This window comes from Diadema antillarum, unplaced genomic scaffold (genome assembly GCF_040938485.1).
Source record: "Diadema antillarum isolate AM-2024a unplaced genomic scaffold, OU_Dant_1.0 seq00001441_RagTag, whole genome shotgun sequence".
NCBI classification, from domain to species: Eukaryota; Metazoa; Echinodermata; class Echinoidea; order Diadematoida; family Diadematidae; genus Diadema; species Diadema antillarum.
In genome coordinates this window covers 462360-534448 of record NW_027272190.1, presented here as the reverse complement: position 1 = coordinate 534448, position 72089 = coordinate 462360, and the positions used below count along the sequence as shown (strand labels likewise).

Genomic DNA, 72089 nt, shown 5'->3' with positions numbered 1-72089 from the left:
AGTAAACTTAAATCTATATGCAATCTCCAAGATATTCAACTTTGTACATTATACCTAGCTCTGTTACACTTGGTTCTACTTGTGTGTGTGTGTGTGTGTGTGTGTGTGTGTGTGTGTGTGTGAGGGTGTGTGTGTGTGACGGGAGTTTTTTTTTTTTATAATAGATTCCTTAATTTCGGGGTTCTGGGACCTTTCGGAATATGGTGTCTATTTGAACACCTTGAAAGTCTATCATCCTTGGAATGACATTTGCCTAGTTTGTTGAAAATCTGTCAGTACATGGGTTTTTTTAAAGAGAACCCGGAAATGGTTTTTGAAAATGTATGCATGACCGACGACCGGAAAGTAGAATATAAATGATGGCTATTTGCAATATTAGCTTGAATCTTTTTTGCTGTCTTGAACCTTTGGCTAAGATGAGTTTAAAATCTAATGGATCAAAGTCACTTGATTTCAAGAAAACTTTCGTTTCCTGTACATCATTTTCATTTTCTAGCTTGTGATAATACAGATACTAAGGTATGTAATGTGATCTCTCAAAATAGAGATCAGTGATAAAAGTGAAACACGAGTATACAAAACTATAGCTTACACTCACAGTGTTTTATGTGTTTACCACAAATTCTGGACTAGGATGGTGTGAAATTGCAGTTGATTAATTTAAAGCAAGCAGGATCTCGGCTCCATTTCATACTGAAGCGTGGTAAGTCTCACGTTTGTTGTAAACTGTGTCGATGTCTTTCGAGAATGCTTCTTATTCCTAGTCACCAATTAGAACAGCATAATCTCACTCCTCACATATTTTAGAAATACAACATTACAAGTGTCTGATATATAATGGCCCGCATCTGACACTGGTATGGGTTGTGTGCAGTCAAATCTGCTTGCCCTGCAACTATACACTGCCAGTTGCTAACATCCTGTCTTGCAGTTGCATCAGACTTTCTTCAGGAGTTCCTTAATAGCTGCACTTTGTCTGTAGTGATCAGAACATATTTTTGATTAAACATCTTCCTCAAATCGTCCCAATTCCAATGATTGTATGTCATTTCCCTTCCACTGTTTAACTTGAAGAAAAGCTGGAGGGAAGGGACCTTTTGGAAGGGTTAGGAACAGAAAATGATGTTATGTATTTTGTTTTTTATCTGACTTAAGACTGCTTTTTCGCCAGCAAAATTGAATTCAGCCTTCATGCTGCTCGCATTTCTAAAAAACAACAACTGTGTGTTGGTGAAAATGTTATTAGTGCGAAGCCTCAATGCTATAGGAAACATTTCTTTCAATAAAGCTGCAGATACAATACGAAAAATGGTGAAAGTAAGACTTATAGGAATTTATATGTGTTGTATGAGCTTGAAGCCAATGAGAAGGATGCTGTTTGTATTGATCGACTGATGAATCCAGAGTACTAGTAATAGAAATGTTAAGGCATTTCCTTTTTTTTTTCTTTGTATCTGGCTGTAAATCACAATGTTTTACATTTTCAGTGAGTCACTGGGTGAAACCGTGCAAAAATATGACAAAATCCACTTCCATACAAATCATCACGGTCATATGTTGCTCATTGATAAACATGCCTTTACCAAAAGTTTTGCAACAAAGGACACAAGTATCAACTAAACATGGATGTAAATCATCGCAGGTAAGAAAAAGATGTTTGAAAAAAAAAAACCTGCTGAATGATTTAAGACCAATTTTTGTGTACCGTAAGGACACTTTGAAAGCTATATGAGATATGTCCAAACTCATTAAACTTTTGTAGAGTAGCTTATGGATAATCATGAACTTGATGACATGCCCCCCCCCCCCCTTTGGCAAAAAAAAAGAGAGAAGAAATAAAGAATTGCAACATAGACACAAGTAATAAGCAGTAAACATGAGGGCAAATTACAAAACATAATACATTAGATAATCATGCAATCATTAAATATTTTAACGATTCCTACTACCTAATTTTAGACTTTAATATTTATGTACCTATTGAGCACACTTTGGAAGATACGTTGAATTTATAGTTAATAAAGATATGTTCTATTCGATGCTACTTACAGTTGTTTTCTGTTTTGAGGCTGTATCTCAAGAAAATGTGAGTACAATGTAATACAATACTTTTAATAAATGCAAGAATATACACACTACGTGTAGGATAATCATCAATGTTTTAAATGGTATTATAACAATTTTCCCCTGATATCTTGGATGAGACATTACAGTACAATTAACGTTCTGCAGCTTGTATTCGTATATCTGAAATCATATTCACGGTAGTAATTTGAATAGATTTATGTATAAATATATGCAAATTTTTAGTGAAATATAGGTAACTATTGCTGAGTGGAACGTGTTCTACATCAGTGATTCTCAGTAGTAAAATTAAGACCACAGACACCATCACTAGGTACCTTTTACAGATAGAAATATAAGCCTGTAGTGGCACTACGGCGGTCATTTTGCATTTAATTGAATGCAAATACACGTATATGCAAAAACATGTATAAAGGGAAGTTTGAAAGTTACTGCTTATATCATAATTGTATTCCCTGACCTAAAAAACATCTATAGGTTTAGACACCAGAATCTATTTTCTGCGGTTTTATGTCCAGATATATAGCGACTTATTCCTGAGTGTACTACATTAATGATATACGAAGATACGGGCTTGCGCAGGCAATATGGCGGCCATTTTGCATGCAATTATATGCAAATATATGCAAAAACTATATAAAAGGATGTTTGAAAGTTGTTATACATAACATAATTGTATTCCTTGACCTAAAAAACATAGGATTAGACACCGGAATTTACTTTCTGTGGGTTACATATCCCCAGATATAGGCATAAATAGGTTGTATGGCGGCCATTTTGAATTTATGCAAATTAGACACTGATCCACCACTCGAATTTTAGGGAACTTTTAATATGTTATTTTGATAGCTCTTCCGGGTCAAATGCAAGTGGAATCGTTTCTGTTGCAATTAGTTGTGGGTCATTTCATATTTTGACTGGACTAAAAAGGACATTTGGTCTTGGGTAACACGGATGAACTCCTAAATTAATTTGGGTTTATCCTCCAACTTCATGATGATTCAGAAAGGCGTAGTATAGGCTCCTTTTTAGTTCAGGTTCATGTATATCGAGGTATATGATTATATATTCTCATGCAATAACATCCATGATGAAGATGGGGGAGCGAAGAGAAACTGCGGGAGGGGAGAGCTATAGTAATCATCGATTTTGATCGATGAAATCTCTCTATAAATATTTTAATTTAATCAGCTTTAAAAAGGCATTTTGGATCGGCATTAAAAATCAAAAGATGTGCTATTTCCATCAAAATCAATTCATTTTCCCAGTCCATACATGTACAAAATTGCTCTAGTATCACGGTTTGAATTGCTCTATCAATAATTTTTTTGGTGTTCACTTTATCATTGCCAACTCTATAGTCCTTCTCATCACTTACCATCGTCACCTCTGCCACCACGACCATCACTGAAGGAAACCAAAAACCCAAAAGGAAATGCAACATTAGTAGAACACATCAGTGAAAGTTAGGAAAATCGGGCAATCGATGCAAAAGTTATGAATTTTTAACGTTTGGATGTTGGAACCAATGGATGCATGACATCATGTGTGGGCAACAACATAAAGAAAATATAAAGAAAACAAACATGCTTTCACTTTTCTTGAGTAATGGAAGAGCATTTGATTAACCACTTTCAGAGAGTATAGGGGGAATGATACCCTTAACATAATTCAGTATCAATTAAGTTGATGGAATGTATAATTTTATTGATTTTTTGTGTGGAATTCTCTCCATATTTTCTTTACATTAAAAATTGTTGCCCATCATGGTCTCTAGTAGTCTCTTTATTCAGTGATTACAACACAAAAAATATAAAAATGAAACACTTTTCATCGATTGTCCGATTTTTCCTCAAACTTTCACTGATGTATAATGCTAATGTTGCTGCGTTCACTCAATCCATATTGGTCTTTGGGTTGTGGTTTCCTTTATTATCAACCAATCATTACTACCATCATTGCTTTTATTAGATTACCATGCACGACCATAAACATCATTACTATCATTTCACAACTGGATATTATCATCTTATCATCATCACTACGATTATCACTCGTATTACCATCGTATACATATCACCACAAGCAATATATCTTCCACCACTATCAATACTTTTTCCATGTCATCAATCCATCAACAACAACTTCACGATATCTCTTTCAAAGTTTTCAGCATCATCATCATTATCATAAGTCTAAATAAGCATTGCGACTGGCAATATATTCATACTCGATCCCTCCCTCCAATGCTCACATGGCCTAGCACCCGTAATTGAAATGATGAAGAGAAACGATTGAATATTAAAACACTGATTTGTTGGTTTGTTTGTTTGTTTGTTTGTAATAACACTATAGCCGCATTCACACGTACAAAATAGCTGGTTACCGAGCGCGCTCCAAAACTCGAGAGTTCTTGTTATACTCGCAACTTTTTATAAACTTCATGATCGATATATACAAACAAACACCAGGCTTTAACTGGTATCAGATTCCCAGGTGGGTTCATTACTTTAAATGTGTATAAACCATTTGTTGTCGACTGACACCCAAAAAGGGAAGCCATGCGTGATTTGTTGTCTCGAAGTCGTGCAGTATCGTACACATAAAAAGTGATGAGATATTAGAGCTGTGTAGAAGTTTACCAGTATATGAAGTTTATCAATATCAGCATAGCCATATGTTTACTATGTGAGAGAGAGAGAAAAAAAAAATCAAACCCACAGCTCCGATTCTCAAGTAAAACACATTTGTATAAGAGATTTGAAATGATCGTTTTATAATGTGTTATTTGGCACAAAATAATTTCACTTATTTTTGATAATATTAATCGATAACCAAATGAAAATTAATTTGCCCGATATTAGACAAATCTAAGATCTTTTCATTAAGTTGGAGCAACGAGCATTAGTTCAGAGTCACAGAGGCTACTTTCGAGTTTTTATGAAATACATTCATAGGAAACTGATAACTATAAGTTTGAACGATGATAGCACCCAAAATATAATTGTTACAGTTCGTTATTGAGAAGGTTCGTTATTCAGAAGGTTCTTTATTCCGAAGGTTCGTTATTCCAAGGATTCGTTATTCCGAAGGTTCGTTATTCCGAAGTTTCGTTTTCCAAAGGTTCGTTAATCCTAGAATGAAACAAAGCTCGTTATTCCGAAGGTTCGTTGCAGACCCTATTTCATTGTCGGAGCAATGAAACTTCGGAATAACGAACCCTATTTTATTTTCGGATTAGCGAACCTTCGGAATAACGAACCTTATTTCAGTTTCGAATAAACGAGCCTTCAGAAAGCGAACCCTATTTTTTTCGGATAAATGAACCTTCAGAATAACTAACCTGCGAAATAACGTCACAAATGTTCGGAATAACATACCCTACTTGATTTTCGGATTAACAAACCTTCGGAATAACGAATATCCGAAACACACAAATTCCCTATATACTAAGAGGTTTGTTAACCCTAAATTCAAGAAAGGTTCGTTAATCCGAACATTTGTGACGTTATTCCGAAGGTTCTTTAGTCCGAAAATAAAATAGGGTTCGCTATTCCAAAAGATCGTTTATTCGAAAATGAAATAGGGTTCGTAATTCCGAGATTCGTTAATCCAAAAATCAAACAGGGTTCTGAAACGGGTCATAAGACTTTTTTCGAACGTTCTTAAAACTGCAAGTAGCACCTGCAAGTAGCACCTGCGTTTGACGCATGTTAAACGGGTTGCTATTAACACCCTGATTTCCATTCAGTATTTGTACTGTTTTTTTTTTCTCTCTGATACGTGTGTTAATGGGTGCATGGTTAAAGGTCCCACATTCAATAGCCAATACAGATGTTGCAAGAAATGTACCTTTACTGTTTACTCCCCTTTACTCCCCTCCCCCCCCCCCCCCCCCCTGTATACGGGAAAGTCTCCCTGAACTTTAACTGGGCAAGTGTCACGGTCCTTGAATTCTCTGTCTGTACGTGTTTTAAAACACAACACCTTTATACTGAGTGGTCCGGCTATCCCCTGGTGATCTGTTGTAATTGCGTACTAGTAATTATTGTAACTGTGACCAAGATGGGTCTAATTGTAACAAATTTTGTATTGTATATTGAAACCCCACACACATTTGCACTTTGTACACACACCTGCACAGTAGTATGCACTTACAAAATGCACATTAGCACCTATGCAGTTGTTGTCTCTCAAATCTCCAGTAATTTACATTTCTGTATTACAGAATGGCGTCACATGTGAATACCCCCGATATTCCTGCTGACGTTATGCCTATGCGCGACAGTAAATATTACACACCCCTTGAATTCAATGATATTGTATCGTATATAGTTCAGATAATATTTCACTTCTTCATATAAACTCTAGGAGTTTGAATAAAAATTTTGAATATTTGGAAAATCTTTTGCACTCTTTAAACAATTTTGAATTTTCTGTTATTGGAATAAGTGAAACTTGGTTACATCAAAACTCCCCAGATATCTTTAATTTACCCAATCATAAATTAGTTAGGGCTGATCGTCAAGGAAAAAGGGGTGGCGGTGTTGCGTTTTATATTGCGAAAAATTTACAGTTCAAAATCCGTTCTGAAATCACGTTAAGATATGCAGAAACGTTATTTATTGAAATTGAGAACCCAATCTCTAAAAACGTTATTATAGGTTTAATTTATCGACCCCCTGATCTGAATTGTGAATTATTTTGTGATGAATTGGATTTATATCTCCATAAGATAGGTAATGAAAGTAAACATGTTTTTATTTTTGGTGATTTCAACATTAACTTTTCCCCCACATCCGATAACAATAATTCCCTTAATTTTATGCATTTAATGTATTCATATGGTTTTATGTCGATTATCAATAAACCCACCAGGATAAATCCACACTCATCAACTCAGATTGATAATATATTTTCGAATGTATATAATAATACAATTATGGGGGGTATATTATGTTCTGAAGTTTCTGATCATTTACCAGTATTTTCAATTTGTGAATGTAAAGTGGGTCGTAATAAATTACATGATAAAATATGGTATTATAAAGAGTCAAAACGTAATGTGGAATTATTGAAACAGAATGTATTTTTAGAGGAATGGACAGATATTTATAGTATTAACAATGTTAATTTGGCATATAAATGTTTTAATGATAAATTATTGTATTATTATGAAAATAATATTCCTTTATGCAGACTAAAAAGTAACCGAAATAAACCAAGAAATCCTTGGATTACAAAAGGTATTTTGAAATCCATAAACACTCGTAATTTTTTGTATAAGTTACATATTCGTAACCCAACTGAACTTAATTTGAATATGTATAAAGTTTATCGAAATAAATTGACAAAATTGATTCGTTTATCCCGCAGATTATATTTTTTTGATAGAATGAAAAAGGTTTCTTCGAATATCAATGCAACATGGAAAATTATTAAAGAGGTCCTAGGTAAAAAAGCCTGATTCTCCGCCAACGGATGATATCACATTAAACGGTATTAAAATAAATAATCCCAATATGTATGCTAATTCATTTAACTCATTTTTCGTTAATATCGGTCCGGAACTTGCTACTAAAATTAGCAATACTTCTGCTCATTTTACAGATTATCTTTTTGACCAAAATCAAGAGTCTATTTTAATCCAACAAGTCCCAATGAAATCATTAGTATCACTAAATCTTTAAATAGTTCTAAATCTTGTGGTTCTGATAAAATAAGTATGATGTTATTGAAAGAAATAGTTTATCCACTCGCAGAACCGTTAAGTGATATATTTAATCTTTCTTTATCACAAGGTATTTTCCCTGATCTGCCGAAAATAGCGAAAGTTAATCCTGTACATAAAAAAGATGATCCTCATGAAATTAGCAATTATCGTCCTATTTCTTTATTGCCTAGTATATCCAAAACCTTAGAAAAAATTGTTTATAATAGACTTCTTAAATTTATTAATAAGTATGGTTTACTTATTCCCAATCAATATGGTTTCAGAAAAAAAAATTATTCAACTGATTTAGCACTAATACAAATTTATGACAAAATTACGAGTGCTTTTGCAAACAAAGAACATGTTGCAGGTATATTTTGTGATTTGAGTAAAGCATTCGATACTCTTGATCATTCTATTTTACTCACCAAACTTAGTCATTATGGTATTCGAGGACAAGCACTTTTATGGCTTAAAGAATATCTAACTAATAGAAGACAATATGTTATTTTTAATGGTTGTGAATCTGACCCCCTTTTAATTAAATGTGGTGTTCCTCAAGGCTCAATTCTAGGCCCATTATTATTCCTTCTTTATGTTAATGATATCATAAATACATCCTCTCTTCTCTCTTTTGTTCTATTTGCTGATGATACGAATATATTTTATTCTCATAGAGATCTTAAGATTTTAAATGACACTTTAAATATTGAAATTAGTAAAGTATCAAATTGGTTTAAGTCTAATAAACTTTCTTTGAATATAAAAAAGACTCATTTTATTCATTTCAAACTTCATTCTCATAATGAAGATACGTTGATACATATTAACATTGATGATATCCCATTAGAAAAGAAAATTAATTCAAAATTTCTAGGAGTATATATAGATGAAAGTTTGACTTGGAATGAGCATTTACATCATGTTACAACGTGTATTTCTAGAAATATAGGGATAATTTCCAAGCTGAAGTTCTTTCTTCCTCGTTCAACTTTATTTCTATTATATAATTCCATACAATGTTGTATGGGGTACTTGCGGCTCTACCACAATAAATTCTATATTTAAATTACAAAAGAAAGTTATACGTATTTGTACAGGATCGCATTTTCTGGCTCATACTGATTCTTTATTTCATGAGCTTAAAACATTGAAGGTTTTTGATTTGAATATTATTCAAGTAGCAGTAATTATGTTCAAATATATACATCATCAACTTCCATCATCGTTTGATAACATGTTAAGGGTCAATACTTCTGTCCATTCATAACCTACTCGTATATGTAGAAATTTCCACCTTTTGAATCCCAAATTATTAGTGACACATAAATCTATAAGACATTCGGGTCCGGATATTTGGAATAATCTCCCGGATAATATAAAGTCTTGTTCAAGTATTTATTCTTTGAAAGCTTCACTTAAACGATATTTGATAGAATTATATTCTCCAAACCAATTGAGCTAACAAATATTTATAGTATAGATTGTCATCTTATTGTCAATCTCTATTTTCTTCCTTCAACTGCATCCTGCACTCTCACCTGCAACTGCACTGCACTCACCTGATCACCATCCTCCAAGAGAGTTATGTCGTTGGATAGTCATTTTATGAGGCCTCCATCCATTTCAAGCGTAATCGCTTATGATGGTGGTCTCCTGCATTCAATTATCTCTGTTGTTTACTGAAAAATACTGTATATTTTATTTTGTGTTTCTGTGTATCTACATTGCTCAATGCAATCACCTATGTGAATCAATCTATGTACTGTTATCGATTTATTTCACTGCACTTGTTATTCTTTGTCTTTGTACTTTTTGAAGTTTGCATTCAAATTGCATCTGATTGAATGCAGAAATAAAAGCAAACAAACAAACAAACAAAACGTTTTTAAACGTTCTAGAGGGTTTTCAAAAGTTATCTGGATGTCTATAACGTCCAAACGTTTTTTCTGTCGGTCCTTGAAACTTTAGAAAGTTTTTTTTAGTGTTATCTTACCGTTTAAAAAAAAAAACATTTTTATAACGTCCAATTAAAATATTTTAATACGTCGAAAACCTTCCACCAGAAGACGTTCTGAAAAAGTTTTGACAATACGTTCAAATAACGAACTTGGAATGTTTCAAGAACGTTGAGAAAACGTCTTTGTGTTAGCTGGGTTAAGACGTAAAATTCAAGTCAGTTTTGAGACGTATTATTCACTTCATATTTACGACGTATTAGTGAAATAAAATTTATTTTGCTTTGCAACCTAATTACCACGTCATATTAATGACGTGACGTGAAATTTACGTCAGTTTTGCGACGTCTTTGTGACTTCATAATAAGGCCTACGAATTATAATTTTATAGAGTTATATCACTTTGCGACATATACTGTCGTCAGAACGACGACAATTTCACGTCAGTCAACTGTCAAAAATAAGATTTTTCTTTTTGCTCAAATGGAAGACATAGAGAGACGACATTATCTAGACTTTAGAAAGGCGTAATAACTGTCGTTTGTTTGCGGTAAATAAGCAGAGAAAATAGACGCTATTTAGACGTCTCAAACTGACGCCAATAAGTCGTGTTGTTGTTTGAAGATATCTAAAAGACGTCATATTTGTGACGTCTTTCTGACGCCTGGTTGGTTATACGAAGACGTTGTAAAGACGTGTAGATTGCTAATCTAAAGTCTTATAGACGAAAATAAACACAGATACTTGACATCATATAAACGTTTCAAACTGACGTGAATATGTCGTATTTTTCAAACTGACGTCAATAAACAATGTCGTATTTTTGCTCAAATAAAAGTTGTCACAAAGATGTCATTGGTGGTCATTAGATTCGTTTAAATGACGTGTAAATCACAATTCTAAAGACAAGATTTACGTCAGAATAACGTCATGAGCACGTCATCTACACGTTAATTCATGCCTTTTTGATGTATATTGGAAAAGAAAAAAGGAAGACGTCTGAAAGACGCCTTTTTCACGAAAACTATGTAAACAAGGAAAATGGACGTGATTTTGACGTCTTTTTTTAGATCGTGGGCGGTTAAGGTCTAATAAAGCGCATGTGAGTACCTCAAAGTACAATCATGATATAAATCTGGGTCCTAGCTGACATTTGGACCTTTCTAAACGTTCTTGAAACGTTCCAAGTTCGTTATTTGGACGTTTTGTCAAACATTTTCAGAACATCATTTGTCAGGAAGGTTTTTGACGTATTCAAAAAGTTTCAATTGGACGTTATAAAAACGTTTTTTAATCGTTAAAATAACAAGATACCTTTCTAATTTTTAAAGGACCGACAGAAAAACGTTTGGACGTTATAGACATCCAGATAACTTTTGAACTGAAAAAGCCTTATGACCCGCATTCCAGAACCCTGTTTGATTTTTGGATTAACGAACCTTCGGAATAACGAACCCTATTTCATTTTCGAATAAACGAGCCTTTGGAATAGAAATCCTATTTTATTTTCGGACTAACGAACCTTCGGAATATGTCACAAATGTTTGGATAAACGAACCTTTCTTGAATTTAGGGTTAACAAACCTCTAAGTATTGGGAATTTGTGTGTTTCGGATATTCGTTATTCCGAAGGTTCGTTAATCCGAAAATCAAAAAGGGTATGTTGATCCGAACATATGTGGCGTTATTCCGCAGGTGAGTTATTCCGAAGGTTCGTTTATCCGAAAAAATAGGGTTCGCTTTCTGAAGGCTCGTTTATTCGAAAATGAAATAGGGTTCGTTATTCCGAAGGTTCGCTAATCCGAAAATAAAATAGGGTTCGTTATTCAGAAGGTTCATTGATCCGACAATGATAATAGGGTCCATAACGAACCTTCGGAATAACGAACCTTTGGAAAACGAAACTTCGGAATAACGAACCTTCGGAATAACGAATCCTTGGAATAACGAACCTTCGGAATAAAGAACCTTCTGAATAACGAACCTTTTCAATAATGAACTGTAACCATGATATTTTGGGTGCTATCATCGTTCAAACTTATAGTTATCAGTTTCCTATGAATGTATTTCATAAAAACTCGAAAGTAGCCTCTGTGACTCTGAACTAATGCTCGTTGCTCCAACTTAATGAAAAGATCTTAGATTTGTCTAATATCGGGCAAATTAATTTTCATTTGGTTATCGATTAATATTATCAAAAATAAGTGAAATTATTTTGTGCCAAATAACACATTATAAAACGATCATTTCAAATCTCTTATACAAATGTGTTTTACTTGAGAATCGGAGCTGTGGGTTTGATTTTTTTTTTCTCTCTCTCTCAAATAGTAAACATATGGCTATGCTGATATTGATAAACTTCATATACTGGTAAACTTCTACACAGCTCTAATGTCTCATCACTTTTTATGTGTACGATACTGCACGACTTCGAGACAACAAATCACGCATGGCTTCCCTTTTTGGGTGTCAGTCGACAACAAATGGTTTATACACATTTAAAGTAATGAACCCACCTGGGAATCTGATACCAGTTAAAGCCTGGTGTTTGTTTATATATATCGATCATGAAGTTTATAAAAAGTTGCGAGTATAACAAGAACTCTCGAGTTTTGGAGCGCGCTCGGTAACCAGCTATTTTGTACGTGTGAATGCGGCTATAGTGTTATTACAAACAAACAAACAAACAAACCAACAAATCAGTGTTTTAATATTCAATCGTTTCTCTTCATCATTTCAATTACGGGTGCTAGGCCATGTGGGCATTGGAGGGAGGGATCGAGTATGAATATATTGCCAGTCGCAATGCTTATTTAGACTTATGATAATGATGATGATGCTGAAAACTTTGAAAGAGATATCGTGAAGTTGTTGTTGATGGATTGATGACATGGAAAAAAGTATTGATAGTGGTGGAAGATATATTGCTTGTGGTGATATGTATACGATGGTAATACGAGTGATAATCGTAGTGATGATGATAAGATGATAATATCCAGTTGTGAAATGATAGTAATGATGTTTATGGTCGTGCATGGTAATCTAATAAAAGCAATGATGGTAGTGATGATTGGTTGATATTAAAGGAACCAAAACCCAAAGACTAATATGGATTTAGTGAACGCAGCAACATTAGCATTATACATCAGTGAAAGTTTGAGGAAAGATCGGACAATCGATGAAAAGTTTTTCGTTTTTGTATTTTTTGTGTTGTAATCACTGAATAAAGAGACTACTAGAGACCATGATGGGCAACAATTTTTAATGTAAAGGAAATATGAAGAGAATTCCACACAAAAAATCAATAAAATTATACATTCCATCAACTTAATTGATACTGAATTATGTTAAGGTTATCATTCCCCCTATACTTTCTGAAAGTGGTTAATCAAATGCTCTTCCATTACTCAAGAAAAGTGAAAGCATGTTTGTTTTCTTTATATTTTCTTTATGTTGTTGCCCACACATGATGTCATGCATCCAGTGGTTCCAACATCCAAACGTTAAAAATTCATAACTTTTGCATCGATTGCCCGATTTTCCTAATTTTCACTGATGTGTTCTACTAATGTTGCTGCTTTCACTCAATCCGCATTTCCTTTTGAGTTTTTGGTTTCCTTCAGTGATGGTCGTGGTGGCAGAGGTGACGATGGTAAGTGATGAGAAGGACTATAGAGTTGGCAATGATAAAGTGAACACCAAAAAATTATTGATAGAGCAATTCAAACCGTGATACTAGAGCAATTTTGTACATGTATGGACTGGGAAAATGAATTGATTTTGATGGAAATAGCACATCTTTTGATTTTTAATGCCGATCCAAAATGCCTTTTTAAAGCTGATTAGAGAGATTTCATCGATCAAAATCGATGATTACTATAGCTCTCCCCTCCCGCAGTTTCTCTTCGCTCCCCCATCTTCATCATGGATGTTATTGCATGAGAATATATAATCATATACCTCGATATACATGAACCTGAACTAAAAAGGAGCCTATACTACGCCTTTCTGAATCATCATGAAGTTGGAGGATAAACCCAAATTAATTTAGGAGTTCATCCGTGTTACCCAAGACCAAATGTCCTTTTCGAATCTGGTTTTGTGGGGCTCAATAAACATGATCGATGTTAACAATAGCAATCGCTGCAGCTGTAGACCTAAATATTTGTGAATTTTGTGAATTTTATTGACTCTTTCGACCCCCTCCTCGGGGTATGAGAGTACAAACAAAGAGTATAAATAACAATATAACAAACCAGTGAATACAATACTCAGAGATTACACATAAACATGACACAAAAGATATACAATATTAGAGTGTATATGGGAATACAAACATGAGTAAAATGAAAAGATATACAGACGTTAATCTACATGTAAATAGCAGATTACAAATTTGACAAAGAAGGTTGCTTCACTAACCTACCGCTACGTGTCGCTACGTATATGTAATACTTTGATTTTGATTTATTCCAAGCTTCAATTAGATTTCCAATTTACTTTTTGCAAGATATTGATGACGACGTCGAGTTTGCATGCATCCTAGTAACGCAAGTCTTACGAGACACAGGAAAAGTGTCAGCAGACGGCGAACAAAACTACAGAAATACCACCTAAGGCAAAGCCGAACGCGATGGCGATGACATGTGAAGTGGAAACACACACACAAACACACACACACACACACACACACACCCAAACATACTCACACACGCGCATACACATACCCATACACACAAACCCGTTGTTATGTTTCTGGTTGAAGGACAGCGTCCATTCTCACATTGTATAATCTGATTCTGTGGTGGTTAGGAGACGACCATGCCAATGGTACTCTGTATATACCGTGTACCTAACAGTACGAACTCAACGCGTAATTAAGTCCACGCACATGCGTACAAAAAATCAACTTGTACACTGATAGTCTTTGCTCAAGTGACACAATGGGCAATTTCGACGCGTTAGGGTTACGGAAAAAAAATCGCTGCCGGGAGAAGGGACAGGAGACTACGCATCTTCAGCCCAGGGCTGGGTGTATAATTATGTTATCGTAGAAAGGAGAGTGCATAAATGAGCCAGGTGAATAGTACCTTTGATTTGGTTTTTCTTGTTTTTTGTTTTTGTTTTTGTTTTAAGATTGTAGTGTGTGTTCTTGCGCCTTTGGTTTGTTTTGTCTGGTCTTTGGTATTATTTAGTGTTTCCATTGAAGGCTATTTTTTTTTCTTTTTCTTTTTTTCCCTCGTTGTCTGTGTATACGATTCTAGAATTATTGGTGTTAACGTGTGTTAGAGACTATAGTCCAAAAAAGGATCAGACGCCTGGTAGTTTTACTATCATTGTATGCTATCAAACTTTTGTTTTGTGATGTCAAAAATGTTTTTGTCATATGACCTGTGAAAAAGCACGATGTTTTTCGATCTGATCAATAAAATCCAGAAATACAAAAAAAAATATATATATCAGCGTTGAGGATCATAGGTGCGGCGAATCATGTCTGAGATTTGGTCTGCAATAGTATACTACAATAAAAGATAATTTGAGTCGTAACTTATTCAAGAAATATAATTCCTTTTAAAATGTCCTTAGGCTTCACAGACAGAAAGTATTGAAAGTATAAAAAAAAACTATATCAACTTTCTTATTTTTAGGCTAAATCACCTTATTCTTGCAGCGTCTCAGATGGTAAAGGATCACATATTTTGTCAAAGAGTTTTAAATGTAGTCTCTTTCCGGCCAAAGCACAGCATTATATTCAATTCATGAGTACATCATGATATTCTTCAAAAAAGAAAAAGAAAAAAGAATGACAACACGATACACTTAGTGTTCATATCACCTTGTGTTATTACATTAATGACTATGAAAGAATGAAGAAGATATACTCGATACTCAAAGCATCACTTGAGATATGGAAAGGAAATAGAAAAAAATACATTAAGATCATTGTTATCAATAATTACTATTTCCACACGGATCACCGTTATTTAAATTGTGATCACTGTTCATAATGAGGTTGATCAGAAATTCAAAAAATTCTTACGTGTAGTATACACGGGTTCAGTCGAACTGAGAGTATGTGTATCAGTATAACTTGTAGAACCATTGTTAAAGTTTTCATCCCCATAACGATGGCCGGCTGTAGTCTCTGAGGAAATCCTACCAGCATAATCCGTCGTAGGGCCTGCTGTTTGTCCCTCTGCATGAAAGAAGAAGAAAATGCCATCACTATACTCTTGTTCAAGACAACACTCCTCGCCATTGAAAAGCGATGCTATTTTGACGCTTACTTCAATATCCTTTACAACCACGTGAGGAGGTAAAATCTTTAATAAACCCGAGAGCTTTAATACATTGATAATACAATTTATGAGGATGAGCTTTGAAAAATAGCTTCATTATCTCACGACAGTAAGTCCAACAACCTCAGTGTGTCCAATTTCATTATGCAAAGAAACAAATTGCTATAGATAAACCAATCTATGCATAAATATTTCTCATTGTTCTTAGTAAAACGCACATTTATATTTCCTTTCATGAGCTGACATTATTTTGTGACCCGCCATGACAAGAGCATCCGAAAGTCGCTGGCGGCTGAGCAGAGAAAATCGAGTTTGAAGTCAGATCATCAAAATCGGTCAAAACCATGGAATTTGTGTTTTTGGCATAATGTTGTACGCTAGTGTTTCTTCTATCATCAGCCCAAATTTCGAAGCTAAATGATTAAAGGAAATTAGCGTTTTTATAGGCCATGAATTATGTCATTTAACGGAACAGAAACATGTCAAAAGATTTGGATTTAGCGCCGGAGATAGACTCTGCCTCAAGCAATGACGGAGTGATCTTATTGGTCGGTGCGTGGCATCCTGTTTATTGATTGGTCGTGCGTAGACCATTGGCGCTACTTTTAAAGCTTGAATGAACATCCCTTGATCACGATCATTGCGACCGACAGAAAAGATGAAGATGGTTTTCTCAAAACGCTGACCTCCTTGACCACTCGACATGATCTCATTAAATCATCAATGTCTCTCCAGCTGATTACTTATGTGAGTCGTGTTATGAAATTAAAGCGGAAGAGTAAAGAAATAATGTCATGTCATTTCAAAAAATAGACCTCCCTGGCCTTTCGGATCCTTTTGTTGTATAGCGGGTCACATTTGAACTCTTCTTTCAACGGATGGAAATCATCTCTTAAAATCATTAAAATCGACATATTGGAAATCATGATTGTTCGAGTTGTCAAAGTTACTCCAATGTCCCCACTATAAGCTAGGACGCCATAAAACTGTTTGCATTTTTAACCCTAGGGAAAATGCTCAACCTGCATCTATGTTACGGCTGCCGAGTTTGTGTACCTGGCGTGATCGCCTTTGTTTCAATGATAAGTTCGCCTGAATACTTGAAGGAGCTGGTATCTTCATACACCAACCAGAGGGCGTTGGTCTGTGACGTAACAGTCCGAGGTAGATCCTGCACACGCAGGGTATAAACCGGATATTGGCCAGCAGGTTGAATACCCTCTCCTATTTGTAGACGTGCCTCCAAATTTAGAAAGGGTTTTGCGTGAAGTCTGATTCGAATTTTCATGTCGACTGCCGTACAGAATTCCCAATCCTTTCGGTACCAGGATTCATCTTTTGCTGCTTCATGCGTGTAAGTTAGTGTAAGAACCTCATTTCTAGCAATACAGAATGTACCTGTTAATACAAATGGAAATAAAGCAAAACAAAATGACACATGAGAGTGAGTAGAAGAATAGACATGCTGACCGCCATCGTTTCATGTTACAATATTTGATTTGATTTGATCTGATTTATTGGTTTCTGTATCATCATTGTACAAATACACATTCATGTACAAACATAAATATAATAATATATATAAGTATTTTCTTGTTCATTGCCTGTGTACAATGTACAGCAAAAGAACAACAAAACATACAACAATGAATAATACAGAGGGGCTAAAGCATAAGCGTAGCTTGATTTGCTTGCAGCCCCCGTAGCATAACATACATCGGAAGGAGCCCGAGGGAGGGATGACTTGCATAGAGATAGGGTAGTTGAAAGGAGAAAATGAAAGGAGAGGTTTGTCTGCTTTCGCTAAAGGTTTATACAAAGTAAAGTCACCTGTATCACTGATTAGCAAGACATGACAAAATATTTCCTCACCGAGGTACAGGTGGACAGTTGATACAGGTCATGGTCGGTTACATAATCATTATTACATAATAGATTAATTGCGTCGATATCTCTACGAAATAATTTCGTGTATAATACATTAACAATGACAATGGAATTACTGATATTCAGATAACAACTTTGTTTTTACAGCCTTCCTAAAAGAATACATGGACTTTAAGCTTCGAATTTCAGAAGGAAGAGATTTCCAAACATCGGGTCCGGTGTGTCTGACAGATTTCAGAGCCATCACTGTTTTGGGATTATACAAGTGAAACTTATCAGATTGTCTTGTTGGATAAGAATGTATTTCCTTGTTTAATTGAAATAGTGAGTAAAGAGAAGATGGCAACTGACCATTATGTAAGCGGAACATAAAAAGTGAGTTTTGCAAAAAATTAATGTCATTTACCGATAACCTGAGTTGGTGCATATACGTTATTGTCAGTCAAAGTCAAAGAGTCGTAACTGCTGAAAGCTCAGCAATAAACACTACCACAAACTGACGAAATTATGTTCGTGTTTAAGGTACGGGTATATGTGAGGTGCAATATTTATACAAAAGTGCACGAACTCCATTATGAATCTCAGCAAGCACCATACCTACAGACTGTAGGAGAAATTGACGAAATTAGTTTTTACATTTTTGTATAGCAGCACTACGAGCAGTGATTTCATTTCTCCCTGGTCAACACTATACTTAGATTTCTTTCCATCCTCACCATAATATATTTCTAAACTTTGACCGTATCCTCTTGTGGTTAGATTCCAAAATCGCGTTTGTTTGTTTGCTTGGGTCTTTTTTTTTTGTTTTTTTTTTTTGTAATCTCTACTGTCCACTGTTGTACGATAATGTTGTAAATTCCTCGCTAACGACGTAATTTCACCGCCGCGGTCACTCCTTGTGTTGCCATGTACGTAGTAATACGGGACGGACATTGCTTGCCACCCACCATCTATTTCTCACTCAACCTCTCCAAGATTTCCTCACCTCTTTCTTTTCGCAGCTTGTCCATGAACAATATATTCACAGAGTCAACAACTTAATCTCTCAGAGTATACACTTTTTAACCATTCTTCAACTCGAAAAAGTAAAGTCACCAAACTTGCTCATCATCTCGCTCTTCTAACATTGGTTTTAAAAAAACTCCCTCTCATCCCACTGTCCCTCGTGAGCCCCTCCCCCTTCCTCTATGTTTTACCTTTAATTTCGCCTTTTATATGATTAAACTCAACTCATTGGAGCAGTATTGCGTATACCCTTTCTCTATTCACTGGGATCAGTATCTGTGCGGCGTGAAAAGTGTATACTATATGCATACATAGACGGATGACACGACATTTGCTCCAGAGACAATTGCCCCTGTCTTATTTTCTACAAGGACTCACGGTTAGCATTAGGGTTGTGACAAGGTTTTAGGTTTAGTTTGATGTGAGAATTAGGATTAGTGTTAGGGTTATGTTTGTGGGTAGAAATTATGTTTAGCTTAGCGTACAGACATTCCATAATGGGAGCAATAATTGTCTCCGGAGAAAATGCCATAGAACCGTTTTCAACACACGGGAGAGTGCAAGAAATGAGCTTATATCGAAGGACCACTTCCTTCAATCTGGCATTGTTTCTAGCGCTAACGACCCCAAAGTGCGGAGAATTATTGTGCGTCAAAAAAAAAAAAAAATCTATTGGCATTTTTCGCAGAGCCAAATCCTGCGAACGCATTCAAATTGGCATACATACAAAGTAGTGTATACAAAGTAGTGTATACTGTATAATTTTAATAGCTATTGAAATCCAACAAGAAGCTGTTGATTCCATGGGCTTGGGGTTTTGTTGGTTCTTATTGGTGTCGCATTGGAAACAATACACTGTTACATGTATTTATTATTGTTTACCTATAAACACTGTCAAAAATCAAATAAAAATAATGGACTTACTAAATTCAAACCAACAGGATGTGCGATAGGTCTTATTCATCCTATTGGTTTAGTGGTTTCTTTCGGTTTCAGGGAAACCACCATGCTGCATAGAAGCCAACAGGAATTTCTATTGATCCGATCGACTTTTATTGCTTTTCCAGGTTTCAACTGGTTTCTTATTAGTGCCCATAAAAACTAACCTATTGACGCAGTCCCAAGGTCTAAACCCCATAAGGAGTCCTATAGAAAAAACAGTAAGACAGTCTTAATGGTTTCTATTCTGTAAATTTCAACATCTGTAATTTACCTGTTTTATATTTTTAATTCTTAAATTGTAAATTAATCTTTAATGACTTTAATGATACCTAATACAAACGAATAATTCATTCATATGTATCCCAGGCTGTGACAATTTTCAACTTCCATTTTTTCAACATCAACAAAAAAAGTTTACCGATTAAAGTATCCTTTGAACATTGTGGCTACTATTTTGAGTCAATGTTGGATATGTATATCCCTATGCAAACAGAAAGGTTAATTATAAAAAGGTTCCAAGATAACCATGGATTTGCAAATTCAAGTTTTCAATCAATCAACATGAAAAAAAAAGTTTTATACATAAAAAAATATAAACCCAATCGTGGTGAAGAAATTATGTTCAAATACATGTATATTTCATCCTAGGAATACGCTTAAAAAGCTTAAGAATAGAGAAGAGAAATAATTTTACGAGTCAATTTTTGTTTAAAAATGATTTTTAAAAAAATATGTGATGTGTTAAACAGTGTTCTCAACACTTCTACAATCTTTTAACAATATTTCAAAAACTAGACGGAATAATATTGTGACTGAAGACCCCTCTCGATTATAATGATTATTTTCTTCTTTAGGAGTTAATCTTGCTCGGAATGTATCTTCCTCTGATAAGCAATTTCATGAATTTTTAGGTGTACTTAACGCGAACACTATATTATCTTTTTTAACTCCAACATATAAGAAAAAAGATTTAGAAATCGTTTCCAGTTGTAAAAAAAAAAGAAGGAAAGCACGGGTTATGACCGTATTGGAAATCATTTATAGAAAAAAAAATATGATTGATTGTATTATAGATCCCTTTGTTTATATGATTGTGGTGCCGTCTATTATGAAGGCTGAGAAAGTTGTACCAATATACAAAAGAGGAAGATGAATATAATATATGTAATTGTACGCTTATTTCACTGCTAACTTTTTTTTCTAGAAATATTTATAAGTAATATATTTCCGAGCAATAAGTTCAGTTTGGAATTCGACCGTAAATATAAAACTACCCATGCTTTACCTGCATTTATAGAACAGGTAACCATGCCCCTCAATAGACAATTGTTTTCACATAATAATATGATTAGTATATTCTTGGACTTCTAAAGTACCTTTGGTACAATAAAATCTTACTCTATTATGTTGCAATATTCGTGGAAAGGCCTTGGAGTGGTTCAGGAGTTACTTTACCACAAGGTAACAGTTTGTCTATGTCGATAAAAATGAATCTGCGATGTGAGGTATTCATTATTGTGTACCACACAAGGTAGTTCATTAGGCCCCTTTAAAATTACTAATTATCTATATCAGTAATTTTCATAGATCTTCTTTAGCGCTCTCTTTTATTCTATTTTAAATCTTTTTATACCCGTAGATACCCCGAAATTCTTTTACAAACGGTCGATGAAGAGTCGCATAACATTTTAAATAGGCCTAATAGATACGGGCAAATAAATCATCTCTCAATTTGTAGAAGACTAAGTTTATGCGTTTTAGTATTGATTCACTTAAAACGCTGTTAGGCAATGTTCATACTCTTGATGGCACTCCACAGAAATGGTTCCATCCGTTAAATTTCCTGGTGTTTATGTTCACAGTTAGATGTATTAGAAATTTCATTTTATTGATTGTTGTAAAATTATACACCCCGGAATATTGGTATTATCAATAAGTTAAAGCATTTCTTCCCCACCCATACTTTACATGATTTATATTACAGTATTATATTTCCATATCTGAACTATGGTATACCGGCTTGGGGAAATACCCATCAGTACTATGATTGAAAAAAAAAGATATTTGCAACAAAGTAAAAGTTTTGAGAATTATCTATCTCTATACAACCGTGTAGCCACACTGACGAATTGTTCTTTTGAATAGTAAAATTTTAAAGATAAAAAATTTATACTCATAATAATTAGGACAATCTATGTTTAATTTTAGTAAAAATGAGTTCCCTAAAGTACCTGATGATGTATCTTGTATAAGTGTCAGTTTTCATATATGTATCAAGAAAGAGAAAGAGTTTTTTTCTACCTTTATTCCGCCCCATCCTCGGCCAGGGTATTTCTATTTACAGGAGAGAGCTTTTGGACCAACTAAGTGGTGACTCAAAAGATGCACCAAGTCTTACTGTAGTCACAAGAAAATTCAGACGGTTTTTGTTGGTTTTTGAATTACATTTAGATAACAAATCTCATTTGCTCAACTGTTTTACGTTAATGGCTTTGCTCATGCCAATTTATAGTGTCTGGCAATAGCCCTGCATGCGCTGACGACCCCTGCTACCTCTTATTAGTAGTCCCTCCTTTCCTCCTTTATCCTTTTCCTTCCCTTCGTTGTCCCTCTAACCTCCCCTTCCCATTGTCTCATGTTGTTTGTCCTACGACTGCGTTTACCGTGAGCGTCTTGTGCCCATTCTTGGGCTTTTGTTCTTTCATTTTTTTTCTGTATTACGAGTTCGATTTTATTGTAGTTGCTCACATCTCTTCAAGTTTTTTTTCTTTTGTTTGGTGTTTTGTTTTGTTTTTTTTGTTTTGTTTTGGTTGTTTGTTTTCTTTTTTTTTTACGTGGGCCCCTCATTTCCAATAACGCAATTATTTTAAACATAAGTTTCACATATAAGGATTGTGTAAGTATGTATCTAATATATATATATAATATGTAGCATGTATATTGTAATACATTGTAGTATATTGTAATACCCACAGCTGTTAAGAAAAACAAGAAGAAGAAGAAGAAGAAGAAGAATGAGAAGAAGAAGAACGCAGTCAGCTTTAAGTATTTTAAATCATTAAAATGTCTATAAGTGAATCCAAAATGACTTAATACATTAAAAAAAACAATGTTATGTTACGATCACTTATGTTAAAAGTCATTTTAAAGTGTCACGGAATACCATGAGACACTCTGTGTATGTATCATTTTCATATGGGAGTTAATAAAACAAAAGTTGTGTTGTGTTGTTTTCATAATCCAAATTATTGATGCGATAAAATTTTGTTATTCGCAAGATCTCTGACAGTACGAATGTAAACAAACGTTCGTGGATTGAAGAAAATAAAGTAGATGTGGCGTTTGAATGATATTCATCTCTTTTCTTTGAGCTGATTAACATACGATGTTCTCAAAGATTCTTAGAGTGTGCTACAAAAACAACACTAACATCATTACACCCTATCATATCATATTACATCATGACATTTTCATACACATCATACCAACATAACCACCAATCAACACTTATTGTGCACACAAACACTACCGTCAGCATCACATTTACCACCGCCGCGCCGCCGCCACGACTTATCGACACCGCCATTAACTTTACCACGACCACTGGCACCAGAATAAACACTGAACCATTACACACACAAAAAAAAAAGACTTACAGTTCGGAGAAGCTTGGGTATGAGGGAAGAGGAAACAAAAAATCAGCAGTGCTAAAACCATTCCCGAAAAACGACGCTTCCCATCAACTGTATACATTTTAAATTGGTGAGAAATTGACTGTCCGATGGTTGATATTTATCCTCTCCGAAATTTTCCGTACTCTGCTTAGCGAACATAAATCAACCCCGTGGCGGGATTCAAGGGCACCAAAAATCAGAGTACATAATCCAGATGTTGTACTGATGCGAGATTTCAAATTTATAGAAGAAGCGATAGCTTGCGTTAACCAATGTCTGTGCGTCTGTTTGCGTCCTATGCCTTTCAAATGCTTGTACGTGTATGTGTGTGTGTGTGTGTGTGTGTGTTTGTGTGTGGGTGTGTGTGTGTGTGTGTGTGTGTGTGTATTTATGATAGTAGACGTGTGTGTCAGCATATTCATCACGATACAGGCAACGCAATATCCCCGACAATGTAGACATAATTAATGTTTAAGAAACTGGATAACTATGAACTCAAATACACGATGTACTACCGTCAAATTACTTTTAAATTATATTATATTATGTACATTTTGGAGAGCGAAAATTTATCTCATAACTTTTGATTTTAATTATAAAACACACCGCAATTATTTCAAGAAAGGTCACTAACGTAGTGCATAATGCTCAGGACACACATCAGCGGCGACTGTGATATACAATTGGGTAATATGTGTAATCAAAAAGACAGATAAGTCATCTTTTATGATATTGTGAAAGTGAAAGAAACTCTTAAGAACGTCACTGCAATAAAAACAGAAACTTTTAGGGGTGGGGAAGGTCTTATCTTTTGTCGACTGTGGTTGAGGGACGAAGAAGTACAATACCCAGTGGAAGGATCATTTTTGAGTATGCATCTGTTTCATTCAAATTCATATGAGACACTTAGCACACATACATACAAACAAACGAACACAAACACACGCACACACGAACGCATTGATTTGAAACAAGGCAAGTTCCGGATCGATTGTCTGTTCGGTATGAAATTTCATCAAAAGCCGACACGCTGTGTACTACAATATGGTTTTATTGTTTTTGTCGGTGTTATATCTTTTTTAAAGATTTTTTTCTTCTTTTTTCTGTGCTTCGACTTATTTTTTGATTGACATTCTTTACCTGAGGATTTACGATAGAATACTGAATGACGAAAACTAGTGTAAAATATTCAATCAGGTCTCAGGGATTCTCTTTTTCTCTCTTTAGGGTTGATTGTATGCTGATTATGCATTTGCCGAAATTACGCGTGTCTTCATACACTCTTAAAACATCCGAGTCAGAACTGACCCGGACTTGGTCCGTTGGGGTCTTACACCGTTCCGGGTCAAAAAATGACTTGGAATTTGGTTATGAAGACCCCGAATGGGGTCGCCCTGACCCAATTCATGACTCTGAATGGGTCATAATATGTGACCCCATTCCTTGTCATTTCTGACCCGGAACGGTGTATGACCCGAACGGACCCAGTTCCAGGTCAGTTCTGACTCGGATGTTGTAAGAGTGTAAGACCCTAGTTTGAAAGCATAACCAAGCTCTTGATCCCTATAAATATACGCAATATGATGCAGTAGTCATGTCCTCCAGACAAGACCCTTCCACAAAAAATAATACTCATAGAAGACTAGAGAAGCACTCGGAGAGCGCAGACCTCCGCCAAGCATGCAAATCATTTTCACCACTGATCTTGTTCTTCCACAGAGATATCAGTGATTTCCACCCATACGTAGTTTATAGCATTGTGTGCTGAAAGTTGCCTGATTTCCCAATATAGAAGCCTTTGTTACGTCATAAACCCTCAGCTGCACGGCGCGCCTCACCCCAGCAGAAACTAGAGCACGCACTTTAGTGCGCGCAGGCAAACCTCAAATGCACGCAGCCTGAACTCCCAAGTTCATTGACCCTACCTGCCAAAATATCCAAAATCCTTTATAAATTCCACCGAAATTCTTGGATCACTACCAAAAGTTAATCGTTTGTTACTTGTGTCATTCTCAACCTTTCCTGCAGGTTTCATCTAAATCCGTTAACTACTTTTTGAGTTATTTTGAACACGGCCAAACTAACTAACTAACTAACTAACAAACCAACGGTAACGAAAGCATAACCTCTACCCTTGGCGGAGATAATAATTTGGCCCAACTCGGTCGATTTTATGTCTGTCTGTGTTAGTTGAATAACGCCAGATCATGTACATGCTAATAATAGCATACAAATGTTGCGACAAGGATTGTCGCCCCCGGCTCGGGGGCGACAATCCTTGACGGAGTTGGCGTCAAGGATTGTCGCCCCGTCAAAGATTGTCGTCTGGCGACAATCTGTGAAGAGGGTTGGCGGCAAGGATTGTCGCCCGCCCTCGAAGCACATTTTGCTGGGTAATATCGTTCTTGACATAGTCATTGAAATACCAACACTTTTACATAACTACATCTATGCAAACATGCCATGTAAAAAGTCATGGTGAGGTTTCAAGGAAGTGTGTATGTGCGCGCGCACATGATAATTAGTGTCCGTTTGTGCGTGTGTGTGTGTGTGTGTGTGTGTGTATGTGTGTGTTAGAGTGTGTTTATTATGTTAGCGTATGTGTTTTGGCTGCGCGTGGGGAGGGATACCTAGTAAGCTGTTGCTGGCATAAACGTTATATTGATTTTATCAGCAGCTTTGACTTTGATGAGTTTGTTTGACGGATTTGTATATGAATTCGGAGTGGTGCTTGCGTGCGGGCGGATGCTGCTTTTATGCATACGGTCTATTATGTCTTATGTATCAACATTGGGAAGTCGTTTCATCAGAAAGGAAGGTTGTATCGGTTCGGGTTTGTGTGTCGGGGGGGGGGGGGTACATTTCGTTATTGCGAAGGTTCGTTATTCTGAAGGCTCTTTAGTCCGAAGGTTCGTTATTCCGAAGGTTCGTTATTCCGAATTTCATTTTCGGATCAACGAACCTTCGGAATAACGCCACAAATGTTCTGATTAACGAACCCTTTTTCATTTTCGGATTAACGAACCTCTAGGAGTAGGGAATTGTGTGTTTCGGATAAATGAACCTTTGGAAAAACGAACCCTCGGAATAACGAACCTTCGGAATAACGAACAGCACCCGTGTGTGTGTATGTATGTGGGTTGGTGAATGTAGGTGTGGGATGATTTAGGTTTCGGTTAACCCCCGTTGGTGGGTTGGGGATTTGATTTGACGAAGGATAGCTATAAATGGTATGACAGTCTATAATCGAGTTATCTATGTTGAAGTGAGATTATTTGTAGCATAAATTGACAAATGAATTTGTTTGTGATTCGAATTGCCATTTGTAAGGTTTTTGTTCATGTTACTTCCAGAATGTGTCGATTTATGAATGATTTCAATGAAATCAATTAATATTAAGAAAAAAAACTGTTGAGGTGGTTTATTTGCATTATGAGGATTTGAGTGTTTGTTGGTGTTTGTTTACAATACGTATGTTTTGGCGGTGTGCATATGACAAAGAATAGTCATATGGAAGTTATAGTTAAGACTGATGGAAGAATATGACTATACAGTGAAAAAATGAACAAAGACAGATATCATTTAGGGAGGGTACCTCTCTCGTATGCCTTTTCTCTCGGTCTCTCTCTCCTAGCCCGCCTCACCGCTGAAATTGACACACCCATACTATTTTGAAATCAACGCTGCTGTGAACTCTAAAAATACGTGCTCATACACGTTGAAGGCATTTCCATTGCCACAGTAGTGCCTGCTGCTCAAAAACGTTTGTTCGCACAAACATCAAAACACAAACACAAACAGACACACGTACGCATACAGGCACACGTATACACACAGACAAACAAACCACTACCACTATACAACCACCACACATGCACAGTCTCTACATATTGTATTATTATACTCCAAACACACAGACACAAACACACACAGCTATACGGAAACTCATACACAAGTCACTTATTGTACGCACCAGAAAATATACACAGCACATACCATGCAGCTCTCAACAAACACACACACACACACACACACACACACACACACACACACACACACACATACGCATATCTTACCAGTCATACCCATCCCACCAAAGCATAACACCGGAGCAGCCACCCCGAGCCGGGGCGACAATCTTTGTCGCAATATTTTTTTTTTTTTTTTTTTTTTTTTTGCAATCATCGATTGTCGCAATCGAGGTCAAGAATTGTGAACTGCACAAGCGTCACAGATTGTCGCCAGACGACAATCTTTGACGGGGCGACAACCTTGACGAAGTTGGAGTCAAGGATTGCGACAAGGAGTTGCGACAAGGATTGTCGCCCCCGTCTCGGGGCTACAATCCTTGACGCGCCCCCGTCTCGGAGTGACAATCCTTGACGGAGTTGGAGTCAAGGATTGTCGCCCCGAGACGGGGGCGACAATCCTTGTCGCAACATTCAAACTTATGCTTATAACATGTCAACGAACACACGCAAACGGGATCATCCCACTAGACCGACACTCACGTCGAGTCATACAGCCCACGAGTTCGACATTGAAGACAGATCCATGAATCATACAGCTCACGAGTCCGACACTAGGCAAATAAAGCCCATGAGTTCGACACTACGTAAAAACAGCCCATGAGTTCGACAGATAAACACGGAGCGTAATGTGTCGGTCTCGTGGGCCTTGTTGGCTTAGTGTCGAACTCATGGGCTGCATGACTTGTGAGTTGTATGACTCGTGGGCTGTATGACTTGTGAGCTGTCTGACTTGTGGGCTGTACGACTCGTGGGTGTCGGTCTCGTGACGTGCACCCACTCAAACAACCAAGTGTGTTTCCAAACAGTGTTAAAACTTCACATACTACAAAACGTCTTTAATATTCTAATGTTTGCACACAAAACATATAATATGTCCTGTGAGAGGGGATTCAGGCTTGCACGAATTCGTGGTTTATTCAGACTCTTAAAGGAAGGACTCCTAGAGGTTACTAAAAAGCAAGGCTCTGAACAGAAAAGAGGGGCACATAACAAAGGTATTTTGCAGCCATGTTCAAAGCGACGTTTGAGGTGGAGAAAAGCATTTAAAAAACTGTATACATATATATATATATATATATATATATATATATATATATATATATATATATATATATATATGTGTGTGTGTGTGTGTGTGTGTGTGTGTGTGTATATACATAAATATACCACAGATGGTGAGCATTATTTTGACCTTATTTTCTCTACCGCTCAGCAAATTTGGAACAGGTAATGAACGTAAATAATATCCAACATGGCTATCAGGAGGTGTACAGCATGTATGACTTTCAGAATATATTCGCTACCACTCCTCAAATTTGCAACAAATATTGGGAGGGCGAAAGGCAATCATGTTGCCACATTAATGAGATTTTACGCTACATTGTCTATACATTATACGATAATAGTTATTGTCTCTTTGACAACTGCTAAAGCTTTCATTTTCATTTCAATTTATTTTCGTATTTCTCGATGGAAAATACATGGTAGAAACAAAATATGATACAGAATGTCCAGCTTGGATATATACATGAAGAAATAGGAATACAAAAGTAATACATAACGATCGATGTGTCATTTTCAATCAAAGTAAAGGATGCGAAGAGAAATACGATGGAACCTACTAAAAAGCAAAGCTTGTTGAGTGTAGGTCCCAACAATTTAAGCCTAGTGAGGGGAACAGGATGAGGAGCACGCGTACAATTAAGACTAAAAGTAAGGATAAACAAAAGAGAATGGCTATTAATACTCGAGGCACAGAAGATTCTGCTCACATGTATTTATGTGTGTGATAAAATGAGAACAAGTAACCACATACTGCATACTATAGCAGTTGCTCTAATAGCAATTTAGACATGGAAGTGATAATGACGTAAATACTTAAGTACTATATATCATTTTAGGGTTTAAACATTCCGGCTTCCATAGACACGGGGAAAGATTTGAAAAATGGAGAACATGAATCAATTGCAATTCCTATATGTGATATACCAGCCAGCTGCAATGACGCATAAAAGAAAGGAAAGAAAGAAGGGAGGGGAAACTATGCGACACGACCAAGGTCTTACTAGAAGTGGAAGGAAAAACACCGATGGGCAGGAATTTGAGAGAGCATGCAACTAAAATTTATATGCATGAGTCTGTTTACATGGCAACAACCGAGTAGTATAACAGAGCAGCCATGAGCATAATAAAAAGGAATGCTAGTGCACTTGTGTGTTGTAGCTATTCAATACATGCTGTCTGAGTTTACGCTTAAAGGATGATAATGACAAACAGCTTTTAACCTCTGTTGGGAAAGGGCAGCCATCAATGGTTGATGTTGTCACGTCGCATGTAGCTCACAGGATAAGCATCATCTTGGTAACGGTGAGGTATAGTCTGTAAGCAACTGATATTGGACAAAAGATTCTGAAAAAAAAGAAACACAATTAACAAAACAACTCTAGAAGAGGTCTTCCTATAAAATGATTCTTGCATCTAATTGACATTGAAAAAGTTTTAAATTAGGATTATTTCATGTTATTATCGAGACTTCCAGTTTCCGTATGTTTCCTACATCCAATTGTTATTTCAAAGAGTTGTTATTACGATCATTGCATTTTGAAATAGATCCTTCTAGTTTATTTCATAACGTATCCTTTATAATGCGAGGGGGAAATACAATTATCTTAAAACTTTGCCTGAGTAGTATTCCGATATATATACATGATATATAAGTTTATTAATGGAAAAGCTTAGCTTTCTATTAGCTTTATATAGGCGCTGAAGAGAGGGTTTCATCTCATGACATGACGATGTCTGACCGTGGTCATGGTGTTTTAAAGGGACTGTACAGTACCGGTTGAGGTGGGGATTCATGTTTTGCACATTCCTAAGTGAGATAATGAGAAACCTCTTCAGAAATATGAAAGAGCATGTAATTTCAAGAAGGGTTCAACGTTTATTTGATGAAAATTGGTTTTCAAATGGCTGAGATATCCCAAAAAAGTGATAATAATAAAAGGCGACAAGCCACAACTTTATTACGATCTCTTTGTTTCACCTTGTTTTTGGATATCTCAGCCATTTTTTTCAAAACCGATTTTCATCAAATAAACTTTTGATACCCCATGGAATTGCATGCTCTTTGACATCTCATAGAGTGGTTTCTGAATATCTTGCAAAAAGTTAAAAGGTAAATCCTCACCTCAACCTGAACTGTACACACCCTTTAACCTTTTCTCTGCCAATGAGTAAAATGTGCACAAATTTCACACACAAAACTATGGGCAAGAGATTAAGTTTGCATGGAAAGGGTTAGGGGTGATTACCTTTCGAAATCCATCAGAGGTTTATGTCTTGTGAACGTCATCATTGCGGCATCCATCACTCTTACCCATCATTTGCTACTGGTACCATAAGGTATTCCGGTGATGTCCTGTTTTAGAGATATACGAACAAGGGAAGTTAGTTAATAACATCGGTCTTTATTACTATGATAAAACGAAGTGGACGTACTACCTGCTCAAAAAAGTATATAATTTCTTTCAAACAACTGATCTCTAACTCTGTATAAAGCTTTCACGTTCTATAACTTCGTACAGCTGTAATGAGCGGAAGGAAAACACGCGCACATGAAAAGAGCGTTTAGTTGATGTGAATGGACTCTCTTGGTATAAAATCTCTTTCTGCAAATAACATAGGAAATATGCATAAACAAACATTTGGAATACCTCAAGGTGCTCCCCTTGTATGGAACATATTGGTTTTTCCGAGTTGGTTGCAATTTAAACCCCACAAAACACATACCCCAGCTGCACCACACCGCGTCGCAAACTTTCCATATTACATAGCTGATCTTTCATATCCTCATGTCAAAGAAGAAACACTGACCATCGTTTCTAATGATGTGCTATCATGCATTTATTTGTAATGTATATTATTTTCTCTTCCATCACCTTTTTTTTTGTATCCAGAAATCTTTAATACGAAAATGAATGAAAAAACAACATCAACAGTTACGCTGGTCCATCTCGAGTGAGTCAAATCAACCGGATGTGCATGTTGTTGATAGTGATAACGTCTGGGGCCCGTTTCATTAAACTTGTTATCAGTGACAAGTTGTCATAGATGTGACAAGCTACCGAAATCCTTACATCTGATTGGCTGAGAGCAAATTTGTCATAGAAATGTGGTAGTTGTCGCTGATGACAAGTTTTATGAAACGGGGCCCCTGGTCTCGAGTTTGTTTTTGTTTTTTTGTTTAGTTTTTTGTTTTGCTTTTTTACAAACTTCTTCATGCGGTTCAGGCTTTATTATTACCACAGCATTTTTAGCTCTTTACTTATCTTTTTAGTTTTTTTTTCTACATTTGGGTCGAACTTGACATTTTGGTACATTAGATCATTCTGCATGTCCAAGCATGTTTTCCAAAAGCGTTAATCAAACTCATCATCTACTCTCTTACAAGTCCATGTCCTATTGCTGAAACGGTGCATTTGTGTGTATGCTGAATGCTGGATGGAACATCCAGCAGAATTCATTACAGAGAAAGTCGGTGGCAGAGATTCAGACAACTTACTTCCCGAAGTTCTCTCCGTCACTCATGGTTTCAGGAAGCTTCTGTCCCCGCGTTTCAGGGAGCATAAGACACAGGAGTCCCGCTAAGACCGACACGCTCCCGTAGAGCACAAGAGGCAGTGGCGTCCAAATCTTCCGGAGCGCGAGAATGAGTGGCGCCAGAATTCCGGCGACACGCGCGAACATCGAGCAGGTCCCAACTCCCACACTCCTATGTAGAAGTTCGCAAAAGGGGAATTGAATGTCCATTTTTATTCAAAGAGCTTTCAAACAAACTGCCGTATATCCATTGAAAAATGACGGATTTAGCGCCTTTTGGAAGCAAGCTCTTCATGTTCACTTCTTTTTTTTTTACTGGTGGTGAACGTTCAATGCATCAATAAAGAAATTAGCTCTAGCCATCATGATTGGCAATTCAATTATCCCATTCATTGTTGTTACTTGCGTTACATAATGATGATTATCATTAAGGAACCTAAACCATGTTATACTGAATATGATAATAAGATTTTTTTTTTCAAAGACCATTAGCCCTTTTAAAATTATTAGTAAGCCCATGTTTCCCCCCCCCCCCCCGAGATAAACTTTATATGTGACTGTGCACCTCAAAACGAACATAAAGTCATTTTTTTTTAGCAGTTTATCTCGAACAATTTTGGTAGAATAGTGTGATTAGGTGTGTCTTAAGAATCCCTTTTTAATTTCTGAAAAACCTTGTCCACACTCTTCACTTTCAACTCTAATAACTTTTCAAAGGATAGTGCCTACTGCTTTGAAAGTATGCATTAATTATGGACAGACTGTGTTAATGGGGCCTGCCTAATTTCAATTTAATCTGATAATCCCTTCATTGTTGTTACTCTGGTGGTTTACTTCCTGTTTTTTGTGCCATTCATCGCACAGCCAGCACGGTTTGGTAAAGATTAAGCGCTTGAATAGACACTGTACTTCAGAACCTCTTTTCTCAGTTCACACTTTTCCTGAGTTTGTGCTTTCTTTCCAATATCTAGATAGGTTAGGAGAGTCCATTTGATTTGAGTTATACATCATTTTAAAGCTTAAAGTCTGCTCTTTCAGAATATGGTCTTTACTAAAAATTCATGTCAGGGGACTTTTTGTTTGTTTTGAAGTGCAGGGTCACATATTCTGTATCATTGTTTATCCTACTTTCCTATAGTTTGTTCTATTGTTCATTTTTTTTTTGGATCTATTTCAGCTTCTATTTTTTCCGTTTTTTTTTCTACAAAAGCAGATCGATATACATAGGCCCATTGATTTCTTTTAAGGAATATTACCTTTCATCAGCACCAATGAATAATACTTCTGTAAGTTCTGCTTGAACATTGATTAAGTCGCGCATTGCTACTATTTAGTCGCCTGTTCCTTCTTGATGTTCGGTAATGGTTGGCTAAACACACGTATCTATATGGTCCAAAGTTAATCTTTTTTATATCAAACCTAATTATGTTCAATAATCAGTAACAGTGTTATCAGATTTTAAGACACTCCTTCATTAATCGTATCCGTCTTGATTGAGAACGACAAAATTAACTATCCACGTGAAACATTACTCTATAACTGATTTGTTCCCCCTGACTTTACTTGGTTTGGTTCATTGGGTTCTATTGACTATCATCTTGTTACGAATACCTGATTTCTGTTGGGTACAGCTCGGCGGTGTAAAGATATATAATGCCGTAGGAAGCCGTTATGCCAAATTTTCCGACCATGGCGACGACTGACAGGGCAACGCCAGGTGCTGTGTGATCAAAGAACATACAACAAAACTTTATCCTGCTGACCTGGACATCTATAAACTAAATCTCCCGCGTTTGGCAAAGACATAATCATAAATTTGCTGTTCAGATTTGAAATTGTCCTTTCTTAACTATTATCTAATGTCGTTTATATCTATACATCATAAAATGAGTCCATACAGAAGCTTTTCTTCCGAAAGAACACCTATTTTGTGACTTTTTATTTTTCTGGAAACGTTTCCCTAATCTCTTGGTTTATTTTGTACTGCTTTCTTGAACTTTCAACATAAAACGGAATTTAATAGCAAAGGGTTCCGGTTTATATAACTATACATCCTATTTTGGTTACACTTACGAATAAAGGAGGTACAAAGGCACGCTAATCCACCAAGCAGCATACAGCCAGCGAGACCGGGCCGCCTACCCGCGGTGTTGATGACCGGCACGGCCAAGAGGTAGGCCGGAATTTCCACAGCGCCGGCGACAGCGAAGGCTAAGTAAATGTTGACACCAAGGTTGGATGAGTTGAGGGAGAGTCCATGATAAACCATAGAATTGACCATCCTGCAGCGAAAAAAAAAGTTTGTATTCTTTGTGCTTCAATATTTATTCATTTATTCATTCATTCATTCATCCATCCATTTCTTCATTCATTCATTTTGATATTTACGGTAAAAACATCAATCAGCTTAGGACCGCTATTCAGATAGTCGGTGCACATTGAAGGTTTTATGTGAAACGGCTGTTTGCATGGAGGTGGAGTGTTTCCAGATACTATGCAGCATAAAACTTTTTTTTTGGTTTTTTTTTTTAATATGGAAGAAATGCTATTGTTGTTTTGTGTTCCAGGTGTGTATGGGTGTGCACACCGTACATAATTATTATGTTTTGGGTTGGTTTTTTTTTTTTTCATCGTTATCTCATGTACTTATTTGTGGTTGCTTTATTGAATAATTACAAGGTATCCCAAGTGTCTTATTCGCTGGCTTGTAACGTTCCATAACATGGTTACCTGTAATATTTTTTTTTTTGCATATTGAAATTAAATGGTACAAAAATGAAACTGAAACTGAAACAGAAAAGAGATTGTCTTTGATCAGTAGTCAGGGCTAGTAATCACAGGTACAAAATGATATAAATTGTCAAATGAATCACTCATAGAGAGATTTCAACCGATTACGAAAATTACCAAAAAAAGGTATATAATTCTGTAAGTTATTACTAAAAATCTCATAATCTATGACAAAGTACAAGTGTATACCTACCAGATGAATATAAGATTAATAGATCTGAGTCGCATCTTTGGCGTTCGGAAAATGTCCAAACCGTTTCTACGTCTCTCTTTTGGCGCCGACATCTGTCTCAGAAATAAATAAGTTTAAGAAAATGCCGTCTTCTTCGATTATAATAGATGGCAAAGCTTAAAATAAACCCCCAATGAATTCGACAATGAATATCATTGAAATACGTTCTAATTGCGCTTTGAAAAAGATGAAAGCAAGTGCTTTGTTGAAAGCACGATAATTGTCATTACTTCAGGTTGAAGTATCTTTTGAAAGAAAATCATTACTGTTCTTACAAGTAATTGTTAACACAATACTTATCAGTACTGATAATAGAATTAATACATAATGGTATTTAATTATGATAGATTATTATACTTCAGGAAAACGTGATGACATCAGATTCTGTGCTTTAGCAGATTGCCATCTATTTCGGTCACGAGCTTTAGCCTCAAGTTGATACCGAACTATATGCGACTGTCAGATGTTTCACTTTCACAGCAGAGCCGACCTTTATCAACAGACAAAAATGAAAACCTGTGGGTATGAACATCTATTTTCTATAGCATTGGCAGGACGGTACTTTTTTAGCTATGAGTGAAACATGGTTCACATTTTACTAGCATTTTGAAGATAACAACCAAGATCCAACAGAACTGATGCATAATCGATTATCGAATCCGCAAATCTATAAAAAAAAAAATTAATATAATAATGAGGTATACAGATGTAATGCCCTGGCATGGATCATTTTGAATAACCTGAATTCATCAATCTTGGTTTTGTTTTGGTTTTTGTTTTTTTGTTTTTGTTTTTGTTTTTTGTTTTTTGTTTTTTGGGGGGGGGTTTCTTTGGAAAGTAATATATTCTGTGAATTTATTTGAGATGTGTCTTGAATAGACACCTAGCACTTCATTTTCAATGAGGATCACAAATGGATTTCTCCTTATCAGTTCAGTTCTATTTTGTTGCAATTCTCTCCATAATTCTGGTAATCGGTCGCTTTCTGTGTACCTCCTGCTGGTTTTTTCTTTCACTCGTTCCTTCTCTCTCCCTCTCTTCCCACTATCCTTCTTTCTCTTCCTCTACCCGCCTGTCCCATTTTATGCCTCAATTTTCTTCCTTCCCCACGCTAAATAACCGTTTGATGTGATGTAATAATTCTGTTATATCCGTGCATGTTCTGCCGTTCCCATCTTTCTCTCTCTCTCTCTCTATCTCTCTCTCTCTCTCTCTTTCTCTCTCAAACCTTCTCTTTCTCTTTCCTTCTTACCCGCTCTTTGATGAATTCTTGACTGAACACGGGGCGATTGAGATGTTTTTTGTTTGTTTCCGCAATTTTTGAGAGTGTCTTTTCGGCCTTGTTGAAGTCTCGTGCGGCTATCTGCCATCTGAGCGACTCCGGAAGAAAGCTACAATTGGGGTAAACGATTCGCAACGAAGGGTGAGATATAAGTTCTGCCTCCGAGGAATATTTTGTTTGATTTGCATGAGTAAGGATTAGACAGCGAACAATTGTCAGATTATAATATTGAAAGTCAACTAAGTTACCAACATACAAAACTGCGATTCCAATAGTAGTAGAGCAGATAAGCCGAAAAATTGTGCAAAATTTGACTAAAGCATGAAACTTTCACCAGTGTTAGTACATGTTATAAGATTCATTTTAAGATCGGGAGGTAAGTCTGAATTGACCTCTGATGACCTCCAAAGGTCAATGACCTCAAAATTTGATAAAAATTGATATTTTGCGTCATTGATTAATGTTAAATATGGTAATGATGTACTAAAAACTCATTTTTGTTACAGTGGAAGTGTCTTCATGTTCCAGAGAACCCTGACAGGTTTCCACCTTTGACCTCTGATGACCTCCAGAGGTCAATAACCTCAAAATTTGATAAAAATTTATATTTTGCGTCATTGATTAATGTTAGATATGGTAATGATGTACTAAAAATTCATTTTTGTTACAGTGGAATTGTCATGTTCCAGAGAACCCTGACAGGTTTCTACCCTTGACCTCTGATGACCTCAAGAGGTCAATGACCTCAAAATTTGATAAAAGTTGATATTTTGCGTCATTGATTAATGTTTAATGATATGGCAATGATGTACTAAAAACTCATTTTTGTTACAGTGGAATTGTCTTCATGTTCCTTAGAACCCTGACAGGTTTCTATCTTTAACCTCTGATGACCTCCAGAGGTCAATAACCTCAAAGTTTGATGAAAATTGATATTGTGCGTCATTGATTAATGTTGAATATGGTAATGATGTACTAAAAATTCATTTTGGTTACAGCGGAATTGTCTTCATGTTCAAGAGAACCCTGACAGGTTTCTACCTTCGACCTCTGATGACCTCCAGAGGTCAATGACCTCAAAATGTGATAGAAATTGATATTTTGCGTCATTGATTAATGTTAAATAATATGGTAATGATGTACTAAAAACTCATTTTTGTTACAGTGGAATTGTCTTCATGTTCCATAGAACCCTGGCAGGTTTCTATCTTTGACCTCTGATGACCTCCAGAGGTCAATAACCTCAAAATGTGATAAAAATTGATATTTTGCGTCATTGATTAATGTTAAATATGGTAATGATGTACTAAAAATTCATTTTTGTTACGTTGGAATTGTTTTCATGTTCCAGAGAACCCTGACAGGTTTCTACCTTCTACCTTTCTACCTACGTTATAATGAAAGGTGACCAGCTACAACAAAAATGGTCCTAAAGTCGCGCACGGTTGAAGCCGTGAAAATCGAGTTTGAAGTCAGAGCATCAAAATTGGTCAAAACTTACTATTTTCTGAATTTGACATATCATTAGAGTCTGACATGTCTTCTATCATCTGTCGAAATTTTGAAGCAAAATGATGAAAGGAAAGACCAAAAAATAGCGTTTTTCTGGGCCATGTTTTTTGGCGTTTCAACGAAGCAGAAACTGGTTCGAACATTTGGATTGAGCGCCACACAAAGGCTCCGCCCCTAACAACGACCAGCGTGATCTCATTGGTCAGTTTGCCGCTTGCCGCTTGCTGCTAACCGAAGCGTGAAGCTCGCACACTGCCCAGTCGACTGGTGCGTGCTGGCGGGGTGCGCTATGCCCAGCCGGCCCAGCCGCTTCTCCTGGCATCCTGGTCACTGATTGGTCGGTGAGGAGACCGCCGACGCTGTGTTTGAATGAGCATTTCGGAGGTTGCTAGGGCTTACCTTCTATTGTCCGGAGGTGAATACTGACTGCGTGTCCCGTGATCGTGATTGCGTCGCAAGGAGAACTTTTAGGGCGCTTTTCTCGAAACTGTGATTTCCCAGACGTCTTGACATGCTCTCTTTTAAACATCGATATCTCCGCATCCGATTATTTTTATAAGATGTGTTATATATCAATTTAAAGCAAAAAGATTAGGGAATTGTGTCATGCAATTTTCAAATAATCGACCTCGCCCGACTTTAGGATCATTTTGTTGTAGAGGGTCACAAAGTATGTATGCACATTCCACAAAGCATTAGTTCATAGTAACAGGTCTCAGGAATGTGAGCGGTCAATTACTTAAGAAATGAAGCTTACGTGTCTTCAGTAATGGCAGTGACCTCAAATATAATATTTATGTTTGGGTTAGATATGCAGACTAGCTTGCAGGAAATTATGTGCAACATTATCCAATTTGCACTGGACAAAATTTGTACGCTTAAACATGGAAGATGGGGAGAGGAGTACCATATTTTGGGTTGATGCTTAATAGTTTGTGAACAGGCATATGGCAAAGTCCCTTGAACTGGATGAAAGGGTGACAGATGCTAACCAGATAACAACAGGCCCACCTCATCAGATGTACGTCACGAGTCAAACAACTCGAGTCGTACAGCCCATGAGTTACGCAGCCCACGAGTCATACATCCCGTGACCTAAACACTGTACTAGTAGATGAACACGGTCAATGAGCTCGACATCAAATATAATAGGCCCACAAGCTGTGCGGTCCGCGAGCTCGACACTCGAGGAAAACAAGGCCCACGAATTTAATATATGCATTACATCAGAAAGCTTAATCTATTCAGTGTAGGTCTTGTGGACCTCCCCCTCCCCCCATGTGTCGGACTCTTATGGGCCTGGTTTGCCTAAGTGTCAAGCTCATTGGCAATGCTACCTAGTTTCGAGCTGGCGGGCCTGTGTTGGTCAGTGTCAAGCTCGTGGGCTGTATGGTTCCGGTGAATGACTCATGGTCCTGGAGCATACAGTGACGTCGTGGACCATCTGGAAAGCGACATACTGTGAGGCATAACATGCATTCCACATGAAGCAACCCCGTGTCTTGCAACTTGCTATATTGTCATCCAATTAAGTTTGGGTCATTACGTCAGGAAATTTTGGGCATTTTTTCAATGACCTGTTCAGGAACCTCAATTCCAAATAGGAGTGGAACTACTATTTACTCTAATTGTCTTCTTTATGCTCGATACTCCTAAACACTCGGGCCTGGCCAAGAGTTGTGCCCCCATGCCCGAATATTGGTTGTTTCCAATATGCCGCCATCCGGTTTGCATCCAATGTGTGAATCCGGGTACGCTGACAGCGGGTAATATCACCTGCATGATCCGGTTAAGACTCTCTGCCAGCAAGTGATGATTCAGTGTAACCTGCTGAAATTGGTCTAGATCTATACCCTCGATCTCTTTCAAGACAGGGCAGCATCGAGTCTGCGTCTTCAGTGAAGCACGCGATCGGCACACAGGTCTCCTCCACGGCTAAACTGGATAGACATCCTGAGGTCAGACCAGCGTTCTTATAGGTGCACAGCCACTGTATGCGATCATCAGTCTTCCTATGGCAATATCTAAACAGTTTGGGTGAAGGCAAGCTTGTCTCTATGATGAGTGTATTGCACATAGAGTACAGGATGCACGAGATGATAAGAAAGCTTCTTTTTGACTCGCGGGATGGGCTACAAGCCTTTCTCAGGCAGAAGTTCTGAATTATCGGGTCGTGCTCAGTCTGCACACAGTGAGCTGAACACCATATCAAGTATACGTGTGTAATGATTGTGTGTAATGATATGGGAAAAACGCATGGAAAAATCAAACTACATGTTCATGTATTTTACGTGGAATCAGTTCCTGTCTGTTGTCTTGGAAGAAATGCATCAATCTTGCAATGTTGTTGTTTACTATTTTCCCTCTCCATCACGAGTATATGGAACGTGTTGATCAAAGTTTTTGTGATGTCGGAAAATGCGAGGCTGTATTGCAGGTGGCATATTGAAGGTGGCCTTCAATTTGTTTTTCACAGTATATTGGCATGTTTAACAGACTGTAACTCACCAAGATGCCTCTTGAAATGTTTTGAAAAACTTCTGCTTGATTTTACATGAGCGGATGATTATCAGTTGTCTTTCTGCTTTTTCATCTTGTGTGAAACAAAGTATTGTTTCTCTTCAAAAGATAGCATGCCAATTAATCTGCTCTTACTGTTGGTGCTCTATCACTTATCGGCCCTATAAGACATTCAAACCCACCTTCAGCCTAGACATCCGTAGGCGTTGTGGTGTCGAGCGGGATCTGAACATCTCTCATGAAGCAAGACTTCTCTTTTCTTTTCTTTTCCCCACTAACAATGTGAAACAAAGATATCCGTAGACTTTGTGGTATGAAGACGTGGTAGAGCGAGACTTCTCTTCTCTTTTCTTTTCTTTTCCCCACTAACAAGCAAGTTTAGCAGGAAACATAGAAGCATTCGCACATACTGTTTACATTTCCCATCACATGCTTTTAACATCGGAATTTTCATGTACACATTTTGCCTGGAAGAGAATTACCAAGAACTTTTCAACACAATACATGTTCAAAAGAAGCCATTTGGTTCATATGTAATTTCCTCGACAGAATGATTTATAGGGGCCTACTTATCACTGTCCACGTACTCGAACAGTTTTCGCTAAAGATACAAGTATGTTTACAAGACTGCAAACAGTAGAATGATTTGCCCCTTAACATATGAGGCTACTACATCTCTTGAAATGTCTTCAAACGTAAAGGAAAGTTATTCCTCTTAAATGATTACTCTCGGTCGACGAATGAGGTCCTCGTCTGCATGTCATTGTCGATCTCGTCAGTGTGACTGGGCCGTCCGTTGAGCGGTCTGCCGTCACGCTGTCAGTAGGCCTATTCTCTTCGTCACCATCACTCTCCACTGTGTATCAGTCTGACAGGGCGCTTCAACATCTCCATCTCCGATGACACCAGTTCACTATTTGGAGTTTGTAATTGCACTTCAAATTGGCGTAAACTAAAGTTTTGTGTTATCGTGACTCATAGTTTTTCCTACTGTCCAGCTGCTCGCCGGTTCAGTCATGACAGTCAGATCCTCATCACATTCACAGCGTAGGTCGATGGTGCATTCAGCGTCGATAAAGATTAGTTGGTTGACTTGGAGGGGGGGGGGGGCATGATGTACCAAGAAAGGGGTACTCCTGACTTTATCTCTGTGGTCTCCAACTATTCTCAAAGTTCCTCAAAATTCTCTCAAAATCATCAAAAACTCTGCAGCCTTTGCTTCACTACATAGCGTGAAGCCGCTCCCACTGTGCTTACGACTCTAACTGATTTCTCTGCTGAGACATGTTTTTTTTTATAACTAATTTTACTAACAAACTTCCTTTCCCTAAAGCATTTCATTGGCTCAATCTTGTATTGGGGTGTGGCGCTCACTAGAAATCAATTTCTTACTGGTCAAATATTCAATTTGCTCCTCCTATTCGTTTCTGTGAAAACTCAATTTTCTATGATTCATCACATTTTCTGATTAACTCGCCCACTGTCTTTTAGTTTCTTCATTCACTTGTTCTCTGTAACCACTGGTAAAGACTTTATTGTTTCTTGGATAAGAAAATGATAAACCAAATGAATATTAGTGTCCTCTTATGGCAACAGCGTCATCGTTGTTCTGGGTCATTATCCCCGAATTTGTCTTTGGAGTTCCTGTTTGACCCACTCCACTAAACAATAAATGCTAAAATAGAGGGATAAATTGTGACAGGAGGGCCACCTTCCAGCCCAGAGGGTCATTATGTTTGGGGATCAGAGGGCAAAAACACGTCATCACGTCATTCTCCGTAATTTGGCGCAGGGTTTTGGGGATGGAGAGTGCTGACCACTAGCGGGGGAAAGTAGCCAACATCAAACTTATGAATTCCTATGACCATAGGCTTTTCTTGGAAGAGGTGTTTTTGACCACAAAAAAGAAAAGAAAAAGAAAGGAAATAGCTGGAAGGAAGATAAACGATTTCATAAACTCCAAGAAGGGGAAAAGACTGAGCATATATTGACCTCACAGGGTTTCTAGGAAAACGACTGCAGTGTTCTGTTTTCTTTTACTCTCTATTCTATTCTATTCTATTCTATTCTATTCTTTATCATAAACATGTGCTAGTAGCCATCTGGGCTACAATTGTGTTTGTTTTGTGCATCCTCTAAAGGTCACCAGAGGTCAAAGGTAGAGCCCTATCTGTGCTCTTTGGAATATGAAGACAATTTCTTGTGAAACAGGTATGCTTGTTTTGTACATCTTAACCATGTTTATCATTAACTAATGACACTACAGATCAATATTATGATATTTTGAGGTCATTGACCTCTAAAAGGTCACCAGAGGTCAGAGTTAGAAACCTGTCTTTGCTCTTTGGAATATGAAGACAGTTTCATTGCAAAACAGATATGCTTGTTTTGCACATCTTAACCATTTGTATCTTTAACTAATGACACTACAGATCAATATTATGGTATTTTGAGGTCATTGACCTCTAAAGGTCATCAGAGGTCAAAGGTAGAAACCTGTCAATGCCCTGTGGAATCAGAAGATTTGTAGTACAGAATGCATATTTAGTGCAGCGTAACCAAGATCTCAGCCTATCATTCACAAATGCCTCCAAACATCACTATTCTGATATTCAAAGTTCATTGACCTCTGGAGGTCATCAGAGGTCAAATCAGACTTACCTCCCGATCTTAAAATGAATCTTATGGTATGTACTAACACTGGTGAAAGTTTCATACTTTAGTCAAATTTTGCACAATTCTCATGATTTTGAGGGCTTAACCGCTCTACTATAGGGCGCAAGGAGGAATTTCATTATCTCATGTCAAGAAAAAATTCAACATTAGAGGAGATTTACGAATTTTCCTCGAGTGAGACGTGTAAGTACGGAGCCCCTAAGGGGACATGGCAAGAAATAATTTTCCTAAGTCGTTCCCTCCACTTACTAAGTCGTTCCTACGACTTACGGAGCCTAAGTCGTTCCCACGATTTACTAAGTCGTTCCCTCGACTTACTAAGTCGTTCGACTTGCTAATTCATGCATAAAGATGCTCCATAGCTCAATGTGTTGTGTCTCTCCTGTGGTTGAGGTATGCTGTGCGATCGCTGGCGATTCAAAACAGAGTAAGTTAAAAAATTCTCGATTTTGATCCCATTATTTGCTCATTTTGTCTTGTATTGAAAAGAGCTAGTTCCTTAGACTTACTTCTTACAAGAATTTTCGTGAAAATGAGAAACTTGTGTTTCCTAGAACTGACAAAGTTGTGGCCGTCGCAAACACTCTGTGGTTACACAGTTCATCGATAATAGTCCCACACATAGCTTTTTGTGCTGGCATTTTTGTTGTTGCACTGGCAAGCTCTTTTTTTTTCTGCTGCCAGGGCTCTATGTCTAGTACAGTATAGGCTAGCTTTGAAAGAAAAAAGAAAATCGGAAAAAATCAATATCAACTACACTTTCTGGAAGTATGAAAGTGTGAAAAGGACGTTGAAATAATTTTCATTGTCAAAAACCCCTACTTTCAAGCAGGATTCAGATACAGGAGGCACGGTAGAGTGCTGGTGCATGGGGATCCGTACCGTGATTATAGTGCTAGGCCTACTGCTAGGCCTACGGCTACGCCTAAAGGATAATTACCTGGTACATACCGGTACCTAGTTAATTACTACCATATACATAGGCCTACCCCTCCCCCTTGGCCTCATTCCCCTCCTGTACATGTGTAGGCCCAACAGACCATGCTGTACTAGGCTAGTTATTTCGTATAGTTATTTACTGTCCATGCGACACGAAAGCTTGCTGAATTTTTCGAAGGATCAATTGAAATCTTAGAATTTAGTGTTGACTTGCTGGATCAATGAAAAGCTAGGACTTACAATGAACAAAGGCCAAATACATCTGTTCTGTCTTTTGGTGTTTTTTTTTGGGGGGGGGGGGATGGAAGAGAAATTGAATCATATCCATAGCAAGTAGCTGAAAGTGATCAGACATGCAATGATAGTACTGTAGTGTCAAAGTGTATTAAACATTGCCAGTAAAACCTTAAGTTTTGTAATACAGTGTGTAGGTCTATAGGCCTACTGACTATAGCCACGATGTCTGACATTTCAGACAAGAAGCGTACGATAAGATCAGCAAACTGACTGTAGGATATCCACGCAAAAATATTTATCAGTGCTTTTGTTGAAAACAAGTGGTTGAAGGGGTATTCGTTGAAAGCTACAATGGCCTGGATTTCCAGTGATTTACTTGATGGAGTCATATCTATGAGTACAAGAAACTAACGTCTTTATGCTCTTTTGTTTGTGGAAAGAACAAACTTCACTCCTTGTTAAAATGCATTAAAACAAATGGTATTATGGACACTTACCAATTTGACACCAGAGTTTGCATAGTAGGCCTACTCTACTACTTTCAATAAAAGATGTGTGCCAAGTGTAGTTGTATGTAGGCCTACTCAAGCCCCAAGTCACGGTGACCTCTGGATATAGGGGATGAAGAAACATGAGAGGAGGGTGCTTGCAATATAGGCAGGGCACATGAGGGCCTGATGGATATAGGATGTACAATGTATATATAATATTTTAAAAATCTTACTGATTGTTATGTGAAATGTCCCTCATTTTTAAATGAAGATGTTGGCACCATCATACCTTTATAGAGAACACCTTTTAGATCTCCACAATATTACTTTTTGAGTGCAATGTTGCCATTTTTATTTTCTATTTCTTATTTCTTCAATATTTCTTATATCATGTATAGGTATAATTTCTGTGAATCAAGGGGAATGACAGCTTAGGGCAGACAGGCAAGACAGGAGATGGTATACACTGCAAAGGATGAGCAGCTTGCTGTCAACAATGAGGAAAAGTTCAAACAGAACAAGGCGCTGATTTTTTAAACAGATTTCATCAGGCTGAGGTCAAGCAGTGTTTCAGAGCTGCAATCATGTATAGGTATAACTATTTTGAATCAAGGGGAATGACAGCTGAGGGCAGACATGCCAAACTTGACGTCAGGAGATGGTATACACTGCAAAGGGTTAGCAGCTCGCTGTCAGCAATGAGGAAAAGTGCAAACAAAACAAGGCGCTGATTTGTTAAGACATTTCTTCAGGCTGAGGTCATCAACCTTACAAAGCAAGGCAAATACGAAGCAAGCAGTGTTTCAGAGCTGCAACAAGTGCATGGGCAGTGATAATCTCGGCTACATCAAATGCATCCAAGTGTGATTATTACAATAATAGCACATTGTGCTTTTCAAAGATATTGAAGAGTCCTCTGGATATTTCGCCCCTGATGAAACTAATTTATTCTGCAGTATTGGCACGGATAATGAGACACATCTTCATCCTTTCACTGTTGTAATAATGAACATCGTTGAACTCAAAAAAGCCAAGGTATATTGCGAGACATTTCATGTTTCTCGGTGGTAAAAAAAAAAGTTCTTAAATAAGTACTGGTTAAAATGTGACCGTGCACCTCAAAACGAACATAAAGTCGCACACACTGATTTTGCGTGAGGACTGAAAATAAGTGAAAAGGGTCAACCTAGCCGAACTTGACATTTTCATATTTTCTGAGAGAGAGCGGGTCTTCTTTTCCATTATGCTAAAATTAGGTATCATAAAACGGGCAGGAAAGTGTGTTTTTTAGCAGTTTATCTCGAACATTTTTGGTAGAATAGTGTGATTAGGTGTGTCTTTAGAATCCCTTTTTCATTTCTGAAAAACCTTGTCCACACTCTTCACTTTCAACTCTAATAACTTTTGAAAAGATAATGCTACTGCTTTGAAAGTTGGCATTGATTATGGACAGAATGTGCTAATGAGGCATGCTCAATTTCAGTTTAATCTGATAGCCCCTTCATTGTTGTTACTCTGGTGGTTTACTTCCTGTTTTTTGACCCATTCATCGCACAGCCAGCACGGTTTGGTAAAGATTAAGCGCTTGAATAGACACTGTACTTCAGAGCCTCTTTCCTCAGTTCACACTTTTCCTGAGTTTGTGCTTTCTTTCAGATATTTAGATAGGTTAGGAGAGTCCATTTGAGTTATACATCATTTCAAAGCTTAAAGTCTGCTCTTTCAGAATATGGTCTTAACTAAAAATTCATGTCAGGCGACTTTTTGTTTGTTTTGAGGTGCAGGGTAACAAATTATGATGATGTTGATTTTGTTTATTGTAAGACACCACCTGGGGCAAATGAACCTGTGCTGTGGCAAGATGGCACTGAATTTGACTTATCAGCAAATAAACCACTTGTTGTATTGCATTCATGGGTCCAGGGGTGGTTCCTTCAGGTAGTTACGAGATACGTAGTAAACCATATTTTCCAACAAGCCGCGTCTGTTTCACACTAGCGTAAAGGATCAGTAGATACTGCTGTGGACCAAAGTGCAGATTAGATTACTAATCAGTTGTACAAAGTTGCATACTCACAATGACAAATCTATTTTTGTTAATGTTTTTTCCCAATTGACATTGTGGTATTGTAGCATAATTGTACACATTTCTAGGGCATTCATTTTTGCATTAACTTTTGAGCAAAATCAACAGTTCTGCATGTTGGAACTATTTTTCAGTGTAACATTTGGTTACCATAAACTTAATAAAGGCATGTTTGTATGAGTAGATCACAGCACATGTACACAAATGCAGATAAGTTACATGTAGATAAGCTAACTTTATACCTGGTTGTATTGATATTCAGCTGTATCAGTACATCTTTGACCAAGCATGCTTAAAAGACGTGCATGAGTGTATGACAGTATGGAACACACACATGAGCTCATGTATTAAGCCATAGATGTGGGTTCATTTTGAGCTCAGTGTAAATTGATGGTAGGATCTGGGATAGGTAGGGTTTATGCAATGGGAAGAGAAACTTGGTGTAATTCAGATGTGATTGCACGATGTTATGAAGATGTTCATGCCATACACTGTACATATGTATGTGTTCATTCGTGCTGAACTGCAGAGGAGACATTTGGTATAGAATACAGATTTTAATGTGGAGGCTTTGACACATTTAGCGATGGGCCTACACTTTACATGTCCTTAGAAGAGAGAATGTGAAGTAATCCTATTCATGAGGATAGCTAGTTGACTGAAGAGTTTCCAGCAGACTGTCACACAGTTGGCAATTAAGCATGATACAAAGAACATTGAATTTATCACTTTTAAGTATTCATGGGGTTAAACTGTTTATTGATTTAAAAAAATAAAAACAAATAGAAAAATCACAAGCAAGGGACTAATGAAATCATTACTTTTTGTTCACAGCTTTGATGGAGTCAATCACACAGTGAAGAGGGAGCTATGTAAAGAGCAACGTGTAAGAAATATACGGATTATCAGCAGTAATGAATTATTGAAACTTGTGATTTTCTTAGTAGTTTAATGTTAAATATCATAACAATAATCATGTAACACTTTGATTTACTCACCCCTTATCCTCTTGTAGGTGTAACCAGTGTTTCATATTATGAGGAGTGTATGAATGGCTCTTCTGTACTTAGCAAGGTGTGCATTCTCATTAACTGCCTTTTCATACTCCTCGTATGCTTTTCTTTTGCACATTTCTCTTTACCGTCATTCATTATATGAATATTTCTTCAATATGAGAGCAATATTAAAGGAAAGAGGTACAATGTAGGGGTCCTACATATCTGTGAAAGTGCACTCTGTCTTGTTCTTGGTAAACGGTGTACATTGCATAAGAACATTCAGCATTATGAAAACAATACAAGTATCTACACTCAGCAAAAAAAGAAAGTAAAAATGTTTTCCAGCTAAAACTTTTCATAGAAGATTTTTATGAAAATAATTGTGTCATATACCATATTAAAGATTATTTAATTGGCTATCAGCCTGGTATGGTTATAAAGGATACAACATTACGCATGAGTGAACACCTTTGGTTTTGTCCTCCAAGGCAGAAAAGTAAAAATTGCAAAAATTGACATATTGAAATTCATTTGCAAGTGCCCTCCAAGATAGCAATAAAAACAAAAGACTAATTTTAACGCAATGAGAGACATGAATGAAATAGCAGAAATAAGTTTCCGTTCCCTAGTTTCTCTTTATATTATAAAACACATACCTAGTGGGGAGACTGAAGGTGGAACATAAGAATTTTTTATCAATTCAAACTTAAGATGACATAAGCCGTAAGCCGTAAAGGTAATAAAATCGACAGGACCGTGAGCCATAAAGGTGATAATATCGACAGGATTTCTTCATTTTACCTTTTAATTAAGGAATTTAAAGGGGAAGGCTAGTAACTGATCAGTGGGAATCAGTGGAAATGCTGGGAGATGATTGTTCCAATCCTTATGGGATTCATTCAAGAGTTCATTGTATATCTATTGTTGTGTGAAAATGATTTGCTTCAGAATGGTGTCATATTCAAGTAATGTGCAGCTTAATGCTTCCAGGTTAGCGTCCCTGGTCAGTGACGGAGCATTAATCTGCACATTACTTGAATATGAGACCGTTCTGAAGCAAATCATTTTCACACAACAATAGATATACAATGAACTCTTGAATGAATCCCATAAGGATTGGAACAATCATCTCCTAGCATTTCCACTGATTCCCACTGATCAGTTACTAGCCTTCCCCTTTAAGAATGCATCAGGCAAATTCAAGAACCAAACATTATTTCAAATTTTCTTAAATATGAATAACGATTCAAACTTAACCTCTTTTGTTTCAATTACTTTTTCCCTTATGTCTTTTGACTATGGCTTTGACGGAAGATTCTTCAATTTTGTCCATTTTTTTTTTTTGCCTTTCTTTATCTTTATAGGGTTTCAGAGACATTATGGAGATCATATGTTATTTTTTGTGAATCAATTTGCAATTTTGTTGTGTTGAATTGGTCTTTCGTTCTCATTGTTATATGGAAGAGCATACACGCTTGAATGACAACCTGTCCATTTTTGCAATTTTTACTTTTGTGCCTTGGAAGAGAAAAACGAATGTGTTCACTCATGCGTAAAGTTTCCCTTTTAATTGACCCGCTCTATTGATAGCCAATTAAATAACCTTTAACATGGTATATAAAACACTCTTAATAGCCAAATAGTCTATGAGAAAGATGAATTTGAAAAAGTGTTTACTTTCTTCTTTTTTTGGCTGAGTGTATGTTGGACAAAACTGTAAAGAGACAGTGTGTGTTGTGTCTCCATCATGTCTTGTCATCAATGGCCCATCATCTAGTATGTTGGGGTGGGGGGTGAGGAGCAAGCTTAATTTGCAATGCTGTATATGCCATATATTTAGCAAGTATTTATCTAGACTTTGAGACAATTGTGCAAGTAGTTAAATTCATGAGTGTGGGGTACACATTACTGAATGTACAAATATATGTATGCAGATGCCTTCTCATGTTAGTGTCAGAGTTGATATTTTTGTGTGTTATAAATTCTTTGATACATGTAGCAGCTGTCTTGGGAAATCCATGAAGAAAGATACCTTGCAGAATATTGAGCGTATACAGTAGGTTAATTTTAGTGTGATATGGTGTATATGTATAGCGTGTAATGCATCATATTCATAATTTACATCTAAATTCAAAAAAATATATATCATTCTAGTGCTTACAGCTTGCTAAGAATACTTCTTGTGCAGCTCTAAGTTACTATCCCGACATGAGCCAACATTTCTTCTGAATTTCCTAAGAACTGCAGATGATCTACATTTTTAAACCTGATTTCACGGTCAAAACGTACTGTTTCCATGGCAACAGAATTTCAACTGTACTCTTTAAAAATGTGTCCAGCACAAATTTGCACTGACCCTGCTATGTGTGTGTGTGTGTGTGTCTGTCTGTCTGTCTGTGTGTATACATGTGTGTAGTACCTTGTGAGTACCTGGTGAGTTTGGCTGCTGCAGTATAAACCGTGGCAACACGTGAGGTACAAACAAAGAGCGTCTTGCATAACTACACCTATAGATCATTGTAGGCCCTACATACTGAGTTTGAAATAAATTACTTAAACACTGGAAAAAGTTCACTCCACAATGTTTGGGGGAAATTGTGGTTACCATGGCAACGCTTTCTCCGACAAACGAACAAACGGACAAAAAAATAATGTCTTGCATATCTACACCTCAATGTCATCATGTACACCATATTTACGTGCAATTGCCTCAAAATTGTGGAAGTAGTTCACTCCACAAGATTTTTCACGAAAATATGCCGTTACCATGGCAACGCCTTGTAGGATACAAACACAAAGTGTGTCTTGCATAACTACACCTATAGATCATTATACATACCAAATTTGAAATAGATTGCTCAAATACTGTGGAAGTAACTCTCCACAAGGTTTTTGGAAAATCGTGGTTAGCATGGCAACGCTTACTCCGACAAAACAAAAAACATGTCTTGCATATCTTCATCTCAATGTCATCATGTAACCAGTTTCATCGAAATTGCTTCAAAACTGTCGAAGTAGTTCACGACGCAAGATTTGCAATGGACCTACCAAACGCTGATTCCTACTATACCCCCTTAAACACTTTGTGTATGCGGGTTGTTTTTTTTTTTAAGTGTATCATACACAATCACACATTTCATTAAAATGTCATTTGTACGGAATATTTTCTTCTTTTTTCTAAAAAAGAAAATGAACAAATTAGGAGATTTGTCCCCAACCATTTACATAAGCAGGCGCAATTATGACATTTGCAATCTATTGCAAAATTTGCAACTTTTATCCCTGAGTCTATTGCAAAGTTGCAATTGATTAGCAATAAGCATCATTTTGATCAGTGTTTTAGAACCAACACTTGCTGTCGGGCGAAAGCTCGGTGGTCTATTAGAGAATAACGCCTGTCCGGTGATCAGGAGGTCATATGTTCGCGGATCCTGCTTGAATATGTACGCCCATGATTTTTATCATGGCTACTACTAAAAACACTTATCAATTCAGCGCTTATGTACGTCGATGTAGGGCAATTTGTCAATCAGTTGCAATGAAAACATCTCGACGGAAGAATTTCATGACTTTAAAAGAACCTCTAGGAATAGGTAATTTGTGTGTTCGGATTATAAACGAACCTTCGGAATAACGAACAGCACCCGATTTGGTATGCATGCCCCTGAAAGATGAATTTCTGGCCAGCATGCTCCCCAAAGAGTTGGAAAGGTGGATTTTGCAAGTGCAGGAATTGTAATGAATCTAGTATAATGGAGTATCAATAAGCCAGTTTACAGAGTTAGTGCATGTCTACAATGACCTTGCACCACAGACTTCTAAACATGAAAAGGTTTTTGTGCTGAAGGATTCATGTGCCATCTTTCTAATCACCATAAAGAGGATCTGCTTTGTCAAACAATGTTGATGAATCGTTTTTACATGTACATTCCATCAGGTGTTCAACCTATAGCTTCACATTTTTGATGGAGCATGCCTGAGGATTCTCTCCATTTCGAAGTTGATAAGTAAATGGCATTATTCTCAAATGACCTTTACACATTCGCAAACTTCCGTAAAGCTGTAAAATGCTTAGAGATGATTTAGGTGCTGTACAATGTAAATGAAATGAAAACATTATTATAAAATATTGTATGTTGATACCTATGCACGTTAAGAATAATATTGTGGATGTTGCCACCAAAACTGTGGGAGCTCCTCCTCCACCCACCCCCATACAATAGCTTTCTTGTTTTTAATTGTGGGGATACCAATAGAATACTTGATGGATTCTTTTATTCAGACAGGCACAATAGCTGTTTAATCCAAGCCAATCTAATTTAAAACTAAATTTCAGGAAAATGAACTGCAGCCTCCTGTCCTACATGTGGACATTTTCACGCTTAGTTGTGTATTATTCCTTATTTCATCTTTATAATGTAATATCCGTAAGTTTGAAAGGAACTACTACCTTCATGTGAAGTTTTTCTTATTCAAGTCCTTGATTTGTTGAATTACAAACCACTAGAGGGCAGCAGACAGTTGTGACGTAGTTGTGGGCGAGTCTCTATGAGATTATGCGTAAGTCGAGGGAACGACTTATAAGTCGTGGGAACGACTTAGTAGGTCGAGGGAACGACTTACGTAAGTCGAGGGAACGACCTAGTAACTCGAGGGAACGACTTATAAGTCGTGGGAACGACTTACGTAAGTCGAGGGAACGACTTAGTAAGTCGTGGGAACGACTTCCGTAAGTCGAGGGAACGACTTAGTAAGTCGTCGGAACGACTTAGTAAGTCGAGGGAACGACTTAGGAAAAATATTTCTTGCCATGTCCCCTTATTGGCTCCGTATGTACGTGACACTATGTTTACATTATCAAATTTTACTTGCGTGGGTATGTGGTTGCTTCTACTAACATGTCTTCATTAAAACTATTTTTTAACCAAATATTTCAGAAATCTTATTTATGGTTTCTTAAACTTTGACATGTCTTTATTTCACTCAAACCTCTACCATTTTGTTTATTTGACTTAACAAGACATAATATTTCACATTATTCTACTTACATTTTCAGTAAACTGAAAAAAAAAAAGGATTACGAGCTTTTCACTGAAGAGGAAATGGGAAGCGACAATATCTACACTTATCATCTTAAAATGTGCAATATGAAAACTATCCACACGCTATTCTAATTGTTCAAGAAATGATAGACAAGCTACAGCCATGTTTTCGCTTTCAACCATATTTCGAGAACGCTCTTACAAGACGAGTACAATGACGAAGACGGTCGGGATGTTGACGGCAAGCTGAAGAGTCCTCCACGAGCGGATAAAGTAAGCGATAGCTGCCAGTAGCATGTAGCCAAGGGCGAAAGGGACAGCAAAGGCCATACCCACTGCTCCTCTTTTAGATGGTCCAACAAATTCTGTACCTTTGTATTACAAAAAAAAAAAGGAAAGGCAGAGATAGAAGTTTGAAATAATAGTATGTCAATGTGATAATTCACAATGACTATTAAAATGCATTACTGTGCCCCATGTTCACTTTCTGAAGCGAACAGTTAAAGACATGGACAATTATTGGATTACGTGGGAATCGTGTTTCAAAAGGAAATTACATCCTATATCTGACTCGACTAAGTAAACGGTGTTTCAAACATACGGAATAAAACACAAACTTAATTGAGGTTTGGAACTACGGTAGCACGTAAACATTTCACATTGCCTTATTCAGAACTGTATGCCATGTCATTTTTCGGCCATCGGTAGCAAGTTACTGGGTATACAATATTTTACGTTAGAATCCTCAAGGGAGAAAAGCATTCAGCGGAGGTAAATATCGTGTATCAAAATTTCATATTACGCAGGTGCGGCATCTTCTGATCGATTTGTCTATATATTGACTAATATACTTCACTGCATTATCTGCCTCGGACACACTTTACTATAACAGTTCTTCCTTCGTGTAAAACAATATACAGATGTACATTATATTGAATGGTCACAAGTGCAATGGTGCATGACGAGTGTGTATAAAGTCACTCTATTCGACGAGGCGAAGCCGATTTGATTAGTGTGCCTTAACTTTCACCGAGTTTGCTTAAAGCCATTTACTCGTTAAAAAATGATTATGGTTATCTGTCATATGCAAAATAATTATTGTTTTCACACTTGATGAATAAGTGAAATAACACTTAGCTTACCGCTTTCAGAAGGCAAGGAGAATGATGCTACTTTCAATATGTACAGATGCCACTAACAATTTATAGTTCGTATACTTTTCATAACAAATAGAATTTTAAAGGACTTTCTTCTTATTTCTGTATAGTTCAGTACTTAACCCACTATGAGGTCACAATTTTCTGTAATTTTCCTGCGATGGCGCACCGAGAATTTACAAATCTACTTCTTTTCAGATGAATTGCTCAGTTTTTCCTTGAACGTTACTGATGCATTCAACCAATGTTTCTACTGCACTCAATTCTCAAAAGGTCCCTATCAATAGTGAGATTCCTTACATTCGTTTTACCAACCTATGACGAAAGAAATGATGTAGCAGGAGATGGAAGCGGCTCCTTGGAAGAAGCGTAGTGTGGCAAACTGCCACCAGCTCGCCGCGAAAGCTGACACGATGCCGCATATCATTCGCATAAAGAGACAGAACATCAAAATCCTCCAGCGACCAAACCTACCATTCAAAGGTTGAAGTTGTTCAAAACAAAGAAAGAAGACAGCCTGTCTTAATAGCTGTAGTATATCGTCACTCGGAGCGCTATTTGGTTTTGACGAATGTAGCAGAATCAAATAAAAATAACCATAGATGTTTCATTTCAACTGGACAAGAAAAAATGAAACAAAGGGAGATAAGAACTTTTTAACTTTGATTTTCTTTCCTAACCACACAGTTAAGAAGGGGAGGAGATACTGCAATGGCATTGCCTCTTTTTTTTTTTTTTTTTTGGTTTTCACATATCTTGTAGACATTTATTCCTGTCCCTCTTTAATGACTGTGCATCTGCACATCGTATTCCTTCCTTATTCGAATTCATTATTGCTCATTTACCGATATTACAACTTTATGATAATATGTGGAAAGAGTATTTCCATTGATTTGGTCTATTATGGATTTCATTTCAAAAGGGATTTCTAATTTTTTTTCAGGTCCACGGCAAAGTACTGAGACGATTCAACCATCAAAACATCTACTAATAACCCTTGCTCCTATGACGAATAGCAATAAGCTTTTTTACACACATAATGCTATATAATCATAGAAATAATGATTGCTATTATGAATAACTTTTCCATAATAGGGGCTGAATTTTTACTTTTCTAAGACCATCATTTGCTGGATTACAAATAACCCGGAATTTGCACTGAGAGATGAGAGAGAGAGAGAGAGAGAGAGAGAGTCAGGAAAAAACCAGGAATTTACTTAATATGCACTTCCAATGGCTGGCACAAACAAAAAAGTGATTCTTGTTCAGTTAAAGAAAAAGAAAAAAGGTAATCGCAATGTTCTTTGTCTTTGCAATGACACTTTGTTTGAATACAAAATGCATGTGTGTATGTGATATATATATAATCATATGTGACTATTTGTATCTGTATGTATAATTATCCGTTTAGGATGGTCAAACGATACATCCTCACACATGGGGTATTTCTTACATATCAGCAAGTGTACCAAACACGATAGAACCGGCCAAGAAACCCCCGTAGAAAATGGACTGTGCCAGATCCGTTAGGCCCTCTTTGCCACAGACGAGGTCAAACTATGAAGAAGAAAACGTCATAACACATTCATTCCTTTAATACGGGAGAATGAAGTAATACACCCAATGATCTGCCAATTTCACCTATCCTTATAGAATTGTACAAAGAAGAGCAGGATAATGGTGTAATTGATCCTTTGATGATTATGTACAAGCCCGCATGAAAACAATGAAAAACAGAATTTTAGTAAATGAAACACTGAAAACGAGTGCATATATTCGTCACTTGTTATGATAGATAAAGGTTTTGCCGCCAAATTTTGTTTGATTTGCACTTCAATTTAATGATGCGATCATTCAAGCTCGAGTGAATTTGAATGATCACTGGAGATCAACTTTCAAAATTGTGTTCATTTAATTTGATCACATCAGCATTAGATTTCATGAGTTTCTCAAAAAAAAAAAACGTGCAAAAGGGCGATCGATTTAAAAATGGACTTGAAACGCATTCAAATTCATATCAGCACCGCCGTGAAGAACGTTAAAGAAATCAAATTCACAATAAAGGCAAACATTTTCAACATATTGACAGTGTTTTCGTTGTTGCATAATTAATGTTTTTTGGGTTATTCATCTGTTGGAATATGCACATTACGTACCTTGAAATTGGACACGTGTCATATACCCGCTCAGCTCGTTTCATTTCCCTTTTATACACACATAAACACGTATATTTTCTTTGTTCACGACTTTAGAAGCTGTTGGAGTAGAGTACACTGGAAAATCTCGAATACGGACATAACTATAGAGGGTGAAGCATTCGACAACCAGTAAGATTACATCATCGGCGATACCCGTTGATGAAACAGGTTTACAGCTGGCCCGATTGTGGCAAATTATGAAGGAAAGGAAGGTTGGAATGGAATCAAACATGTGCACATGGATGTGGACATTATTAGAAATTCTGGAATACGGTAATTCCCCAAATGTCATCCATCCACACTATAGGAAATAATATGAACGTGGGAAAAGGGCTGACAAGACAGAAATACATACAATAGAATTAAATAAAACTTTGAAGTGGGCATGGACGTATAGATATATAATCCCACAAACAAGAGTAAAAAGAAAAGACGCAGACAACGCGTAGAAACAGTTTTTATGTTGATTGAATTCGAACCTTCAAGGTACAAAGTTTTATTCCTATAAATGGAATCGAAATTCGAAGTTGGGAAGAACGTCTATCCAGCAGGGGCGAAATTGAATGCCAACTTTAAGATGTTAAATTGAATTAATTTCTCTCCTAATTGAATGAAATAGAATATAAAAAGAATGGCGTGAAAGAAAATTGAGTGCTCAAAGAATCAAATCAATGATCCTTAAGAGGGTAGAGCAGTGACGAAAATTGCTTAAATTTGAACTCCTTTTCATTAATTCGAATGAAAAACTGAAGAAATTGGGTGGGAAAACCTACAGTAAAACAATATATTTGGGATTTCCTCTTGTGTGAGTGTGTGTGTGTGTGTGTGTGTGTGTGTGTGTGTACTTGGTTTGGCATTATTGTAGGCCTACTATGATATTGTGATTCCTGAATGAAGAGTTTCTTTGACTCTTTACTTGCCTCGACTCCTGCGACGGTGCCAATAATGGATTATGTGAACTACTGTCTGTTGCTAACGCTTTACACATGCAGGTTTGATTTAAATTCCCCGCGTTTTTTCTCTTAGGGACATTCCAAGACTTCAGATTAGTTGTTCGTTTGTTGTTTCGTGGGATAGACATTTACTGTGACTACTTACGTCACTGACAATTGACGATTTGTATTGAGACGTATCGTAGGTCCATCCTTGGTCGCATGGGATGACGTCATCCGATCCAGTGCTGTAGTTAGAGGGAGAGAGTCCTTGCCAAAAATTTACCCCTGACGTGTTGTACTTGTGACATTGCTCGTACACAAGGCCTCCATCTGCGGTGAAGTTGAACGGGATGCTGGCATTGCGCTTGGCGGCTGCACAGGTGTCAGCGGTCAGCCCAGCTTCGGTGCAGTTGTAGTCATCCCAGTGAGAAACCTGTAGGAGGTGAAAAGACACCCAAGACTTTTGGAGTGATCTGGTCTTGTTAGTTTCCAATCAGAGACAAGCAGTACATTCATCAGTTTAGTCCATTTTGATGTATCATGACATTAGGGTCAGTGATTGACGCACCAACATGCAATTAGTCAGATTGTGTCAAAGTCAATAAATGGAATGGGAAATTTTACCTTGACAAGCAGAAAGCGATTGTCTATTATGTTTACATTGCCCGTCGTCTGGATATGGCAGGAAATCTCGCTCAAATGACATTTTCTGGTAATGGGTAGAGCTAGCGAGAATTAACGTATATATAGAATTCAGCTAGGAGGAACGCGGGTGTTAATGCTATAGCAGTGGCAATAATGATAAGCCATTATAATATTGGCATATGAATTACCAGAGGAAAAAAACAGAAAAGTTTCTATGCATTTTGAAGGGCGGAAGACAATGCATTATTTCAAAGAGAAGAAACATAAGCGAAAGAAACGGAGACATGTAAGATGAATGGAAAAGTGACAAAACTTAACTTGTCAATCAGCTTAACTAATCAACTGAGAAGTTAAAGAAATACGTTTTCAAAAGCCTCTTTAAGTTGCTGATATTCGTCAGCTTTCTAACAATGTTAAAAGGTAGTTTCTCTTCCCTGTATTTGGGTTGCCAGATCGAGATATATTGCAAATTGCGTTAATATTGTCGGGATTGCTAAAAAAAAAAAAACGTTGCCTAAGGGCAAACGGCAAAGTTGCTTGCCCTGTCATACGGTATTATATCATTAACTGTTGTAAATATTATACTGGGGCTGGTTCTTGCAAGCACGTGACACTATACTGAAGGGCAGTGAGTTGGCTCAGTCGGTAGATCCTAAGGGCCCGCGTTCGAACCCGAGTCTGGAATGATTAATGTTGTGTGTAAGCATATACCGTCCCCTCTAGCAAGAGGCAAAACACTCTGTCCCTCGGATAGAACATAAAATGGAGGTCACATGTATGAGAGAGTAACAACTCATGCACGTAAAAGATCGCGCTTCATTCATTCATCGCAAAGTGCAGGCTGTTTAACACGGTAAAGTGGTCCAACCTCACATCCCACCGGAATCCATGGAAGACCAGCTTAATGTAGCTGAATATGGGCTATCCAGCCATCTTCACAGATGGAAATGAACAAACAAACAAACAAACAGTAATGTCGTGCTGTAGTTGTTAAAATCTTGCCATTTGACCGGCAGTCAATAGGCGCGGTCAGACTAGTAAGAATGGAAAAGTTTCAGATCGCGAAGTCTTCGCGATTTTTTGTCGTGCCTTCACACTGGCAGACAAGCTTCTCAATCTTCGCATCGAGAATTTCGGGTCAAGAAGGAAGAAAGAGCGCGCCGTCTGCTGGCCAGTGAAAGTGACGTAACAATGCACACCTGTACATGACAATGGCCCGCTCGCTTCAAAGACACCGCCCGCAAACAGCTGGTGGACTGGTCAAGTGAAAAATGGTCGTGAAGTTTTTTACTTGCTACCGGTCAAACTGGCAAAAGATCGAGAAGTTTGGCGGGTATGGGGGAAATTTCCCCAGTCGGAGTGGCACGTTTCGCGAGAAGTTTCGCGGGAAGTTTGCGGTCACACTTGCAAAACTTCTCGATATTTTGCCAGTTTGACTGCGCCTATAGTCATTGTGCTCAATGCAAAGAGCGGGCAGGGACGTCAAATCCCCTGGCATGTTCTGAATAGGCAATTCGAGACACAGATAAAAACACACGCAAAAGGATTATAGAAATTGAGGGGAGAGAGTTTTCTTGCAAGAAAACGTGATTATTTCCTTTTTTGATAAGTAAAGGACGACTCAGCTGTGAAACTCACTTCTCATCAACTCTCCTCTAGCTCCAAACAAGGACTTATTCAAGAATTCATTGTGTAGATTTGTAATTAGATAGTTTGTTGTAAGAAATAATTATTACTGTTATTTTGTATATGTGTAGAGGATGACAGTTTTGATATAGTTTTGATTAGAACGATACCTTAACCTCATACCATAATATGACTCCTCCTGTTTGTATAGGTCATCATTTTTTTTTTATTATTATTATCCTCCCAGTGATGATGTTTGCACGAATCATATATGGAGATTGTTCTCCATCTGACATGTCTGATGAATGTCTTTAGTGTTAATTAGTTAGTTTGTCTGTTTCTTTATTTTTATTTTTTTTTTTGGTAACGGCATAATGTTTAACTATTTAGTTCAGCTGTTACTTCTTGAAATCAGAGTAAATTTATTACTTGAAATCTGGTGAGGTGGCTGCCGCTGGGGCAGGCAAGCTTGGTTAAAATGGATTTTGTTTCTCAGAAACATATAATCAGCAATTTTGAGTACTAAGTCAGGGCTCGACACTAACGGTGGCCCGGTGGCCCGGGGCCACCAAAAATGAAAGTCGGGCCACCAAATTTCAAAAAAGGGCAATTTTGGTGGCCCGCCTCGGGCCACCAAAATATTTTGAAAAGTATGTCAATAAATTTGTAACTTTTTGCGCCGGAAATTAGCAGTTAAATTTGTTCAAAGGATGGATGAAAAGGACTGAATGAATGCCTGAGAGTGAGTGTTGCAAGTTTGTTGAAGTTTATTTATGAGTAGATAATTGTCCAACTTCTAATTCTCACTATCATAAATCTTGACTCATGAAAAAAAAGGACTTTTAATGTTTGTTATTGTTTTTTTTTTCGGAACACCAAATTTTTCTCTCGGGCCACCAAAAATTTGAAATTTAGGATTTTGATGGCCCCATCGGGCCACCGAACAAAAAAGTTAGTGTCGAGCCATGACTAAGTAAATAGCGTCTGTATTAGTTTACCAGTCTATTGGGTCGGACTTTGTATAGTGCATAGTCACTTAAACAACGGAAAAAACGAACATTCAGTGTACTAACAGTCTACCTTTATACTTCGGTTGTGATAATCTTGCTAATCCTGTCATTTAAAGAGATTTATCCGTTTGCATTCCACTTCCAGTGTACATGCCTGCCATAGAGGAAAGAGACATAATTCTATAAAGGAAGAAGCAGACAGTGTTGTCGGAAGACATTACGTAAGTCATAGTCAGTATCACAAATAGGTATTTGATGGCTAACTAAATTACACAATACCGTCAATTATCAACAATGAAAACCTGATGAATTTGCAGGGTTCGTCGTTATTTCATTCGATTATTTATCTGCATTTTTCTCAGGGACTGACAATGTAAATTGCTAAATGTTATGCAAAAGCACAGTGCCTATATACGTATACCGTAGTGTCTCTATGCGCTTTAAGGGAGAGGAATGAAAATAGAAAGAGGAAATAAACTGTATGATGTATGTGCCATAGATGCAAAACCAAACTCATTCAAAATACTTTTCAAACAGAAATGTCTTGAGAACAGTTTTAAACTTTAGCACTGTGGCAGCTTCTTTTAAAAAACATGGAACAACGTTCCACGAAGTAGGAGCAGCATAAGCAAAAGATCGCTCACCATAAAACTTTGTTGTGATAACAGGGTACTGGAGTAGATTTTTCTGAGCCGATCTTAGATTACGAGAGGGAGCGTACCTTACCAAGAACTTATTGAGGTTTTCTGGTGCCATTGAATGCAAACACTGATAAGTCAGTAACAGTATCTTGCAAACTATACGTGGCTGGACAGGGAGCCAATGTAGTTGCTTCAAAATGGGGATTATGTGAGAATTCTTCTTCGTGCGAGTGATCAATCTTGCAGCTGCATTATGAATTGCTGAGAGTTTTAGCTGTGAGTCTGAGATTTTATACAACAAACTGTTATAGTAGTCTAGATGACATATAACAAAAGCCTGAACAAGCTTTTTAGTGGTCTTTGCATCCAAAGACTGACGAACTATTCCAAATTTATATAAAGCGAAGGATGTCGATTGACATTTGAGTATATGCATATAAGAACGACCCAAGTCCAATTTTTGGCCAAATTCAGTTTGACATGGGAAATTGTAGCTTATGCATGGACCCATCTTGTGTATAAATGATAAATCCTAATTACCCCCGGAAGTGCCTGAAATAAATGAGTTAAATCTTATATGAATGTAAGAATGAAGGACTTGGGTCATTCTTACATTCATATCATAGCGCCCTCTCTCGTCCTTCTCGCATCTCTATAGCAGAATATCATGTATATGAATCAAAGAACGACCCAAGTCCATATTAATCAAAGAACGACCCAAGTCCATCACACAAAATGGCCTCTCCACAATTAATGTTAATGTTAATTGTCATAATAATATATGTTCTAATTTGTATATACAATATTGCCTTCCCATCACAGTTAAATAGAATATTATTGGACATAAAAAAAGATATGAAGTTTTTTTTAGTTTACTCGAAATGGTCTTCCATGGACTTGGGTCGTTCTTATATTCATATACTCATTTCTCAGAAACAAATTTATCCATAACCATATTCTGATCGAATATCACAATAAGGTTTTTGGCTATTTTCCAGGTACAATAGAAGTTCTTCCTCTCTTTTTTGGCGGTTTGGAAGATATCTTCAGTTCACTGATAGTCGACCACACTGAAGTAAAATTTTTTCCAGAAATATTAGACTTTTAAATAAGCTTAAACATTTGTTACCTGTATATATTTTGCAGAGTATGTATTCTTCTTAAATATCTCCACACTTTAACTATGGAATTTTGGCGTGGGGAAATGCAATTGATTTATTATTAGATTCCCTTCTTCGTATTCAAAAGCGTGCAATAAGAATCATAAACTACGCCGGATATTTTGCTCATACCAACTGTCATACCAACTGAAAATTCCCGACCTATTTTATTATAATCTCGGAATTTTCATGTATAAACTAACAACTAATAAACTACCATCTGTTTTTTATCCACATGATCAAAAGAAATCGCTCTATTCATTGTTACCCCACTCGTCAGAGTGACGCCTATCACCTTCCCCGTACTCGCACTATTTTTGCAAAGAAAACAATTATGTTTACTGGACCCAGATACTGGAATGACCTCCCGCAAGATATTACTTCTTCCTTATCCCTATTCACCTTCAAACGCAAATTAAAACGGCTATTGCTTAGTGGATACACACTACCCGGCTTTTAGCAACTTTTTTTTTAATACTCCCAGTCTTTTGTCTTTGTCCGCAGCTCGAAGTTATTTAACGGTACCGTTATAGCACTCTTTTGTAAACATGGCGAAATATGTACAGCCTCGTTTAAGCGATATTCATGTGGTTCAATAGTTCCTTCTTAATATTGATTTTGCGCTGGTACAATTTATGTTGGTCAAGATTAACATGTCCGTTCTCCGTATAATTTCACGCCTATGAATTCTGGAATCTACAGTTTTTACAAGCACCATTGCTTTTATTTAGGCCCCATCATATTTCTGACATTGATTTGTGATATCCTCAGATGATAATGACCATATACATTTGTGTTTGATATGTTTGCCTTTTTCTTTCTTTCTTTTCCAAACATAAGATATGGTTGTATATATTGTGTACTCTTGTTTTACTGTCAATCATTTTGTAATTCCATCACTGAGAAAGTGGAAAAATGAAAATAAATAAAATAAACTTGAACTTGAAGGACTGACACGTCGGTGAACATAATTGATGGCAAAGAGTTCAGACCTATTATACTAAATTCTCTTCCTTGCTGCATTCTGGGTAGTTCGGAATGAAACTGCAGTGGCATCATGGTTAGAATTGCCCTGATAGCAGACTGACGTCAATTAGGCGTTTGGTCGCAACTGGTAAAACTGGTCGCACGTCATATTGACGCCATTAATTGACGTTAAATTTACGTCAGTTTTGTGACGTATTTATCACGTCATTTTAGTGACTTATTGATGACATTAATTTTACGTCAGTTTTGTGACGTGTTCATCACGTCATATGAGCGATGTATTTATGACGTGAATTTCACATCAGTTTTGTGACGTGTGTCGTCAAAAAGACGTAAATATATGACGTGAATATGACGGCAACTCGACCAAAAACAAAGCGTGAATATGATGTGATTTTTACAGGTGTGAACGCAAAAATTCTGGTCGTAAAGATTTCATAATGACGTCATTTTCAAACCAATAAGACGTCAGAAGGACGTCAGAATATGACGTCTTATTTTACTTCTTGTGCCGGTACAAACTGTCGACTATAAGACGTTAATATATAACGTTATTATGACATGTGTTGTTACAAAAAGACACGTAAATTTGACATGATTTTTACCAGTCTCTGCTATCAGGGTGAAAGTACCATGCTGTAGAGCATGGGCGTCACCAGGGGGTGAGGGGTACATTGGGTGCGAACGCACCCTTCCCACACTCTCCCCCGTTAGGTCTCCAACCATACACTTAGCAAACTTAGGGGATTGACAAATTTAAGAATATTTCATCAAAAAGCATGTTTTATATTTTTCACTTGAATCCAAATGTATTCGAAAGTTCCCTCATCCTCTTTGATTTATGTTTCCCCCGCTCGGTTCCTACCCACAGACTCGACACATTTGGGGACTGACAATTTATTTTCGGAGTATTTTGTAGAAGTGTGCATCAGGGGGAAAAACGAGTTTTTGCCCCGCCCCCCCCCCACCCCCCGTGCCCCTTGTAAGAAATAATTGTTCAATTTATCGAAAAACCAACATGAACAATAAAGGCACTTTTCTCGTCTAAAAGTTGTCCATTTCATAACTGAAAATACGATTTTTATTTTGCCCAAAACGGGGCGAATAATACACTAACAATTTACAGATACACTAATATCCCCCTCCCACACCTTCCCCTGCTCAGTCGCTTCGGTCCCTCACCGAAGATCTCACTCCGTCACTAACGTACCCCCTATACATATTATAATCATAGACCTTTACAATGAATTTTCCACTATGTTTGATTCCCAGATATTTGTTCTTAGATGCTCTACAAACGCGACTTTTGTACTGTGCTTTTACTAACGACGGGAGGGGGTATTCCCCTCCCACGCCCTCGCCGAAGATCTCACACCGTCAACAATGTCCCCCCCCCCCATGTTATATTCACAGTCCTCACAGTGATTTTTTACGATGTTTAGATCCCTAGAAATTTGATTTAAATGCCCTATAAACGCGTCTCTTATACTCTGTTTTTACAAAAAGTCGCTTCGCTCCCTCGCCAAGGATCTCAGATCGTCACATAATGTCCCCCCCCCCCCCGTATGTTATAATCATAGTCCTTTACAGTGAATTTTCCACTTTCCTTAAATCCCAGATAGTTGCTTTTAGATACTATACAAACGCGACTTTTGTCTTGTGCCTTTACAAAAAGTCCCTATACCGTTTGAGGGGATATTCCCCTCCCACAACCTCCCCCGCTCGGTGGCTTCGCTCCCTCGCCGAAGATCTCACACCGTCACATAATGTACCCCCATATGTTATAGTAACAGTCCTTCACAGTGAACTTTCCACTATGTTTGAATCCAAGAAATTTGCTTTTAGATGCTCTACAAACGCGACTTTTGTACTCTGCTTTTACAGAAAAAGTCCGTACCGTGAGATGGGGTATACCCCCCTCCCAAATCCTCCCCCGCTCGGTCGCTTAATTGCTCCCTCGCCGAAAAGTGGAGTCTGCATTGTAGAGTACTGCCTTCCCTATGAACTTCACTTTGACATTGGAACATTAATTGCTCAGTAGACCCAGGTCTTAATAGCCTCACTTCTTTGTCTGCCTGCATGGCCAATGTTACAGAGGATGGCAAGGACAACAATAGGCAACACCAGAATAGAAGACATTGTCCTTCCAGAGGCTCTGCTGAATCACAATAGGACAATATTGTATAAGGTGTTGCTGCTCAGGAATCATGCTGCTGTAGATGGGTCTTGCTCATGTAATGGAGTTTGAGCATCACAAGGATGTCAGATGGATCCAAAAACAGAGTTTAGGAATCACAAGAAGAAATGACGCAAAGTTGCAGTTCAAACTTTGTTCAGTAGGCCTACTGTCAGAGATAACTCCCAAGCACTCTGATAATAACATGGATGAGAATAATCTACAATTTCCGGCAATGAATAGCAAAAACTTGGAGAGAGGTAATCAAGCAGATGTGGGGCGTTTGATGTACATTCATTCAAGATAGCGTTATGGTCTACGTAATGAATATAGCGTTGTGGTCTATGCAATGAATATAGCGCTGTGGTCTATGTAATGAATATAGCGTTGTGGTTTATGTATGAATTTCCAGCAACTACCGCAACAAAGGTTACACATTGAAGTTATAGCAGAGTTTTTATTTTCATCACGTGAACATTGAAGTGAAATGTAGTGTTATAGCATTGCTTGATTTTTGTGAAGAAATATCTAGTGACAGGCTCATGACTCAATTTTATCGATATCCGAATATCCGGTTTACAAGAACATAATAATGATCAAAATAATGGATTGCAAAGAGGAAAAAGTGCCGTATAATATGCAGCATATATTACAATGTAAGGGCACACTTTATCAGTGAGTTAACTGAATTGTCACTCCATATTCTATAGAATTCAGAGTGACATCTCAATCATTTCACATAATTTTAGCTATTTCAAATATCAAATTTAAATTTCAATGAATTCAATTAAATTCAACTAGATAAGTCAGCTGATATCAATTTAATGGAGTACTGTCCCTTTCGATTCTGTGTAATATTTCAATAGCAAGAGAGTAATGAACATAATACATAGTTTGTCTGGAGTCAAGCTCCTTATCAGGAGAGTTGGTAGTTTGTCTTCATAAAGCCCTGCTGTCTTTAAATACTATTACCATCGAGAGATACCCACTCATTCAGCAATAGTATTATAACCTAGATGCGTTTTGTCAGGAAATACGCATCAGTCAGGGGATAACGCGCAGTCAAACAAAGTTTCGTGATTTTGTTTTTGCCTTTTTTTTTAATGTTTACACCACTTCTCCACTTGGGCGCTGCTGTTGTTATTGTTGTAGTGTTGCAATTCCCTACTTGCTATTCAGTGCAGTCCTTTTATAACGAACATGGTTAAAAAACAAAACCAATTTTACAACGAAATAAAAAAATCAAGCCGCAACATAATATCGATTGTTTGTGCGTTTTTAATAGTATCATTTTCAGTATTATTATTATTATTATTATTATTATTATTATCATCATCATCATTTTAGTAGGGCAGATATGTAACAAAAATTGGTCGAAATGCTCACATCCGGCGGAAAGTATGAAATTTTGTATATAGGGGTCTTTTTGGGCGCTGATTACAAATATTGCCGGATCCAAGAGATCTGATCACGGGGTTGGCCGCCATTTTGAATTCCAATATGGCCGCCATCACAATACAAATTCAAAGATCCCTATCTTCAGTTCTGAATGACTTGTGACACCAAAATTTGGTACACATGAGCGTTTTGACACATTGAATTTGATGACAGTTTGATTTGGAGTGTCTGACAAACATCGAATGGCCGCCATTTTGAATTCCAATATGGCCGCCTCGACGAAATATTCAAAATCCCTATCTCGATTTCTCAGTGGTGAGTGACCCTGAAATTAGGGGTAAACAAGTATTTCATCATACTGAGTTAAAATATTAACTGATGTGATGTGTCTGACAAACGCAATGCCTGCTATTTTGAATTCCAATGTGACTACGAAGACAAACATCATGACTAACATTCACGGGCATGTCAAAAAGTGCAGCAAAAAGGAAGCATAATGCACCTTTCACTGACGTCACAATGTAAATACAGCAGCGCGCACTCTATCAGTTACAAACGCGCGCTCAATCAGGTAGCCTAATTTACAAACCCGAGATAGAGATTTTCAACACTCCAACATGGCAAATATGTATAAAAATTCAAATTGGCTGCCGTGCAGCTTGTCAGACAAATCAAATAAGTCTGTTATTGAAGTCATCATATCACCATGCTTTAATATATCAAGTTCCAATGGGTAATGTCATTCAAAAGTGAAGATAAGGATCTTTGACGGCGGCCATATTGGAATTCAAAATGGCGGCCGACCCCGTTGTCAGACCTCTTGGATCCGGCAATTTTTGAAATCAGCGCCTCAAAATACCCCTATATGCAAAATTTCATACTTTCCGCCGGATGTGAGCATCTTTTTCACATATCTGCCCCACTATTATTATTATTACCTCCACAAAGGGAGGAGGTTATGTTTTCGTTACCGTTGGTTTGTTTGTTAGTTAGTTCGTTAGTTTGTCCGTGTGCAAAATAACTCAAATGTAGTTAACGGATTGTGATGAAACTTGCAGGAAAGGTTGAGAATGACACAGGTAACAAATGATTAACTTTTGGTAGTGATCCGAGAATTTTGGGGGAATCTATGAAGGATTTTTGATATTTTGGCAGGTAGGGTCAATGAACTTGGGAGTTCAGGATGCGCGTATTTGAGGTTTGCATGCGCGCACTAAAGTGCGTGCTCTAGTTTTTGCTAGGGCGAGGCGCGCCATGTAGTTGAGGGTTTATGACGTAACAAAGGCTTCTACATTGGGAAATCGGGCGACTTTCAGCACACAATGCTATACGTATGGGTGGAAATCACTGATATCTCTATGGAAGAAAAAGATCAGCGGTGGAAATGAGCTGCATGCTTGGCGGAGGTCCGCGCTCTCAGAATGCTTCTCTAGTTACTATTATTATTATTGCTCCGGTTATAACGAAATTTCGATATAACAAGAGAAAATGCCGGTTCCGATGACTTCGTTATAACGGGAGCTCATGGGTAAAAAAATCATTACTAAAGAGATGTACGCATATATGCCAGGACTATAAACACGGTTGCTTATTTTTGATAGAGTTCAATTTCACACAAGGTTCAAGTCAACTTTGATACACAGGTAAAGAAAAAATACAAGCAGAATGAACGAAGCTTTTTTTTTCAACTTACACAAGTAAGAATGGAAGATGCGGTATATTTTAAGTACTTCACACATTCTTTATTGGGGATTACATAGATTATTATTGAAGTCAACCTTTGAGTAGATGGTTTACCAACATCAACCATTTTCACCTGAATACTTGCTGCTCTTCTGTACGACTATACAAGGGTTCAATTCGAAGGAGATATTTTACTTTGGTTTAATCAGAGTTTATTACTCCTACAAATTATTATGATTATATATTCCTGTTGACTAGAATCTTAGACCACGTGTTGGTTCCTGACATAAAAGATGTATGGAAGAGATCCAATGCATAATCGTCCAACAATCATCAACCATTGCCCTAAATTTTTCGAAGCTGTGAAATATTGTCAGAAATCTTGCAGAAGACGTGAAATTAACAATTTAAAAATGTGTTGCATTTATGCTAATTTCATATATTTATATAACCTATAAGATACTTGTAGTCCGCGTGTTCGTACCAGTACCGAAAACATAACGAAGTTGTGTAGTGATGCATTTTGCACAGTCCAACATTGCTTTTTATTCAGATCAAATTTTCGACGAATACATACGTAGTCCTTAGAATCCGTATAGTATATATATATATATATATATATATATATATATATATACATATATATATATATATATATACATATATTGTGTATATATATATATATATATATATATATATGCATACCTTAATATCATATGTATATGATTACACCCGTACTTAACATACATAAGTATCAAACGCCCTACTATTAATGGCTTGGTTGTCTTGTTACGAACCGTGCACCAGTGATCCATCGAGGCGTTCAGAAACACGGCAATTATCGAGACCCAGGGGTTGGTGAACACCACGAAGCACACGATGGCAAATACGCGCCATTGGAAGGGACCAAACTCCCCAATCTCCATAAGAATGTCGTCTACTTTGACCATGATGACACTGCTGGTAGCGATGTTTTTCTTCTTCGTCTACTATTAACACCCGGCCTTCTCAATTAGACTCTTTTTGGAATGGTATAAACCACACAAAAATCTTCCCTTCCTAGATCAAGGAAAGCTCAGCTACACAATGGACATGAATGGACAAATCGAAGGATGCCTGTGACTGCACCGTTTATACGGTGTGCTCAGTCCTACTTTTTTTCCAGAACGGTAGCTTTGTTTTACGCCCCAATTCATTGAACCGCAGCGCCCCCAACCCCCCATCCTTCCTTATGTACGTTACACTGCACGGCACAGTACTGGGAAAGAGCTTAAAATTGTAAGATTTTATATCTCTTGCTCATCAGAAATCTAGTTGACCGGATTTCCTAATCATGAGGTGAAGAGGAACGTTCTGGCAATTCAAGCTGGTTCCCATAGGAGTCCACATGAATAAATTGTAATCAAACACAATTAATATATATATATATATATATATAGCTGAATTATAAACAGTAAATAGTTTTATAGCAAAAAGAAAGAGAAAAGCCATTGTGTATTTTTCTGTACTTCGTAAGGTCATCATCGAGCAGAAAAAGAAATATATATCTTTTCACTATTTTGCCCTCGTTACGAAATTAGAAATATCTTTGAAGATGTTATGAAAATTAACACATTTACTTTATTCATTAAATTTTTGCAGCGAATCTAATCTCAAATGTCTGACTTTGGCGACAGTGGATGATCATGCACCAAAAGTACGTAAATGATACCGTACATAAAATAAGTGACTCAAAGTTTCAAAATATATGAAATATTAAAACAATTATTGGTTATCTGTAAAAGTGGATAGTGAAATCACGGAAATATGTAATATAATCACACTGAAACAGAAAATTGTACTGCAAGTTCTTTAATAAAGCAAAAAAAATAAAGACAACATTTCAGTTCAGCAACATTTGTATAGTCGTTAATCAACTTTACATGCATCATTACTTTGAAGGTCTTGAGAAGATGCAGGTAAAACATCATGGACTTAAATTCCTTTGATATAGTTGTGTTCTGTTATGCTTTACTTTTTATTTTGTACAAACGAATGGGAGAGGATGTTGTTTTTGACAGAGAGAGAAAAAGAGAGTGAGAGCGAAAGATCTGTTTTTCTTAAGTTTTTGTTTGTTTGTGGACTACCGTGGTGTTGTGAATATATATAAAAGGCCGAGGATTTTAAGAACGTAATTTTTTGGTTAAAGTGAAAGAGAAGTTTGCCTTTACTCTAGCTCTTTATCCAAGAGTAGAAGTGAATACACCTAGCAATGCTGGAGTATTAAAAACGATAGGGCAATCTGGGAGAGACGTGTGCACATTGAATATATTATTCTGGGCATTTACTGGGCAATCAATATCACATGTTTGTAACCATTATCATTACTATGATGAATACCTTTATCTTTAGTGTACTAATGTTGTTAATGCCATAATCAAAATAATTTTCATCGCTCATTTTGCTTTGCGTTTGTCTTTTCAACTTATAACCTTAGGGGAAATTATACAGCGTTAAAATTGAGCAATGATGTAACAATATATAATTGCATATAATCGATTTTGTGTAGGATACATTCAGATCTTTTGGTAGATCCTGATGAAGGCCATGACAGGCCAAAAAACTGCCTCAGACTCGATTTCGGCCATATATATCTATATAATATATATATATATATATATATATATATATATATATATATATATAAACAAATATACATATATAAACAATATATGAGTGTGTGTGTGTGTGTGTGTGTGTGTGTGTGTGTGTGTGTGAATGACGGTGAGGGAGGGAACTCGTCATATCGTTTCGTGTTGTCGTAACGCGCTTTGCAACACCGAGGGCAAAAGAATACCAAATAAGTGTTCGTGTTCTTTTTAGTTATAGAGACAAATGAGTGATTGTTTGCGGTTTAAAAAACTAGAGTGAAACAAGGAAATTGTAATAATGTAGCAACTGATCATAGAGATAGAAGCGACAACTTGTTTTAATAGGCAATTATTTCGTAATCATGATATTATTATGTCTCCGTTAATCTGGATGGATCATGGATCTTAGATGTGGAACATAGATCTTGCGGTATAATGTTATGAAGGAAGAGAGTTTGGTTTTGACATATTACTAAGTAAGTCTATTATCATTCTTGTCCCCGTCTACTGTCTGCACGTAAGAAAAAAAAAGACATCTGTTCTGCTTTTTATGTAATAGAATTCAAAGAGTTCCTCGTAGTATACGTTTTTGTCCACACCTAGCTCTAATTAGCATGTACTCACATGACATGTTATGGCCACAAATTATACACATTTCCCCTTTCTAACTTTGCTATCATTATGTGCCTGGGATAGCATGAGAGTGGTACAGAAGCAACCTTTCTTCTGCAGGCAATATTACATCAGACTGAAGAAATATTTGTTGCATTTTACCGCATTTCTGTTCTGGTTCATTGTAACTGTTCAACAAAAATGACATTTGTGGATTCAACATGGCCTCGACA

General features: G+C 37.1%; 1 protein-coding gene across 1 annotated transcript; it reads right to left on the bottom strand.

The window, feature by feature from the left end:
• Positions 1-32151: 32151 nt before the first annotated feature.
• Positions 32152-69564, bottom strand: LOC139709534 (organic cation transporter protein-like). The gene is made up of 10 exons (XM_071621492.1): positions 69412-69564; positions 57452-57721; positions 55609-55712; positions 54471-54625; positions 53201-53369; positions 36468-36606; positions 35177-35268; positions 34267-34475; positions 33805-33913; positions 32152-32365 (listed from the first exon to the last, which is right to left on the bottom strand). Exons 1-10 carry the CDS (start codon positions 69562-69564, stop codon positions 32152-32154), a joined length of 1614 nt encoding a protein of 537 aa, XP_071477593.1.
• Positions 69565-72089: the final 2525 nt, after the last annotated feature.

Bases quoted from the DNA above. Each gene is read 5' to 3' on its own strand.
- LOC139709534 (XM_071621492.1), bottom strand. From the start codon at position 69,564: ATGGTCAAAGTAGACGACATTCTTATGGAGATTGGGGAGTTTGGTCCC. The intron at 35,269-36,467 runs GTAAGAAGGAAA...TTTCTGAGACAG, and splicing joins AAGAATTCATCAAAGAGCGG to ATGTCGGCGCCAAAAGAGAG. The intron at 32,366-33,804 runs GTATTCGTAACA...ACTTCTACATAG, and splicing joins CTGTACCCAACAGAAATCAG to GAGTGTGGGAGTTGGGACCT.